We start from the raw sequence: 71437 nt of genomic DNA, 5'->3' as shown, positions 1-71437 counted from the left end.
AATCTAATGTTCGAGAGTAAGTCAGACTTTTTAATACAAATCATCAGTAAAATAAATAATCTAGATTTGCACCAATATCATGGATTAAAAAAATACACAATGTGAAAAATATTTATAATATTAGTGTATACTAATTAAATTCTTGAAATAATTATTATATAAGTTAACAATTTTTAATTATATGACATTTCATTACACTCTGTGTGGAACAATTAATTTCTTATTATAACTAAATTACCCTACTCCATCTTCTTTGATCCTTGTGCAATAATACGAAAATTAAAATAAAATAAATATAGTGGAGTGAATATTATAATGTGCTCTTTCAGGATGGAAAATCTGAATCTGAAACTGCGTAGCAGCCATGCAAAAATTATTGGCACAGTGATCTCGATTGCAGGGGCATTGATAATCACTTTATACAAAGGAATGCCATTGACTGGCAGTTCTATGAGAAACTTAGTATTGGGTGGAAGTGAAGCTTACCTCTCAGTGCAATTAGATTGGATAATTGGTGGTTTTCTTCTTGCAACATCTAGCTTGTGCCTTTCAGTTTTGTTTATTGTTCAGGTAAAACTAACCATTCTAAATTCAACATGCACCCAGCAAGCAGTCTTTGCAGTTTAATGTTTAGTTTTTATCTTACTTTGAAAAATGATAATTTTTTAATCAATGGAAGAGTTTTTTTTTTTTTAAATGATTATTTTCCCCAAAATTAACATTTCCCAAACATGTAAAAATCTTTTATGTGCTTTTCCAGACTTGGATTATCAAGGACTATCCTGAAGAGTTAGTGGTAACAACCATTTGTTGCAGCCCGGTGGTAATCCTATCTACCATAGTAGCTCTCTTTGCAGAGGCCAATCCAAGAGCTTGGATACTCAAATCTAATAAAGAGTTGATAGCTGTATTTTATTCAGTTAAGCATAAACTTTAGTATGACTTGGGAGAACCTGGTTTTACACTCGTACATATCAATTATTTCATCAATCCATATTATTTTTTTGTGTCTCTCTTTTACATCAAATTACATTATTACATATCTCACTTTCTCTTTCTCCCTTTTTCTCTCCAGGTGTCATCGAAATATTAAGTATCCATGAATTATTTTACTTATTTTTGTGGTAATATATTTGTAGGCAATATTTGTTGTATCAATGCGGAGTGTTGTATACACATGGGCAATGCGAAAGAAGGGACCCGTTTATGTAGCTATGTTTAGCCCTTTGGGAATGGTCATTGCAATTGGAATGGGGGTAATATTTCTGGGAGAGAGTCTGTATCTTGGAAGGTAAATACATCTACTTAAGAACAGAACATTTGTGGAAAAAACATTAATTGCTGTTAAACATTGTGTTTAATTTTGGGTGCAGTATGATTGGAGCTGCTACAATAGGTATTGGATTTTATGCTGTGATGTGGGCTCAGGCTCAAGATGAAAAACTGGTAAATGAGAAGAATGAAAACCATGATTTTGTCACATCTTCTTCAGCTCCTCTTTTGTCTACCTAAAACAAGGATTGCCAATGCCAGTTAACCAGTTGTAATTGTAAACCATTTTGTAACAAACTTAATTGTATGCAGCTCTCTTAGATAGGATTATATATAATCTCAAAATATGTACTTTGATTATTACAGTGAATACAGAATACTGAAGAGCCAATGCTCCTTTTTTTCTCTTTCTATTCTTTGAAACCCAACTGGGAACAACGGGATCATCTTGTTTCTTGAATTTTAGAGTCAGTGTCTGCGAAATCTCATCACTCGAATGATAGGCTGCGAAACCTCTTCTCAACTTTGGCTTAAACTCGAACTGTTCTTTGCTTCACGAACTCGAGCAAAAACAAAATCAGCAAAAAAGATACAATTCAAGAACAAAATGAAAACAGGTTCGATCAATGATTATACTGAGTATATGTCAAGTGTGAAGAAAATTGTTGATATGTTAGCTGCGGTTGGGCCACCTATTAAGCATGTTTGATTTGGAGTTGTAAAATTACATTTAAAATAAAAGTAATTTTTCTCAACGGATCAGAATTCTTATTTTTATGTTCATTTTGATTTTATTCGTTGGATTTACATTTGAGATAAAAGTAAGATATTATAATATTTGTTTCTTTATTTGTGTTTGGGAAAATTATTCAAACTCCCTTATACTTGTATAGATAGTAATTTTAATTCTTATTTCTGTGACACATGGCATGCTAGACTTGATCATGTTTTTTTCCGGAATATTAATATATCTCTTGTACTAAGCAAGTGTAATATCTTTGCAAAGATAAATAAAGAGCATGTTTATGAATACTGTGGTATTTGCAAATCACACAAGATAGCATTTGACAAGTCAGTCACACAAATTTAACCTTTTTTTTTAATATTTTATGAAGATTTAAATGTAAAAGAAACTATGTTATAAGACATTTATATTAGGCCTTTTTAAAAAATATGTAAAAAAATGAATTTTAAAAAAATTACATACTAAATTATTTTATGACTATTATGTTATTATTTATAATTTTAATTTTATATTAAATGTTTATAATATTATTAATAATTAAATATAAGAAATAAAGGAATATTGATATCAAAATAGCGACTGAATAATTTTCAGTCGCTAATATGGTACGAACTCCAAAGCCTTCTAGCGACGGCAACCCAGTTCGGTCACTACTTCAAATGTGTTGTTACCAAGCGACGGAAGCCAAATCCGTCGGTAATTCTAATCAATACCGAATATCAATTTAAATAACTCTTCGGTTGTAAAATCAGTCGCTACAGTTCCAAATATCAATTTTCGATGTTTATACCTCGTTGCAACTGAATTAGAGCCGAAATGTGTTGCCCCTGAAATCTTTTGTCGCAAAAGTGGTCTTTGTTTTGTTCAAATAACAAATATTGTCATCAGAAACATTTAACACTGTAAATATCAAATAATTGACCATTTTTATAAGGAATTCTTAATGATAGTAAAAACTTTTCACCTTGTCGATTGTAGAAAACACCTTATTGTAGGGTCATTGAATTTTCAATGTCCTTGTGTCATTACACTACTGAACAATCACAAAGAAAATAGAAGGAAAATGCAAAATCTTGAATGTGATTATATGAAGAGAAACAAAGAAAACACATAATGATTAAATAAAAATGGTTATAACTTTTCTTCTTATTGTTTCTCTAAGAGTCTATGTAGAGATGGTTGTTGATAAAATATGGTTGAGAATTCAGGAGATAATGAGAATGAATAGAGTATTTGAAGAAAAGCTTTATGATATCTTCAACAGTACATTACAGTTAATTTTTAATTAATTTTATTAGGTGAAAAACTTGTTTAATAGTTGGATAAACAAGTTTATTTTAATAATATTTTTTTAAAATGTTAACTTCTAACTTTTAGTTTTTTTTTATCTTTTTTATCCTTAACATATTTATCAAATTTCCTGATTATTATTTTTAAATAAATCATAATTTTATTATTTTTACGTCATTTTACTTTTTTTAGCTATTTCGGCCGTTAGTTTTACTAAATACTTATAATTTAATAAATTAATTATCTAACTTTCAGTTATCAACTATCATTTTAACTTCTAGCTTTCAATTAATTTTTCAACTAGTTTGTCAAATATAACCTTAAAAAATAACAGAGGAGAGGAAGGAAAAGATCAAGAATGGGAAAGGTGGGAAAGAAAAATTTATATATGAATAAGCAAGTTTTGTTTCATATATTGGATTTTTATTTATAAGCTAAAATATGTCTGTAATCTTATAAATACTCAAATTTTGTATTTTTTTTTTATAAAAAAACTATTTTTTCATGATAAAATAAGAAATTTATTTTTAATTTTGACATTTTTTTAGTCCCTAATAAATTAATAAAATTTATGTTTATTCCATGATAAAAAAAATTCATGTGTTATTACTTCATTTGAAAAAAAAACTAATAACAAATAAAAAAAATTTAACAAGAAACAAACACAAAATTCATTAATTTATTAAAAACTAAAAAATATCAAGAAAAAAATAAAATTATTAATTTATTAGAAACTCAATAAAAAAGTAAAATAAAAAATAAACATAAAATTTGAATATTTACAATCAAAAATATATTTTATTCTTATTAATTTTTTTAAAAAAAATAGTGAGTTATCTTTCTTTAAGTATCTGTGGGCAAATCTAACATACTTATACAAGATTTGCTCTGGATTTTCTTATTGACGGAAATAGCCCATTTGGACTCAATAATTAGTTGACAAGTTACGGCAAATGAGAGTTCGTTACTGGTTAGTTTAGTTTCTGTGTCACCCAAATATCAATACTTGACATATTTGTCTAACTTTAATGGCCGAAAACAAATAAAATCTGTTTTATTAGTTATCTGAAATATTTAGATAATTTTTTTAGGAATTAAAAAATTATGTAATTTTATTAATTATTTTAATTATTTATTACATTAATAAAAATAATATGATATTTTTATTACATAGTAAGAAAAATTTAACTTAAAAAAATAAGATTCACACGTCTCATAAAAAGAATTGTGAGAAATTTGTTAAAAGAATTCACAAAAATATTATTTCTCATGAATCTTATTTTTTTAGAATGAATATCAAACATAAGAATTAAGATTTCCAATTAAAATTTGCAATAAACTCAAAACTTCTGACGTGTCAAACAACTCCTGATGTTAGCCTCGCATAAAATATTTTATTTCCCGTATGTGTAATTTTTCCACGCATTTATTGCAGGGTTGCTTCTTGAATTAAAACATATGTTCTTTAACATTTAATAAGCTATTAATTAAAATAGTCAAATAAACTTTATCATAAAAATAATTTTATTTCCTCTCAAAAAATTATTTATTAATTTTAAATACCTATGGAGAATACTATATAAATTATTATGTCAAGAATATGGTTTGATTTCCATTTTTTTGAATATATTTTTAGAAGTAATATAAAAATCTTAATTTCTATTTCATTTCATTCTTTGTTTTTAATAATTTCTTATGCGCAAATGATGCTTAATGTATGAGTTGTGCGTTGAGTCATTGTATGATTATCATAATAGACTTTTATTTACCTACGAGAACAAACAAAACGGTTGAGTATAGTAGGGTCTAGCTCCTCCAATGGGTGCTTTTAATCATATCAAACCCCGCTAATCACATACATATGTGTTAACTCGAAGATAAAACATTAGAATTTCTGGATTCCATTTTTTTACTGTCGTCAATTAAATTACCTTCTTTCGAAAAAGAAATTTAAATTACCTTCGGCACCTGGTGTAACATTAGAAATGTGATTTGTGGATAGATTGGATGAATGGTAAATAAATACTCAATCGGTTTGCTACCCCTAATCCGAAGCAGCAACTAATGTAGCCAAGTAATTAGCACAGTAATTACCTTCACCAAAGTGTGCGTAATAATATTTCATCCGTTTCAAAATATATAACGTTTAAGGTTTTTCATAATAAGTATTAAAAAATATAAAGAAAAATATTAGATAATTTCATAATATATCATTTTTTGTTCGCATGTAATGTTTTATTGTTAATGATGTAAGTGGTCGATGTTGTTGTGTTAGCATTTCCAACAAGACGCTTATTTGTATTATAATTGGGTATAGTTCTCCCACTCTGACGTCAACCATGGAGGACCTTGTTTCATAATTGCCATTGTTTCCAGGTTAAAGCAATTTTAATTTTCTTCATGCCTTTGCATTAGCAAAACTAACTGGTTATCCAACTTGACATTTTGAGTTTCTATGATAAAAATAAAGGGTGAGCTTCCAATTCTTTTCTGTTAAAGCAATTTTAACTTTTTTGTATGCCTTTCATCGTTGCATTAATATCCAATTCTAGCAAAAATAGTGAGAAAAAAATTAAAAAATTACTACAATAAAAATACTATACCAAAAAAATACAAATGTAATATACTTTACGGTCTTAAAATCATTTTGGTCTTTATATATAGTTTTATGATTGTAGAATTTGTTCCTTTGAAAAATTATTAACGTGACATATTAGTGATAATATAGTACTCATATTCTAGCTAACATGGCGAGTGACAAGACAAATGATTTGTTGGAAAAAATATTTGTTTGAAAGATAGTAATCCCTTAATGACTTGTTTGGTATAGAACATGAAAATAATTTTGAGAAGATAAAAATAAGTTAATGTGTTTAGTAGGCAAGAGTTAGAGAAGAAATATTTTAAAATTGATGGGTTACATTATATTATTTTTCACATTTTTTACTCATCTTTTTAGCTCTTTTCTCGTGATCTTGTCTATTTCTCATCTAACACTTTCATTTTTTACTTTATTTTTCACCTATTTTTACTCTTTTTTTTATTTCCATTTACTCTATTTCTTTTTTCTCTATCAAAAAGGTTATAATGAATTTCAATACCTCAGTAAATATATTACTCTTTAACTCCGTTGAAGGATACCCTGAATTAAAAAGCTGGATTTAAGACTACGAAGTTACCAGACAAAATCCATTGGGACTGTGGTCTCAATTGCAGGAACATTAATTGTGTCCTTATACAAGGGGTTGCCTATGACAAGTGGTGTGATGCCAAATAATGCATTTTTCTCATCTCAACAATCAGAATGGCTACTAGGTGGATTTCTCCTTGCAGCTGGTTGCTTTTGTATTTCAGTCTCTCTTGTTATGCAGGTTAGATTGCACTAAACATTTAAGGGTACCTTTGCGCATTAATAAAAAATTGGTAAAAAAAACTTTCAAGAGTATGTATGCACGTTACTAAACATAGAATGCTGAGATTTTTTTTTATATACAAATAGTGAATTAAAAATTAAAAAGTATAAATAATCATTTGTTAAAAAATTCGATTTAATTATTCTATTTGATGAAAATCAATTTGTAACAATATCATATATTCACCGTGAAAAAGAAAATACAATATCATAGATTCTTCTCATTAGTTAGCATATGCTTATAATATTTATACTAATATATATATATATATATTTTTTTTATCAAAGTAAGATTATATATACCAATTCCTAATAACTATGTTTTATACATGATGACACTTTGTCCTCACATAACAAAATATACATTATGCAGACATGGACTATCAAAGACTACCCTGAAGAGCTAATGCTAACAACCATTAGTTGTAGTTTCTCTGTTATCCTATCTTTCATGGTAGCTTTAATTTGTTGCAGAGGAAGATCCTAAGGCATGGGTACTTAAACCTGATATGGAGTTGGTGTGCATAATCTATACTGTAAGTATGGACACTAGAATAAAGAAGAAAAAAAAATACTATTTCATGCAAACTAATAATTTTGTACATTTGGGACATATGAGTATATGCCCTTATTTTACAGTTGTAGTTAATTATATGATTTTTGCATTGTAGGCAATTTTTGCGATGTCTACGCGAAGTGTTGTGTATGCATGGGCGTGTCGAAAGAAGGGGCCTATATATGTTGCTATGTTCTATCCATTAGGAATTTCGTTGCACTAGCCATGGGAATTGTATTTTAATTTTGGGAGAAACTCTGTATCTTGGAAGGTACACACATATAGCTAGAAGGCAAATGTTAATAGAAGGAATTTTTTTTTATTGAAATACGTAATATTGTGTTGTTTATAATTTTTTTATATTTAATTATGATTTTCACATAAAAAAAATTTCCTTTTAATTTTTTAATTGGTATTCTTGGAAAGCCTAATATATAATTGTGAGGAAAATAATGTTAGTGCGCCAAAGTAGTAAATACTATTGTATTTTTTGTAATTAATAAGTTGTTGGATTTTGATTTGTTGTGCAGTTTGATTGGAGCTGCTATAATATCTATTGGGGTTTATGCTCTAAATATGAGGTCAGGCTCAAGAGGAAAAGATGGCTTGCGAAAAATATGGAACTTGTAGCATTATCTCACTAACACCTTCTAAAGCCACTTTGTTGCTGAACAGACGCAAAGACACTTGTTTTTTGGTATGATAGCATGAAAAGGTTGAGGATATACTTTTATCCCATATATGATGCATGGAGACGTGCATTAATTATGAGACAACTGTATGAGTTCCTGTATGTAAATGTTGTCCTTCTATTACAAGACAACTTAGTACCGACCAATCACAATTCAAGTGGCAAGTTGTTAACTACTCCCAATGAATTTTTTGTAATCATAAAATTGATATGAAATTGTTTTCGTTAAAAAAAATAATAAATATTGAGTGCTTGCAAAATAAATATTTTTTTCTTATGCAATGATAGAATAGTATTTCCGATAATATTACCTGTGTTATTGTCACTACAAGAGTTATTTATACTTGCAAATATCACTTGTATATACGTAGCGTGCTAATAAATTTACATAAATTAGATTGTTTGTAAATCTAATTAGATTGTATTTTTTTTTGTTTTTAATCATTTCTTATAAGCAGAATATCCTAATTGTATGGGCTATTGTTCAAGTTATTGTATAATTACTATGGTACACTTTTCTTTACCTATGATCAGGTAAAACAAAACGGTTATGTATAGTTGCTGTGGCTCCGATCCATCAATGGGTGCTTTTAATAATCTCAAATATCACTAATCACTAATCACATAGATCGGTTAACTCAAGATAAAGCATTAGATAGTATGGATACCATTTTTTACTTTCATCAAATTACCGCCTGCACCTGATCGATGTAACGGCTGAACTCTTCTTTCTGTCAAGGTTGAGTAAAATTATTAAATATGATTGAGATGTGTGTATTTTTAATTTGAATGACATAATTAAATTATTAAATATGATTGAGATGGCTAATGATGTGGATTACTGGATTAGATATTTTTATTATAATATGTGTTTTTTTTTAAAAAAAAAATATGAAAGTTTCTTTATAAAAAAGGGGAAAATAGAAGAGATACAATTAGGCAAAACCCAACCAACGCGCCTAAAATTGCGATGTTATTAAACTTGAACCATGATAGCTTACTTCCTTGAAATATTGGGTCATTGAATCACTATTCCCTAAAGTAATATACATTTATAAATAATTAGAGATTGTTTTTACTTATCATAGTACTCCTACTCTACTCCAATAGGATTATTTTCAGTAAAAGACATCTATGGTCTGCACCTAAAAAATATAAATAATTTTATATTATTGATTATTCAAAATTTATTTCAAATACAATTTTAAAAATAATTATTATAAAAAATTTCAAAAAAATTATTATATATAATGAAAAATATAAAAAAATATTATAATGTCAATATATTCTAATTAATGTTTTTATTATATATTTTCTAAAAGCTGGAATTTTTCACAAGCTAATAGATGAATCTTGTTTTTTACTTCCTTTCAAAGCATTTTAGTAAAAAAAAATATTAAAACAATTCTACTTTTGCAAGAAAAGTTTCAAATATATATATATATATATATATATATATATATATATATATATATATATATATATATATATATATATTATTTGACTAACTACTATAAGCTTATTTGGACAAATTAAAAGTGTATCTATCTCCATCCAAAAACCTCTCTACCTTAATTTCATCTTTAAAAAAGTTTATTTTATTTTCCATATTACACTATTTATTTTAGGTATTATACCTACTTTATTTTAATTTTTAATAAAATATTTTATTTTTAGAAAAAAGTTTGATAAAAATTCAAAATTTATGGAAAACCTAGAACTAAAATCACCTAAAAAGATTTTTTTCTTAAAATATAATTTATATATAAAATAACTGTTTGTAAGTCTTCTGTGTCATTTTACATTTTGAACTTATTTAACACCCAATTTCAATTACCAAACACTTGTAGTTAAATGAAGTAACTTATCCCTCTCAAAAAAAGAAGAAGTAGCTTATCAATCTCCAACTTTCAACTATTAAATTTTCAAGTTTCAGTTATCATGTCAATTAATTTTGTTCTTAAGAGTTTTTTTTTTCCATTTTCTTAATTAATTCACATTTTTTTTTATATTTTCTTTCCTCCTTTATAAGACAAAAATATGTACACAAAATATGTTGAATGATTAAAATAATGTGGAAATCTAACGTGTAAAGTAAAATAAGCCAGTGCCGTAAAGATTAAAACAAGTTCTCAAAGCAAATGGTTGGACAGGTGCATAATATTCACATTCACGTCATCACACCTCTAAGCAAATTATAGAAATGTTTCCCTATATGAATAGTTGATTAGTTTCTCAAATATATCTGAAAGCAACTCATCGACACTCACACTCACACGTTCATAATCTATTAACGTCACACCTGTACTCAAACATTGAATCAATTAGTAGTACCGCACGCAAACCCACACACATTGTATTCAGTTTATTCACCAAAAGAAACAAAACAACAACACACGTTGAAGAGAGGAATTAAGACAGAGACAGAGTAGTAGTGAACGAAATGCAAGGCGCAGGGATAACCTTTGTAATGGTTGTGGCACAGGTCTTGAGTGTGGGTTTGAACACTCTCATCAAAGCATCAATGTCCAAAGGGATGAGCATTTTTGTTTATGTTGCGTATTCAAACCTTCTCGGATTCTGTTTTCTGCTCCTAGCCACCACAATTCGTCACAGGTTTGTTTGTTTGTTGCTTCACATCCAAACCAAACCAAACCACTCTTAGGAACATGTTTGTTTGCAAACATAACATGTCTCTTCGATTCATTTCACAGAAACAGAGCTCCCACACCGATCAATAATTCCATACTCTTCAGAATTTTTGTTCTTGGCTTGCTCAGGTATGCTAATTAATAACGGCAAAATAATTTTTCTTTTTGCTTAATGTTAATTTAATCGTTAATGATGTAAGGGATTTTCTTGTGATAGCGTTACCATACAGACGCTTATTTATACTGGACTTGGGTATAGTTCTCCCACTCTGACGTCAACCATGGAGGATATTGTTCCAGCTTATACTTTCATAATTGCCATTATTTGCAGGTGTGCTTCCAATTCTTTTCTGTTAACGCAATTTTAACTTTCTAGATGCTCTTCATTGTTGCATTAGTATCATTTTTTTTAATAAAAAAAGGATTGATTTTATATTTAACTTGATCTTTTAAGTTTCATTAATAAAATAGAAAGCTCAATATAGTATAGTATTTTTTTAAGAGTGTTCTCTCAGTCTTTATTCACGCGTGGTCCGTCCTAACATCATAATTGACAGAAAATTTTGTCTAGTCAGAAGTTTGATATGGCTCAAGAAAAATAAAAATATGTTAAAAGATATCAATCTTTTAAATGAATTTTAATTTTTTGAAAAATTAATCCTTGGCTAGCGAAGAAATATTCCGAGTTCAACAAAAAATTCACGCGTGAATTGCAGTGTATTAACAACTTTAGAACTCTTAAAATTAACAGAGTTACTTGAAAAATGATGGCAAAGACTGAAACATAAAAAAATTGTTTGCATAAGGACTAAAATGTAGAGATTCTAGGAAGAGACTAAAATGCCAAGTTTGAGCAATGACCAAATGAATAATAAATCATTATAAACCCACCACCTTAGCATGCCAACAGTGCACATGAATTGACCTCATCACATGGCAATGATAGCAAAAAAAAATTACGGTGTTACATTGGAATTGACGGCATAGACTAAAACGTAGAGTTTTTATGTGAAGGAACTAAACTAAAAAGTGTGCACAAGTGTACCTAAGTAGGCACCAAATGATTAATTGAATTAATATAAAATAACAATATAAATTATTTGATATTTTTTTAATATTTTAACTTAAAAGATGACTTCAAACAAGATGGCAAGGATAGAGAAGAAAGAGGGGAGCTAACAAAGTGAAGAGAGAAATCAATTTACTTCCTTTTTTTAAGAAAAAAGTTTTTTTCTTCTCATTTTTTAAATAGAAGGGAGAGGATATAATTTTATTTCTTAAGGAAATTCGTAAACTGAATGATCAAAACATGGAGGAAACGATACATAATTAAAGTTAAAGATCTGTTTACCTTTAAAAGTGTTAGACCAATCACAAGTTTTGTACGCTTATATGAACTAATTAAAAATGTAGTGTGAACCCTTTGCATTGATATGTGCTTTCAGGATGGAAAGGTTGGATCTAAAACTACAAAGCTGCCAAGCAAAATCCATTGGAACTGTGGTCTCAATTGCTGGAGCATTAATTATGACCTTATACAAGGGGTTGCCTATGACAATTGATGTGATGCCAAACAATGTTTTTCTATCATCTCAACAGTCCAAATGGCTACTAGGAGGATTTCTCCTTGCAGTTGGTTGCTTCTGTGGTTCAGTCTCGCTAGTTATTCAGGTAAATACATTTTATTAAACATTTAAAGTATATGTGTATTCACATTGGAAAAAAAAAAAGAAATCATTAACCATACTTGTTAAATAGTAAATTTCTCTATTAACATAATTCTTTTATCTAATAGAATTGAAATTATATTATTAATATAAATATATATTATGAGTTTATACTAATTGCATAATGTACCATATTAATAAACTATTCTATATATTACTGTAGAAAATTAATATTTGTAATATTATGTCATATTATTAGTTTATCCCAACTATTTTCTACGAAGATATAAATCATCATTAAAAAATTGTGATTTATCTCATTTTGATGAAAATCAATTTGACATAAGTATCATTCTTAATAATATCAGTTAGCATAGACTTATAATATTTATATATTAATAATTTAATTTTTATTAGAAAAGGATTATATCAATTAATTGAATCATTTTCCTCTTAATAATTAAATGATATTTTCTTTCTGTAGTGTGGCACTTTGACCTAACATAACAAAAATTAGTCTTTTTATATGCATTATGCAGACATGGACTATCAAAGACTACCCTGAGGAGCTAATGCTGATAACCATTAGTTCCAGTTTTTCTGTTATCCTATCTTTCATTGTCGCTTTCATTGCAGAAGAAAATCCTAAGGCATGGATACTTAAACTTGATATGGAGTTGGTGTGCATATTTTATTCAGTAAGTATATAGTTTTGTACAATTGGAACTTGTAACCTTGTGAGTTGTGACCAATATTTCTGTACAATTGGAACTTGTGACCTTATTTTATGATTATAGTTTATTTTATGGCTTTTGTAGGGCATTGTTGTGATGTCTACACGAAATGTGGTGTATGTATGGGCGTGTCGAAAGAAGGGCCCTGTATATGTTGCCATGTTCAGTCCTTTAGGGATTGTCATTGCACTTGCCATGGGGATTGTATTTTTGGGAGATGCTCTATATCTTGGAAGGTACGTAAATGTGGTAATTAATTATGAGGAAAATAACATTAGTGAAAAGTACTTGTAATTTTTTTTTTCTAATTAATAATTTGTTTGGATTTTGATTGTTGTGTAGCATCATAGGAGCTGCTATAATAGCTATTGGGTTTTACGCTGTAATATGGGGTCAGGCTCAACAAGAAACAATGGCTTACGAAAAATATGGGACCAGTAGTAGCATTATCTCATCATCGCCTTCTTCTGAAGCCCCTCTATTGCCGAACAAAATCAAAGATACAAGTTCTTTTGTATGATAGCATGAAAAGTTTGAGGATACTTTATCCCATGATGGATGCATTACGGGACAACCGTGTGAATTTCTGTCGAAAACATTGTCTTTAGTATTGGAGAATTGAAACTGGCAGGTGGCAAGTTGTTAGCTAGGTTACTAATTAACAAATATGTTTCCTTACCCTTGTCCTTTCTATTTCCTGAAGAAAATATCTATGGCATATATCATTCTCCTTCTAATCTACCAATAAACTATTACTTGTCTTATTCTCACTATAAGAGTTATTTATACTTACAAATATAAGTTGTATATAGTTAAATGTTTTAAATTTGAGCTTTAAAAAATGTGTTAAATTTACATTCATTAGATTTTTTATAAACTTAAAATATTGTTTCTTCTATACATTCTCACAATTTTGGTGTCACAATTGGAGATATGCGGCGACGGCCGTGACGGTGTCAAGACGAGAGATCTATGGGATGGAAGGGGGTGCAACGGTGAGGGTGGAGGGGTGATGGATGTTGCTCAAGGGAAGGAGAGGCGGAGGGAAAGGGATTATGGTTGGTTATAGATTTTTAAAATTAAAAAAAAAGATTAAATTGCAATTTTGGTATCCTATAGTTTTAAATATGTGACTTTAGTTTTTTTATTTTTAAATTAAGATATTTAGTTCTTTTATTTTTAAAAAATTATATATTAAATATTTTTTAATTTAAAATTTTTTATCATTTGAAAAAAAATTAATAACTCTTAAATAATAATACATAAAAAATAATATTAATATAATTAACTAAATAAAATAAGTATTTTAGTGATTTATTATTTTACTTTTGAATAAATGATTATGAGTTCAATTCTTATTAAGACACTTTTTATTTTTTACTTCATTTAATCTTTTATCACATAAGCGTCAAGGATCAAAGTTGCTTATTTTTTAAAATAGGAGGACTATATGTCTTGATTTAAAAATAAGGGATCAAGATTACAGATTTAAAATTATAGAGGACTAAAATTACAATTTAATAAAAAAAAACCTTAATGACGTGACAAATGAGAGAACAACAACTCAGTTAAACCAAGATGATGTGACACTAATAACGTCACACTTCATCAATCATATCATCAATTAAAGAATAAACAGTAACGACATGTATAAAAATTAAACATAAAAATATTATAGGTACTAGGAGAAGAAAAAAAAGTAGTAATATAAAAAAAAAAATTTATAGGTATGAAAAATACATAAGCCTTGAGTTATTTGCTATACTTTTCTTATAACAGGGCTTTTATAAGTACAAACCATCTTTTCAGGTGTTTCTCATCTCAAATTTCAAATGTGATGGTGGCAGAGTTAACAATTGAGTATGGTTTACCTAATGGTGTGTTAAATGTTATTTATGGTACAAATTAATGTAAGAATATATTTTTTTATCACATATGCTAGTTTTATTAGAAATGATATTGGGGGATTCAAATCCGTGACCTCTATTTCTCCTCTTTTTCCTTCACCCTCAAGCTCCTCCTTTCCAACCAATGTAAGAATTTAGTTTGATATTTTCTATTCCTGTTGATCAATAATTGTAATCATTGATAAATTGACATTTACGTTACTCGTAACACTGATTGGCATGTTGATAAGTGCATTGTGGCTAGAGATGCTAAAGTTACATCCAAATTTAAGAGATATAGCCATGGAGTCGACAACCACGCTTTAGTGAAGATAAATTTGTGCAGGCAGAGATAACTGTCAACAAAGTTACATAGTTTGGTTCATATACTTAGTGATCGTGATTCATTGTGACGTGAATAGTTCCAATTTCCACGAGTTCCAATTGTTGTCCGCTACTGATTTGTAAACATGAAATACTTTACGGATTGGTATCCGTTTATGTTGAGATCATGGCCTAAACTAGTGTATAGCTGCTTTAGCATTTTCACATAAATGTAAAGTCATATATCAAAAGGACATGCAAACAAAGCATTATCAAGTCAAACAGTGACAGTGTGCTCAAGTGACAGGAGCATTGCACCAACATTCTTAAGCACAAACTAACATTTTGCTTCTCAAATAAAATTTTGCTTCCATGCTATTCATGGATGCTAACTAACACTACTAAAAAAATGGTTTTTACAACGTAAGCTCAACAACAATTCTCCTAAAATCGTTGTCGTTTTCAAAGCGGTAGCATTTTTGTAAATATAAGGAATATTTTAATGACAATTTTTGCGAAAATGCCGTTGAAACCGCAAAACGACAACAATTTTTCCTAAAAATCATTATCGTTTTGGAGTATTTAAAGACGGTTTTAAAAAATCATCTTTGAATAAGGAAAATTTTGATTTTTAATAGTTTCTCGCCTTAGCCCTTTCTCACTCCGCTCACTCCACTTCGATTGATCTCTTTGTGCCCCCTCTCACTCCATCTGTGTCACTATGCCTCTGTCAGTGTCTCCTGTAGTGTCGCTTTATCACTGTTGAAGTTGTCGTCGTTATTGTGAGGGTCATTGATAACTGCTAATTATGAGTATATTTTGGAGTCAAATTATATAAGAATTAGTAATTTTCTCTTCTAATTTTTCTTTTTTGAGCAAATAATTGTTAAATTAACATCATTTAAGTTTTTGTATAGAGAATATTAAAAGTGATGAATTTATGATGCTTAGTGAGTAAGATAAAGCCATAAAAAATAGGATAATTCAGGAAGGTATGAATAATTAAGGATAGCGAGCTAATTAAGGAAAACATGACTAATTAAGAAAAACAAACTAATTAAGAAAAACAGGTTAATTAAGGAAAGTAAGGACAGACTTAGTGTAAGAAGCCTGTTAATCTGCACTTTTAAAAGAAGAAGAGAGAAGAAGAAAAAACCACACAAAAATTCCAAGAGAATAATACAATTTTTTATAGAAGACAAAGGTTAGAAGAAGGAGAAATAAACATTTGGAATCATTCCTTTCCTCCGTTCCCTTTCTTATATTTTCTCCCTTTACTAAATATTCCTCTCTTGCAATTGTAAAGCCTCTATGACAATGAGAGGCTAAACCCCCTTTGTTGGAAACTTGACAGCCAACTACTCTTGATGTAATTTCTCTTCTTATCTATATATGAATACTACATTTGCATTATCTTTTCATGTGCTTAATATTATTTCTTGTGGCTTGATCACCCATTTGCATGGTAAGATTTAGGAGTAGCGTTGGAAAATATTATTTTTTAATAGAACTTAAACATGGTATCTAAATAAAGTCATCACTAGGGATAAGTTTATAATTGTTTAGTCTGTTATATATCTTTATTCTTAATGCAATTTACTATTTTAGCTCTGCAAAGGAATTTGAGAGAGAAAATAAATAAATTAGGCTCTTTCATGCGGGGGACCAAAGTTAGAGTATACTAGTACTTGCAAGTATAAATTGAAATAATTATAAATAGAGAAAAATTAACATTACATCAAAGAGTAGCCCTGATAGGCTAAGTTCTCAATATTCTCATCTTCTGAATTTTTTTTTACAATAATTTTGGATTTTCTCATCTTTTCAGTCTTTAATTTTTTAATTTAAATTCTTGTTTAATTTATCCTCTTTTTGATTTAATTTTCTGCCAATTTAAATTATTGTTTTTCTCATAATCTTTTCAAGTCAATTTTCTTTAACTTCTTTTATTAATAAAATATTCATTTACCTAAATACAAATAAAGTTCCTGTGAATTCAACAATCGAACTTTCGTTTTAACTTTACTACTTCAGACGAATTGGTGCACTTATCAATCATCAACAATCATAAGGGCCCAAGGAAGAAGTCTTTTGGTAAAGGAGAGGGATTGGTCTCTGAAGGGGTTTGTGATTCCCATCTTCAAAGCCTTTCCCTTCTTGTTTTTTTCCTCCTTGTAGTTCTCTTTCTTTCTAGTGTTCTTAGCTAAGATATGAACGTCTTGAGAGAAAGAAAACAATGTTTTTTTGGTTTTTGCATTTTTCACAGGAAAGTTGGAAGGTGTAGACATAGAAGCAAGTTCTATTTCCTGTTTCTTATGTCTTATGTTTGTAAGTTAAAAGGACAAAACAATTAAAGTACCACTTAACTATTTGGGTTTCTATTTCTTGTTTCTCATGAGCAGGGGAGCCACGAAGATACTTGCTTACTACCGGTTGGAGTGCGTTTGTGAACAAGAAGAAACTTGTATCTGGAGATGTTGTTCTATTTCTTAGATATGATTGTATGAAGACCTAAATTCTATGTGAAATATTTAGCTAGTAAACATAACACCGAGAGGACCAACATTTTGTACTTAATGGCAGGGCTGAGGATGGAGAATTGAGATTGGGAATTTGTAGGACTACTCAATTGAAAAGTTGTAGTACCTTTTCAGCTTTTTCTGGCCAACAATTGAATCCTACCAGTCTTATGGATGTAGTTAATGCTTTGTCTGCAAGATGTGCCTTTAGCACTCACTATAATCTGAGGTGTTTTCTATCTATTCTCTTCTACTTTCCTTATTAGTTAATGAAAGAGAAACTGCCAGTCTCTATCTATAATTCAAGGAGTGTTATTTGTGTAAGATAAGATGCAATACTCCTTATGCTATTCAAAAAGATGTTTATTTAGTTATACATGAAGTAAAAAAATCACTCTATCTGCATGTCCCCATTATTTTAGGCTAACCATTCTAGTTTGACATGTTGGACATGAGATTTAGTTTGAAGAAAGCAAAACTAAAACAATTTCTTAGCTACTTCCCACAAGTTATTGAATGCTTCCCGTTGCTCAAAATGCTTTATAGTATGTTTTACTAAGAATAGGCACACACAAGTCAAACTAATATCCTGTGACTATCTTTCATTTTTTTTTATTGTTTTACAAGAGGTTTACATGTGTTTAGGCCTAAATGCCAAATGCAATTATTAATCATCATCATATTTTCTTAGACAATAGCATAAAGATATTTGTCCCTAGGTGAATAATTTCCCCTTTCAACTTCTTAAATACATTATTATGTGAATATCCTAGCAACATATAATTACTTATTTTCTTAAATTTGAACTCATTATACCCAGACAGCTTTACACGCAACTCTGTAGAGCAATGACTATTGCTAATACTTGAGTGTACCAATAGTTGAGTTACTTTTTCAAACAAACAGATTCTTGATGACAATAAATGAAGAATTAGACTACATTGTTTTATTATGCTAGCATAACTTATGAATCCTGGAATGGTTTTCTTCAACTGATGGTTTTACATGTACGTACTATCCTGGTCTAAGTTTTCATGGTGTTTTTTGCAATACTTGTTTTTTTTTTTTGTTTTTTCTTCTTTCCTTCTTACAAAGTATGGTATCTGATCAATGTTCATCTGAGTTCATCATACTTATCCACAGATTCTTAAAGAGCCTTGATTATTCTTATGCAGCTGGAATGAGGTTTAGGATGTGCTTTGAAATTGAAGATACTGCACAACGAAGGCTTTTTTTTTTTTTTTTACACAAACAAATATAATGTTATTAATAATCAGTAATTGACACTAACTAGAAAGCAATATTCTACCATATGGGCTGAAATGAGAAGTCGAGTCTCAATGAAAGGATATAGGTGGGCCCAAAAGTCTCAATGAAAACAATATTTTATTTCTTTTGTCTTAAATGTAATTGATTAAATCATTTTGTTAGAAGATATGATAATATATCTGATTTTATATAGTTATTATATCTATTAGATTTATCTTTAATCATATCTTTAGCTATTAGGTTTATCTTCAGTTTTATAGTTGTTATATCTATTAAATTTATCTTTAGTCATATTTTTAGCTTATATATCTTTAGCTTGTAATATTGTATATAAGCGAATGGTGCTTAATGAATTATTCAAGGAAACAATTTCTTTCATGGTATCAGATTGCTTAGGAAAAGATTTTTGAACCTTCATCAGCCTTCCACACACAGATCCTAGCGTCGTTCAGCCCCTTTCTTCTTCTTCTTCTCCCCTTCTTCTCCACCACCTAACTCAAAATCTACCTTTCACCCTGCTCTCGCTATATCCAACATCAAGAATCATGTCCCAATCATTCTTGAGATGGAAAATGTCCAATACATGACATGGGCTGAACTTTTCAAAATTCACGCACGATCCCATAGGGTAATTGATCATATAATTCCTCCGCAGGATGGCAAGCAGAAGGCACCACCAACGGAGGAAGAGACAGAACTCTAGTTGACATTAGACGCCACCATTCTACAATGGATTTATGCCACCATTTCTCAGTTTTATCAAGCACGTTCAATGCTTGTTCTCGAAGAATCCGACCTCAAGAAGGCGGCTCAGACCTCGTCCTCCGCCATGGTGGCTCGTGACTCGAATGAATCTCAAGAGATGTCTGATCATTCATCAGTACGCCACACAAATAATGATGGAAAACGGTATTCAAACTATGGCAATTCTAGAAAGAATCGCAACAACACTGGTAGTCGTGATAACTCAAACGCTGGCAAGGGAGGCTCTAGTGGCGGGGGTAAAGGTGGCGGTGGCAGCAATCACGGGGGTGAACAGCAGTAGCCCCAGAATAACCCCTGGCCTACAAGATAGCAATGGCCTTGGCCATGGATGCAGTGGGTTGTTCCTCCTTATCTGTACCCAGCTGCTCCATGGGCCAAGCCCAATTATCTGCAACCTCCGCACCAACAGCCCGGTATTCTTGGGTACATACCTCAGCAAGCAGACACAGCCGCAGCTCCTACTCCAACAGACATCGAGGTTGTAATGCACACCCTCAGCAGGCATACACACCTTGCTCTACTCCATGTGTTTTTTGGGATATCCTTCGAATCATCGTGGTTATAAATGCTGACTTATCTTCTGGGAAAATAATTATAAGTCGTCATGTCATTTTCGATGAAACATAATTTCCATTTGCTAAATTACATACTCCTCATATTCAGACTTATGATTTCTTAGATGATGGCCCAAACCCATACGTGGTCCACCATTTAGTGTCTCAATCCACTACTCCTAATGCTCAAACTCCTGGTCTAGTTCCATTCGGACCCAACTCCTCTAATATTGCAATCGGCCCAAACATTGAGCCAAAGAAGAGTATTGTTAATTGTACGAATTATCTAGCGACTGCTTCCCCTCCTCCTAGTCCAGCCCCTTCTTCACGTCCCAGCCCACCTCCTCGACCTGTTACATGCAGCCAACATGGGATAGTTAAGCCAAAGAAGATCTTTAATCTTCACACCACTATTGCTAAATCCCCTCTGCCACGTAACCCCGTGTCGGCCCTTCGGGACCCGAATTGGAAAAAGGCTATGGATGATGAATTTGATGCTCTTATAAAAAATAAGACGTGGGAGTTGGTGCCCCGTCCACCTGATGTTAATGTAATTTGATCATTGTGGATTTTTTCTCATAAAGAAAAATCTAATGGTTCTTTTTTAGAGGCATAAAGCCCGTCTTGTAGGTGATGGCAAAACTCAACAGGTTGGCGTAGATTGTGGTGACACATTTAGTCCGGTGGTCAAACCAGCAACTATTCGCACAGTTCTGAGTCTGGCTTTGTCTAAGGCATCACTCATTCATCAACTTGACATAAAAAATGTCTTCTTACATGGTGAACTTAATGAGACTGTCTACATGCATCAGCCTATGGGTTTTAGGGACCCACAAAAACCTAATCATGTTTGTCTGTTAAAGAAATCTCTATACGGGCTTAAACAGGCACCACAGGCTTGGTATAAGAGATTTGCTAATTTTGTTCATACACTCGGGTTCTCTCATAGCACTTCGGATCATTCTCTTTTCATCTATCGACAAGGTACTTCTATGGCTTATATTTTGTTATATGTGGATGACATCATTTTGACTGCTTCCTCTTATGAGCTTCGTAAGTCCATTATTACCCTTCTTAGCTCAGAATTTGCTATGAAGGACTTGGGACAGTTGAGCTATTTTTTGGGCATTGCTGTAACTCATCATGCTGGTGGTTTGTTTTTATCTCAAAAGAAATATGCCATGGAGATTATTGATCGTGCTGGCATGTCTTCTTGTAAGTCATCATCTACCCCTATTGATACTAAACCAAAGCTTAGTGCTACATCAAGCACTTCATTTGAGGATCCGACTCTCTACAGGAGCCTTGCTGGGGCTCTGCAATACCTTACTTTTACTAGACCTGACATTACATATGCAGTGCAACATGTGTGCTTATTCATGCATGACCCAAAGGATGAGCACATGCACGCTCTCAAGCGCATATTGCGCTACATTTAGGGTATTATAGACCATGGTCTTCATCTTTATCCATCATCTACATCCACTCTTATTTCTTATACGGATGCTGATTGGGGTGGATGCCCAGATACGAGACGGTCTACTTCTGGGTATTGTGTATTTCTTGGTGATAATTTGATCTCTTGGTCAGCTAAACGACAGGCTACTTTGTCTAGGTCTAGTGCAGAGGCTGAATATCGAAGGGTTGCCAATGTAGTTTCAGAGTCATGTTGGTTGCGAAATCTGCTTTTGGAGCTTCATTGTCCGATCCAGAAGGCTACATTGGTTTATTATGATAATGTAAAAATAAAAATCAAACTAGCACGTATTTGAATTACGGAAAAAAAAAATCTTTAGCATTCTATATCTATGTATTCCAAATAAATTAAAATAATTTACAATTTATACAAACACAAAATTAAATATTTGGGTTAAATATAACTTCTATAATAAGTTTAATGGTTATGCACAGAAAACATCGAATCACAAATCTATATCATTTAACTCATTAGGCTTCTCCGTTAAAAAAAAACAAAAACCTCATTAGGCTTCAATATGTGTAAGCACATATATAAGCAAAATGCTATCTAAAAACTATCTAAAGGAAAAACTATTCTAAAAGATCAATTAAAAGATTAACTATTTTAAATGGTAAACTAAGGAAACGTTATTAGTACAACAATCGTCTTATTTTCTATTTTATTTTTTTTCTTTTCACTTTCTTTTCTTTCACTTTATTATTTTAATATATCTTTGTTTGGTAAACAAAACAAAGTGTTAGGGATAACATCAGAAACAAAGTTTAAAATAAAATTAGGAGGTATCCTTAAAAATAGTGAGAACAAAAAGAAAGGCCCAATATATTCAGGTTTAACGGATTTAAAACTTTTTTTGACTGTCCGGATTTAAAACTTAAAATACGATATTTTTTCTGTCTGAAAAAGATATACGTCAACTTTAATTTCTAAAATATACTTTTTTAACTGAATTAGCTCTCTGGGTTTTAATATTGGACCAAAAATAGCACATGGAGTAAGTGAGCTGTCACTTGGACCAATAATACGTAAGACCTTATGGAGCAACACCACGAGATTAGAACTGTCAAAATGGGTCAGTTCGACTCATGTGGGTTGACCCGTAACCGATTGAGCTAAAAATGGATTAGTCCAACTCGACCTACTTTTGTATGGGCTAATAAAATGTCAGTCCAGTCCACCACGGGTTGGTGGGTTATGTGGATTGACCCACTTTCTGTCTTTTTTTTGTAAAAAAAATATTATTTCAAATAACTTAAAATAAAATCCAATATAAAAATCAAACTAAATTAAATTCAAACATTCAATATTAAAGTGATTAAAGTCTTCAAAATAACCATTTGATAATTGAAATTTAAATGTCATCAAAAATAAACTTCTAAAATATTGAAATTAAACATTAGAGTTGTAGACTATGAAATCCAGAACAATTTTTTCTTCTTTCTCAACATCACCGTTAATTTCATCTACAAAGACAAAAAAAAAAACAATATCATTAATAAGTCAAATAAATAAAACAATACACCAATAATAAACTAAAAATTATGAAAAGAGAAATGTAAATTACCAATATCTTCAAAACCATTTATCCAATTTTGGATTAATATATCTTTAGCTTATATATATTTAACTTGTAATCTTGTATATAAGCAAATGGTGCTTAATGAATTATTCAAGGAAACAATTTCTTTCACATTTCTTGATAGTATTTTAAATAAATGTTAAATCTAGGATTCAATTGAATCAAAATAAAATATAGTTAAAATGGAGAATTTGATTAAAATTGTAAATTTTTTAAAATAAGATGAACATATATTTCTTTTTTAAAATAAGAGAACTAAAATAATAGAACAAAAAATTTCTATTTTAAAATGGAAACACTAAAATTACATATTGAACAAAATAGGAGGAAAAAAATTGTATTTAAGCCTAATAATTAAATATTTTATGCATAAAATAATTGTGTAAAAAAATTACATTATCATTAACTATAATTATCATGTATGGCAATTCAGAAAGAAAAAAAATCATGTATGGTAACTTTATGAATTTTTATAATATTTATCTTTAAAATTATACTATCTAATATTCTTTTGTTAGTTGAGGGTGTAAAAAAATTTATGACATGCGGTTGATACAAAATATGTATGTAATTCCTCTAAGTATTTAACTCAACTGCATATCAACATTTTATATCCAAAACATCTAATTAAACTTAAATAATCTTAGTTTGGCGCCCGTTGATATATACACTTGTTTGATGGTAAGATGAAGCTTCAGACATACGGTATCTAATATTTGAAAGGAAAACACTAATCTTTTTTAACTCAAGTAAGATTAACTACATAAAAGATATTTGTGATCTCTCTCTCTCTCTCTCTCTCTCTCTCTCTATATATATATATATATATATATATATATATATATATAGAGCGTCCTCCACTCACATTCTCTGCACTTTGCTGTTTCTTTTTGCTTGCAATCTTTGGGTTAGTATTACTTTTCTCACTATTATGATGCTTTCATCTGCATTTGTTAGTTAATTTTTATTAACAAATGTTAATGGTTAATTTTATTAAAATATGAATGGAAAGAATTCAAACTCATAATTTTTATTTAATGTCTTTTTTCTTTTAACCATTGAATCAATTTTATTAGTTTCACCTACTAGTTAATTAATTATAATATTTTGTGGTTTCCTCATTTTTTTAATAAATTAGGATGTTTTTCTTGTCAATTATAATAATGTACTTTTTTTTATCTGATCCTATTTCTAGCTTCTTTTTTTTAGTTTTTTTTGTTTGTTTGTTATATTCGTTCATGTGATGCTTTTCCTGATAAATGTGGTATATCTGATTTAGTATTTTATGTACCATGTGCAGGAGTTCAGGACAGATAATGGCTTACGTTGGCATAGATCTAAGCTCGGCTACTCTTGCATCAGCCATGCTTAATCTCATTCCAGCTTTCACTTTTATACTTGCTCTCATATTTAGGTATTTTTTTTTTCTGAACCAATTGTGACATTGTACAACTCAAATGGTAAACAATAGGACCTTCAGGATGCTTGTTTCTTGAAAATTTTGGAGTTTGGTGGTTAGTCTTTAACAAAACTAGTAGGGAATCTTTTTCTCGATAAAACCGACAGTTGATGTCATCATTAATTTCCTTTTATTTAGAAGGATTATGAGATATATTGTCTTATCTTCGATCACACATGGAAACCACCTCTAAAGAACATAGGTAGTTAAATTTATTTACTTTGTTTGTGTTTTAGATTTTAGTTATGGGTATCTTCTGGAAACCACTTCATCAAAGTTAATATTAGACAAAATATGTTTTTAATTTATGTATTTTCAGTATAAAAAATATTAGTTTTTGTATTTTAATTGATTCAGTCTATAAACTTTTAGAAAAAACAGTGGTTTTCATATCTTTTCACGGATAATTTCATCATAAGGAAGGATGGAAATTACAATCCTTTTGTAAAGTTCAGAGATCACATTAAATAAAGTTAAAGTTCAAGAACTAAAATCAAATTTTATAAAAAATATTTTATCCAAATAATATTCTTAAAACTTTAATTTGTAATTATTTAAATAGCATCATGTGATCCACATGACTTATCTCAATGTGAGATAAGACTTTCTTATTGTTATTTTAGATTGCTATTTGCTATTGTGATTTCATTACATAACTAGAGAAATTGTGGACAGTTGTTGGACTTGTGGCTGATATGACTATAATTATGATTAAAGAGATCGACCTCCAGAACAAAGAAATTGAATCCCAGTTAAACAATTTGAACAACCCTTTCTTCTTAATATCTGCCAAACTTCTCAATTCTAATCGTACTTAATTTATGATAAAGTTCTAATTGCAGTGTACGTTCTTAACTAATATTATCTCAATATATTTAATGGTTTAGGATGGAAGAAGTACATTGGAGACATTCTAGCAGCCAAGCTAAGGTCTTAGGAACATTAATATCAATTGGTGGAGCATTTGTTGTGATACTGTACAAAGGCCCACCGATCTTTAAGACACATTGGTCAAACTCTTCGAACCAACTTCAATTTTCGCAGCAAATAAACTGGATCTTGGGAGGGATATTTTGTGTTGGAGATTCTATCGTTTGTTCCCTGTGGTACATATATCAGGTTTTGTTTATTACTTCCTAGTCTATTTTTTTTTTAATCAAAGAGTCTTTACTCTTTACCAAGAAAATGAATAAGTTAATTGAATTTTTTATCCCCACACTTTACGTCTTGTGCAATTTTAGGCCCTTTAATTTTAATAGTTGATATTTATTGCTTATAGTTTTATAACAAAAGAAAAATATATAAAATTGATAAAAATAATAATGATGTCTATGCAGTAAAATAATTATTTTATATTACCAATACATCAGAGATCACATGTATTTCTCAATTTATTGGATGAGAAATTAATCTAGCTCGTGGTTTGTGATTGTCACTATTTTAAATAAATTTTATACACAATCTTATGTGAATATAAGGAAATTTTATACCACTACACTAGCCTTTTGGTTACAAATCTATGCATGTTAAAGATATATCATAAGTCTTTTATATTATTGTTAATTATTGAATGAAAATTCAGGATAAGTAACTTAATCTGAGTAACTATTGATATAAAGACTATAAGTGTAATTGATCTAATTTCAGTTATTTCTTCCTTTTGCTGCTACACGTTTCAGGCTTCGGTTGCACACAAATTCCCTGCTGTAACAGTCATAGTCTTCTCCAGCTCTTATTTTCAACCATTCAGTGTGCAGTATTCGCCTTAATTGCTGTTCCAGATCCAACGGAATGGGAGCTCAAGTTCGATATCGGCTTGATTGGCATTCTATATCAGGTAACAGGTCATTTTCTCATCTGCCAATTTGAAAATGAGAGGGTTGAAAGATGAAACGGAACCATTTGATAAATGTTTCACTAAGATATGCATGGTTGAAAAATGCAATATTTAAATACATTTATATTTTCATTTACTATAATTATTTTGCACTTATCTTAAAAAATTTACACCGATTGAAAGACAAGATTTAATTAAAGATGGTCCAATCAAGATTTCTAATAAATATTAGTCATTAATAAAATATCAACAGCTTAAGTGATATGATGACTCAAAATGAGAACTTCAAATTCAACGTCTTTCGATTCGAACCTGACATAACCGTCAAAAATAAAGTTGATAAATATTTCCCTTAAATGTCACCATAAAAAAAATACAAAACACAATAGATATGTTTTTTTAATGTAATTACTATAAAAAAAAATAAAAAGTTTATCGTATATCATCATTTACAATTGAATAACAGACAACAGTGTAAAAATCTTTTATTTTCTCTTTTGTTTTTAACCCTGTTAAGTATTTACATAGCATCTCATTAAAGGGTAAATACTGTGGCAATTGACATGGTTTAGTTCGCTGTCTACACAATTTGGTGCTTGTGGTCCATCCTTAATACAGTAATCTCTTTAATGCCGATTGTGATTTGTGAATAGGCAATTGCTGCAACATTGATACGTTACATCCTTTGCACGTGGTGCGTCCTTAAAGCCGGACCTCTGTTTTGTTCTATGTTCAAGCCTGTGTCAATCATCTTCACCGTTTTCATGGCTGCAATTTTTCTCGGGGATGATTTAAGCCTTGGAAGGTAAAAAATTTTAACTAGAAAAACCACTTTACAACTTGTTGCTTCATGGAACAGAAAATGAAACATACACTTGTATGTCAAAATTATGCCAAGTCCCATCGATTTGTTTTTGCCAAAATAGTGAATTTTGTTTTCTATTATATTGACCAAAAACTTAATTTTCTAATGACTTTTTGCAGTTTGATTGGTGCGGTTATAATCGTGATAGGATTTTATGCTGTGTTGTGGGGAAAATCCATAGAAGAGAACAAGATTGTGAAAGGGGTTGAGAACTTGGAGTCATCGTGCCACAATGTTCCATTATTACAAAATAGAACGTAATAAGCAGGTAGGTTGAATGTTTGACATGGAGAAGAATGTGATATTGCAAGACACTTAAAAAGTTAGTTAAAAGTTATATATTATTTTTCATGTTTGATATTTATTTTTTTTTAAAAATAACATTATTCAGAAAGAATATTTCTTAAAAATATTTTTTAGTTAGGTTTCACACGAAAACTTCTTTAAATAGAGTTGAGAATCTAATTTTCCCAACTTATTATTTTTCTTACTACAATAAAAGATCACATTTCTCTTATTAGATTATTTAATGTGATAAATAATTAAAATAATCAATAAAAAAATAAAATTACCAGTAAAAAATATCACGTAACTTATTTATTCACAAAAAAATTATAAAATATTTCCTAAAATATTTATAACTAATCAAATAAATTTTATTTATACCTAAAAATAATGATGAATTCCTTCTCCTTATCAAACGTTCCCCAAGGAGTTAAGGTTTTGTAAAACCATGCCCAAGGAAATTCAAAACATATAAGGCTAATTGAATATTTATAATTGGATAAAATTATTTAATGTTTAAACTTGTATACTAATCTTCTATGTGAACATTTGTTGGTAGCCCCAACATACTACTAGCGTCCTGCCAAGTAGTTTGGGGAACCTCCCCACTTTACCACTTTTCTTAGAGAAAAAAAAATTCCTTAAGAAAAAGTATTCAAACAAATTAGCAACTCTAATAAATAAAGTTAGAAACCAAATTAAATTAATACTCAAAATAGGAATTCCAAATGAAATTAAACAAGACCTAAGTCTAACGACTTTCTAGTTTATTTGAATTATCCCACACTCTGTGTTTTTGAATTCTTCTTTCTTAAATGAAAATCCAAAAATAATTTTTTAGTGTTATTTTTTAATTGTAATAATTGTTTTCTCTCAAAAAATTTCAATCTTGTGGCATTGTTAACATTTCTATTTTTCAATTGTAAAAAATACTCTTCGATAAAATATTAAAAATTAGTCTTTTAATAAACTATTTTTACTAAATGTCAAAATATAGTATTTTTATTAATTGTATGGTGATAGAAGAAATAAAAATTTGAAAAGCATCAAGACAATAAAAGATATCAATGACGAAGATTGAAGATATAAGTCATTGTGAAGATCGAATATAAAAATCATCGATGGTGAAGATCACAATTAAAAGTTATCAGAAGTTGTTTGAAAAATTATGGGTAGTTTGAAATTATTGTCTATAAGCACTAATTTGTATCATTGTAATAAAGGTTGGAACATGTAACACTCTTATATCCTCTTAAGTTCATATGACGTTTGCGGATTGACAGGTTAGGACACCCTTATATCCTCTCAAATTCAGGCAACACTCACAAGTCCATGCGACATTTACAAATTGGCAGATCAGGATAATATTTTCAACTACCATTTCAATTCGAGCATTTTACCATTTTCATCAAGTAACTTTATTTGCTTTCATTTACCTTTATTGCACATCTTCTTCTCATCCATTTCTCATTTTTATATTACTTTTTCCTTTCAACAATATCTTCTCTTAATATGTATCCATAATTTGTTTGATTGTACTTGGGGTCGTATATTTTAAATCGAACTAAACATAAAAATTTAACACATGCACCCATGATGAAGGACCTATTGTTAGAGGATTGACAACTGCACCAAATTGTCACAAGTAGTAAAGTTAAAATGGAAGACCGAGTATTGAATTCATAGGAATTTTATTTGTACTTAGGTAGATAAATATTTAATTAAGAAAAATATTTAGAAAAAGTTGTAGAAAAACAGTAAATTAAATTGGCAAAGAATTGAAATAAACAAGGAAAGAAATTAAACATGAATTTAAATTAATTAATTAAAAACAAAAAAGATAAGAAAAACCAATATTATAGAAGTTGAATTCAAAAGATGAAAATGTTTGGAACTTAGCCTACCAGGGATGCTCTTGATGTAATATTAATGATTTTTCTCTATTTATAATTATTTCAATCTATACCTGCATCGATTAATATACTCTAACCAAGTTTCCTCAAGTAAAAGAGTCTAATTTATCTATCTTTTCTCCCAAATCCCTTTGTAGAAAGCAAATAGTTAAATTGTATTAAGAGTAAAAATGTATAACTGGGCTTAACAAAATCAACCTATTTCTAATGACGACTTTATTTAGATATCATTTTTCCAATTTTGTTAGGAAATAGCATTTTCCAATGCTACCCCTAAAACTTACCATGCAAATGGATGATTAAGCCACAAGTAATCATATTAAGCACAAGAAAGGATAATATAAAAGTAATATTTTTAAATAGATAGGAAGAGAAATTATATCAAAAGTAGTTGATTGTTCTCAACAGAAGGGAGTTTAGCTTTTCATTTTCATAGGAGACTTTACAATTGCAAAAAAAGAATATTTAGTAAAAATGGGAAATTGAGAAAGGGAATGAATGACTCCTAATATTTGTTTCTCCATCTTCTAACCTTTGTTTTCTATAAGGAATCATATTTTCTTAAATTTTCTGTGTGTTTTCCTTCTTCTTTTATAGGTGCAGATCGTTTAATTTTTATGTAACCTTTGTGCTTAGCGAGTATGACAGTAATCCTCGCACATAGCTCGTGACTTCGCTAAGTACGACTCTTTCCTGAATTAGTCATGTTTTCTTGAATTATCTTGCTGGCGTTAAACATGTTATTTCCGTTAAGTCTTTGCCTCACACTGAACGTCTGTGACACGCTAAGCGCGTCTCTTCATATTTTCAATTTACTCTTTTAGACTTTACTTACTAAGCATTATAAATTCACCAACTTTTAATATTTTTTGTACAAAAATTAAATAATATTAAACTAACAATTATTTGCAAAAAAAAAAGAAATAGAAAAGAAAAATTACCAATTCCTATATTATGTAATCCCAAAATATACTTATAAATCACAATTATCATATTGAATAAAATAAAAGGTCTCGAAAGGAAAAATTATTCTTCTCCTTAAATATATTTATGAAATTATGTTTATTAATGAAAATAAACACAAATTTCACCAAGTATTTATTAGAATTTCCTTTGTGAGTTGTGAATCATCATTGGATCCTTAAAAATGATATTCAATTCTTACTAACGATGTTTAATTCTTACTGTTTCAAAATTATTACCTGATACACCAGCGAAAGTCCCATTAAAATGCTACTAACAATATACTCCATTTATCTACCAGAATTGAGATGGAGACAATACGATATACTCCTATCTAAATGCTATCATATATTTATCAGCTATCTTATTCATTAAGCATTTTTAATTAATCATAGCTAGTTTATAAGCTTCAACTTCTACCTTTTAACTTAAAAGTTTTTAGCTATCTTATCGGTATGGTGAAACAACACACCTTGAATATTTAATGCTTAAAAGAATGTGACAATATTTTTTATTATTAATGTTTCTATTATTTTTAAGGGATTCAAGTAATTTATTTTGAATTTTAACTTATTTTATCCTTGAATTAAATTTAGTCATTTTGAATTAATCAAATAATGATTTATAGATTAATATGACTTGAAATCTACGTAAAAATATTAGAATTATCATGTTCAATCTATCTAAAATTTATTAACTAGAAAGTTGAATATAATCAGTAAATAACAAGTAGATTAAAATTTATTAAATAAAAAATTAAAACTCTTTTCATTTGATATAATTTTACATGAATGTTATCTAATTATAAAGAATATGTAAGAAAAGGTAGAGTTTAATTTTGATGCATTTTTAATGTAAATATTTTTACATTATCAACTATTTAATTACAATATTATATATTTTAAAGTAATTAATATAAAAGAAAATAATTTTGAATTATATCAAAATTTATATTTAGATGATAATGCAAAAAAATAAAAATCAAACTAGCACGTATTTGAATTACGTAAAAAAAAATATCTCTAGCATTCTATATCTATGTATTCCAAATAAATTAAAATAATTTACAATTTATACAAACACAAAATTAAATATTTGGGTTAAATATAACTTCTATAATAAGTTTAATGGTTATGCACGGAAAATATCGAATCACAAATCTATATCATTTAACTCATTAGGCTTCTCCGTAAAAAAAAAACAAAAACCTCATTAGGCTTTAATATGTGTAACCACATATATAAGCAAAATGCTATCTAAAAACTATCTAAAGGAAAAACTATTCTAAAAGATCAATTAAAAGATTAACTATTTTAAATGGTAAACTAAGGAACGTTATTAGTACAACAATCGACTTATTTTCTATTTTTTTTTCTTTTCACTTTATTATTTTAATATATCTTTGTTTCATAAACAAAACAAAGTGTTAGGGATAACATCACAAATAAAGTTTAAAATAAAAATTAGGAGGTATCCTTAAAAATAGTGAGAATAAAAAGAAAGGCCCAATATATTCAGGTTTAACGGATTTAAAACTTTTTTTGACTGCCCGGATTTAAAACTTAAAATACGATTTTTTTTTTTCTGTCTGAAAAAGATATACGTCAACTTTAATTTCTAAAATATACTTTTTTAACTGAATTAGCTCTCTGGGTTTTAATATTGGGCCAAAAATAGCACATGGAGTAAGTGAGCTCTGTCACTTGGACCAAAAATACTTAAGACCTTATGGAGCAACACCACGAGGCAATTGTTTGCTACAACTCCATAATTACTTCCTGCACCTTTCCAAGGTTGGAATGCATAATCTAATTTTACATTTTGAATTAGGTGAAAAAACAAATCTTATGATGATTAGTCTATGTATCATCATATTATCCTTGAATAATTATTAGGATTTGCTTAATAGTGATGGTTTAGATAGTTTATACTAGGAGTGTTTAGAATCGGGCCAAACTGCTATAAACCACGAAATCAATAAAAAAAACTTTACACAACATTTGATGTTCAAAATTTATTACCGGCCTACCAAAAAAATTGTATTATGCTTGACATATACTAACACCAATAAAATATACTCCGCATTATAATATTGACGTCTTAGGTTGTTTTATACCGTCTAAGAAAAGTCAATAAATAGATAAAAGATAATAATTTTATAAAATTAATCTTATCATCATTAATTCATTTTTATTTTTGTAACACATAATTAATATTATAAGGGATATAAGTAAAAAAAAGTAATTAATACAGCATTAAAAAGCTAAAATAATATTTATTTTGAAACAATTTTTTTCCTTATACAATAATTATTTTGATAATGTTCCACAGAAATAACCCCAGAAATTAGGCAAATTAAGGTGAAAATAAAGAACTATTGACGGACGGTTAACATTTTAACTGCTGTTACATAATTAATGAGAGTCATGGTGGTTAATCTTGTCTTCGTAAATTTACAATTATTGCATAAATTCCATTGCCAGTCGTACATGTACGATTGTTACATAATTAATTACCACTTGTTTTCATATTTTTTAAATGAGATACCAATTAAAACATGAAGATATTATTAAAAAAAATATATTAATGTCTTGTTGATTTTTTTTAGAGGAACCTATTATATCCCCCATATGGGTAAACCTGTGAGTGATCAGATCGACGTGGTTTAGATAGCTTGAGGTACGCATACATTAATATGTATATAGAAAGAGAACCACACACTTCAATTCACATACTAATGCTCAAACTAAATAAATGGGTTCTCGATCAGAACTACCACATATATAGAACAACATGACTCTTTAATTAGTCCAACAACAAGCAAGGACGAAAGACACATGATACTGCAACATTATATTAGATAAGGTATGGTACAAGTACAACCATATTATTTAATAATAGTCCATAATACATGCACAGATTAAAACATTAGCCATTATTAATTAAGAGGCATGCATAGAATAGAACCTCTCTATGCGTTGGCTTGAACATAGGCATCGACCTCTAGGAAATTCTTGACTGCAAAATCTTTGACAAGGGTTGGATCAGAAATATCATGGCTAACCTTTTCGTACGCAGCACTCCACTTCACCTCGCATCCATCGCCAATTGGAGTCACTGAAATGTCTCCCTTGAATGTTTTGTAGTGCTGGAGGAGTTCCCCATCAATGATAGTGTACGACACTACCTTCTTTTCCTCATCAACAGCCTCAATCTTCTCAAAGGATGATTTCACAAGTGGTGAACCTGGATCAATACATACATGAGGTTATATCATGGTTTTAAGAAGCTAAAGGGGGTTCATAATTCTAGGCATAGCTTAGTTCATCAGTGAAAGTTGGACTGTATGTAAAAAGTATTATAATTAGTGTGAACGTAAAATTGACTGCATTGAATCCAATCTCGTTATAAAACTAGAGAAAAGTAGGCATGTTAAATTACTAGTACATGCATTAGAGAAGAAGAAAGTAATCCAATGAGATCGGCCTAGTGGTGAGAGTTAGGATAGATGCATGTGACATGCTAGGGTTTGATCCATATTAGTACTATCTTTGGGAAGCATGCATGTTTCTACCTTCACCATAACTTATGTGGCGGATAGAACCAGGAGACTTGCCATCACCCTCAAGAACCTCAATGCTTTTGTAATCATGTGGGAAGGCCTTAGGGAATATTTCAGTAGAATTCCTAAGGGTTTGCCAGTACTTGTCTGCGTTGGACTTGAGATCAATGTCAACCTCAAGCTTTCCACGGGTAGCCATGGCTATCAACTACAAAGAAAATTATCAAAATGTAGGTATAGTATAAAATAGATTATTGATATATATGCTGTGAGAACATGAGATATCGATCAGGTATATATATATATAATTTTATCTACAAAGTTGCAAACAATACTTGTGATTCAGGACAAAGGCTATAAATTCATTAGTTACTAGTTCAACTACCAATTTATTAAGATGCATCTAACTCTTTTCGTGTCAAGTCATATCCACTCAATGCTCTGATGTCGAAAACACGATAGTTTCTGAATCTTTATCATAATTACCTTTCAATTTAGGAATATTGCAGATTTGGAAGTCATTTTCTTTAAAAATATGTTTTTTTTATGGATGATTGTCATTTTGTTACTCTTGAAAATATTAGTTATACTTTTAATATGATAAATAATTTGAAATATCATTTATATTAAAACACGATAAAAAAAAAAGAAAGAAATATATCACTTCTGGATTTAAGAGTGCTGATTTATCATTTATTGCTATTTTGACGTACGTCAATATCAGGTAACATGCCCTAAGCCCACCATCACTAATGAGTAATGAGGGAATCAGTTCAAGATTTGTAACTAATTAATTGCCAGCACTTGCTCTTAACTGATCTTTAGAAGTTAAGAACCGCTCTTATTTAATTTTACTATCGGAGGAAGATAAGGAGGATGTTGCATGTAAAAATTATTCTTATACAAAAATCGGTTCCTAAACATTTAAAAATATTGAGATGTAACTTATTATGAGACTCATTTTACAGAAATTAATATAGGATACTTTATCAGACTCGTTTTAGGTTAACTTTAAATAAATTAATGATGGTAAGAAAATTTCTCTAAATAGTTACATGTTCAACACTTAACACAATACACTAATTTAGCTCGAATAATTACACACAGTTAATTCACGAATTTAATAATTACTCATAAATGTGTTTGACAATACACAAAAATTTAGTATCTAATTCATAATACCTTAAATAAGATTGTGTTCTAAAAAAATACATGTGATGACCAAAAATTAAAAAGGATCTAACACAAGAAAGATCTGGTAATTAATTATGCATTCAGAATTTAACCCATTGACCTCACCACGTATTTAATACAAGGACAAACTGAACCATCTTATCCATTCATCATTTTTCAAAGCAGAGAAGTGAAATATAATTAGTATTAGGGATACCTCTCTCATATACCCATTCAAAATTTCAAACATTGGTTTATATTATTTCTTATAAAACAAATTAAATTAATGGCTGTGATCTATGCAATGAAAATGTCCTGTAGGAAATCTGAATATATACATATAGAGAGAAGAGACCACACTATACTGTTTCCGGACAAAACTACAACTTTAGGATAACTACAACTTTATGATGCCGCTTCTAACTTTGCTTGATGTTTCAACCATTCACGTGCCTCAAAGGAAATTTGGGACCCAATCATTAATGTTAAAGTAGTGAAATTGGATGAAATTATTATTAGACCAGTAGAGTAATTCACTTTTGAGATATTGTTGGACTCTAAATGTAATTATATTCACCTATTTTGGTGGGATGCAAATTTTAGTTTAGCATGTTGATATTTAATAAAAGAAATGTTTAAAATATTATAATATAATTAAACTTAATACTTCTTTCATTCTAAATTAATTTTTATTTTTAATAAAATTATTTTTTTCTACATTAATTAGTAGTGTTAGCTAATATATTGAATTATCTCACTCATAACCTCCCATTAATTAGTATTGTATTTGCAAATTACTGATCAAAACAAGTTACTAACATTTAGTTAAGGTGCCCTCTAAAAAAACATTTAGTTTAGGGGAAGTTCTTAATACTAATACATAAGAGAAGAAAATAAAATGAATCAAGAAAGTAAAATAAATAATATTTTCACATATGTTAAAATTAACTTAATTATGTATCACAACATTTAGGAAATTAATAAATTTTGACATTCTTGCTTTAAGGAAGTTTTGTAATTCAAAAACTCCCATGACAATCCAAATTAGACTAATCTATTTAAGCTTAATCCATCCTATAGTTTGGCAAGCTTGACTGATGTTTCCAAATTGATGATGTTTGTGAAATTGCATGTAGTATTTCAATTGAGAGAGATTTCAAAAACCAGTCAAACTAAGTTGAGCACTCTTTATTGATAAATGTTTAAATTACATTGTTTTCTCTCTTATTTTAAAATTATGCTATCGTCTCTCAAGAAATTAATATACCTGACAGTTTAATCAGTTTTAACACAAACAAACCTTTTTAAGTCAATTATTTTTTTATAACTCTAGGCATTATTGTGTCAAAAAAACACTTAACATTATTAATTACTGGATTCAAGCTTTTTTTTTAAGGGGTTACTAGAATCAAGCTAGGAGCTTTAAAACTTAGAATACTAAATGTTTCATTTACTAAATATATCACTTGATGTAGTTCAACCTGTTCATAATCGCTATGACAAGAAAAATACTGTGAATGAAACTTTGTTTAATCATGTACAAGCGTAAACAGTATAAGTTTGTTTAATCATATATCAATTGATTAGATTTTATATTGTTAATGTATAAAAATTAAACTCGATGTGTAAACGGACGTTGTCTTAATAATATTATTTTCTAATATATAATGCAACCTCTACTCCTCCTATGTAAAACAAACAAAAGATAATATTTGGTTGTACTAATTACAAGAAGAGTCTTGTTAATTAATGTTTTTAGGATATTATTTAAGGATTTTTTTTAGGATATTATGTAAGGAATTAAATGAAAAAACATTTAGTAAGTATTTTTTTTCTTTAATTATAAGATTTTTTTCAACTAATTCACGTCCCTTAAATTTGTTAATTATTTGTATTATTATTTAAATTTTTTTTATCTACTTTCTTGTTTCTCATTAATATTTGAAAAATAATAATTAAGTAAGGATATATGAAGAGAAAAATAATTAATACAACTAGAAATTAAAAAAAAAACTTTATAAAAAGGGATAAATAAATTTTTGAAAAATATCTTGCCGGACAAAGTAAATCACAAGAGAGAATGCAAAAATGATCATCAGTAGCATAATTTTTTATCTTCCAATAAAAATATTTTATCTTATAAGAAACATATTATTACTTTATTGTTAAATTTTTCTTTTACCCTAATTAATTATGAGGTCTATTAATTATATACATTTATTTTTCCATGAAAGTAAATACATTTATTGAGTTATCAATAAAATAAAAAACACTTTTTGGTAGAAAAAATATCTTTTAAAAAATGACAACCTCTTAAACCATTTAATATTATACATAATCTTAAAATAACATTAAAATTTATGACAAATTAACTAATCTAATCATTTTTATTAATCTTGATAAATTATGTAATTGTTTGTTTTATATATAGGATAAAAGGTAATAATTTAATTTCTGAATTATTATATCAGTCTCTTTTCTAAATTCATGCCAATTAGTTTTATCTTTGACTTGGTTTTTAACTTTAAATAGAATTTAAAAAAGACTAAAATCCATTAATCTAAATTACTCTTATTGTAACTTACATTATTATATACTCCGAGGTATCCTTCATTTAAGAAATGGAGACTAATTATCTGAAGGCATATTGGGATTCATTTAATTAAGATTAAGATGTTAGTCTCTTCATGTAAACGTTTTATACATAAATCTGAAAATTAAATCCTTGGTTACATATTTATAGGAAATGGCTATCTTTTTCTTGGTGATATAGGAAAAAATGACTATTTTTTTTTTGTATGGTAGGAAATGACTATCTGCATATAAAATTTAGGCATATGAACTACATGTCAACGTATTCAATATGCGTTAATTAAAATGAAGGAGACCCGTAAGATTGTACGAATCAATTAATTAAATCCCTATAACAACGTTTTCGGTGATGTCAATCCGGCCGCATAACAAGGTGATTGTCAACGTTATGATAAAAAAAGATTTTTTCTTTTGTGAAATGATGATAATGAAAATGCAACAAAAGCTGTGCTGCTCAACTGTCCGCATAAATCAAAAGAGAAACAGGACATATATTTGATCTTGGGAATTTAAAATTACTTGTCTCTTTAAGTATATGTGCCCCTTTCTGTTTTTCTAATTTAAAAGTAATATTTTAACAAAAAAATAACAAATTAAAAAGAAATATCGCTTTTTGATAATTTTAGTGAATTATTTTTGTAATGTTTGACGGTTGATATAAAGATTTTTACCCTTTTAACTAATTCAAAATTATCACCCATGTGTGTGTATATATTTGATAAACTTAATTATTGAAATAATTAAAAAGTATAAAATAATAAAAAAATAATAAAATTATGATTTATTTAAAAAAAGATAATAAAAAAATCTAATAAATATATTAAGGATAAAAACTATAAAAAAATTAAAAGATATAAGACAGCATTTTAAAAAAATCTACTTTAACTAACATTTAAAAAACATTAAAAATTATTAAAGAAAAGCTCATTTAATAAACAGTTAAACAAGTTTTTTAACTAGTAAAAAAATTTAAAAATTAACTAAAATTTATTACTAAACATAACATATATATAATTTCTAAACCAATTATTATTAACTTAATAATTTCTCTATATATAAAAAATTAATAATTTGATGATGATTGAAAAAAATCTTTACACTATAAATTTAGGTTTAAATATGTTTTGGATATTTGATAAACCAAAAAAAAATTGGATCCTTAATAAATTTTTTTTTACTTTGTGTCTCTAATAAATTTTTTTTTATTCTTCTTATATTGCTTTAGTCATTCTAATATATCTACTTTTTCATTTTAGTCCTTAAAAAATTTTAATCATTTTATATTAGTCCTTTTGAAAAATATTTGAAAGTACTAATAATAAATGATATGCATATTTTAGGGATAAAAATAGAAAAATAAATATTTTTGAAGGATTAAAACAAAATAAGACTAAAAACAAAATTTTTATTTTATTAAGAATTCAACACAAGAAAAAAAAATTATGAATCCAAAATAAAATTTTCTAATTTATCATATAGAGTGAAAACATAATAAAGCCATAAATTTATGTTAATTAAATTCATTTTTCTATTGGAGAAATGAAAGGTAGAAAAAGAAAGGATTTAATTCTACTTTTTCTACTCATCTTTCACATTATCACAAATTGTGACACTAAATTATAAAGTTTGCACATATTCATCAAAATTTTTAAATTTTACACATTTTACCACTCAAATTTTATTTGGACATTTTGTTATCCAACTTTTAAAATTTCATGCATTTTGGCCCTCAGCTGTTAGAATTGTGCACTGTTTGCCTCATATTATAATTAAGCATTTTTGTTTTGAAAATTAGATGAAAAAATGCACGAATTTTTTTAAGTTTAGTAGCAAAATGTGCAAAAATAAAAGTTAGATAACAAAATGAGTGGAATTTCAAAAGTTGAGTGGTAAACTATATAAATTTCATAGTTCGACAACTAAATTCACAAAAATGTGGAAAATAAATGACAAAAACAACAATTAAGCCAAAAGAAAATGATAAAAATTAAATTCAATCCTTAACACTAATACACTTTTGGTTCCACATAATACTGATAACAATACACTTTTTCCACACATTCGAGATGAAGAGAAGCCAAGGCGCAAGGCACCATTAAACCCAAGGCCGATGACCCATTTCTTTTAAATATTATTATTTAAAAGAACTATATTTTAATTGACCAAAAAAACATTTTTAATGATTATTTTTCTCAGATAAATATATAAAATAAAAAACACAGTAAAAAAATAATAAATAATTTCAATCCTTAATAGTTAATAATGCATGATATCTCCCAATGTAATGGTCGTGGTTCTTTTTTTGCCTATCTCCGAAATGACAAGGCCCAAAATACAGATAAACCCAAGGCCTAGGATTCAGGTTACAGTTCACTTCAAACCTAACAAGCACAAAAAACGATATGAAGATGGTTAACAAGTAATAGTATAATCTCTAACACATTCTTTTTAACAAATATTTTTTTATTAATTAAAATTTATTGAAAATTATAAAATTAGGAAAGAGGCTAATTAAATGAGAAGTAGGATTTATTTTCTAAAACAATTCAACTAACAATAGAGTGTTTTAAAAAAACTATTTTTGGAAGTGTAGGTTCCACTAATAATGTTCTCCGTAAAGGGTGAGGTGTGGGACAACAAAAATTAAGACAAACACGTGCTATGCAACGAAAATAGAGACAATCACAAGGGACAACAGAAAAAAGAAATAGTGTATCCAATAAAAGGGTCACACATAGCTCAAAACAGACAAGAACCACAACATTATTTGTCCAAACTATGATTTTCGAGATTTTTCAAACTCAGAACCAAACATGCTAGAATTCGAGTGTGATTCTCTAATGAAATCTTTCATCTTCATATTATTATAATTTTGATAAAAAAAAAATATAAGAGATTAACTTTTACCCAAACGATGTTTAGCCATTTTCCAAAGAAAAACCAGATATGCACCTCATTTATTCGGTGAATGACGTTACCCGAGGGATTCACTAATCATTATTTTCATTCTCGTTGCCATCTGAGTGACCTTGACCCGTTCACTTTGTTGCAATTTGTAACATTTATTTAGTTATTTATTTGCTTACATTTGGGATCTTTATTATGCCTTTTACATTCTTTGATTTCAAATGCAGGTCTGTCAATTCCATTTTTCCTTGGGTCCAAAATCAAAATTCCACTTCTCATCTGAACTCCGAATGAAATATAGGGGAGAAGCAAGTGCTAAAACTTGTGGTGAGAACCTAGAATCTTCCACCCAACACAACAAAGCAAATAATTTCAATTAATAAAAAAAAAACTAACGGTTAATATAACGCATACGTGACCAATTATATATGCATTAAAATATTAGCCAATGATTTTCACGTAAACAAAGAAAATTACTTAATTCTTGATGAAATCCTCTATATTAATTTTTCCTAACCTTGCTGGTGTTATGCAATCATTGCTAAAATTGTGATGGAAAGAGTAGAATCTTAAATCGGACAATAAAAGCTTTAATATGTTTTTAGTTTCTCAAATTTGAGAATTTATTATTTTTAGTCCCAAATTAAAACATGCATTTTTTTAGTCCGTGGAATTTGTAAAATATTTTAATCTCTTCTTCAATAAAAGAAACTGTCATAAATTTTACATCAAAACTGTCAAAAATCAGCCCAAAAGAATTAAAAAAAAATACAAATTTGAGAAACTAGAAAATGCTAATTTGTAAGATTAAAAAAGACAAATTTCTAACTTGATAACCAAAAACATATTTAAGGGGAAAGTAAATTAAGAAATTTCAGTAGTTGATACAAAAGTTAGCTGTAAATATTACAGGGTGTGCATAACATTATATATGTATGCATTAAAATATCAGCAGTTGATTTTCATATAAACAAATAAAATTACTTTATTATCAAATCCTCTCTATATAAATTATTCCTAACCTTACCCCAGATTTTCTGGCCATGTTAACTGACAAAACGTATACACTGGCTCTTGGGACCCGCATGAACGGTCATGGATTATTATTGGTGCTAAAGAAAACGTATTCAAATGCTGATGATCATATATGCTTTAATAGCAACAGCGACGGTTGCACCATACCAGAGAAAGATTTGGAAACAAGGTAACAACAGATTTAGCAATGAAGAGAACAAATGAAAGGGCCATTGCAACCGCCACTGATTTTCAAATTGCAAACGGTAAAACGTAAACAAAATGATCAACATGGTGAATGGGGTGGCTGTTTCCATCTCACTATCAAACTAAGCATGCCCCCACCCCTACTACCACATCTCAACCATAGGTGAGCAATACCTACTTTTATGAGCTTTCTCTTTGCCTTAAAGCACATATCTTTGTCTCTCTCTCAGTGTTGTTGGAAGGTGTTATGTCAAGTATTCTAATCTCGCTAGCTTCACTTGCTCCACACGTACCCCAATAGAGGATTCCCATGTTATCAATATGCTTTTTATATGGGAATAATAACTTTCTCAAGCACATGCCAACTATTCCAAAGTCATTACTTCACCCTCTCATCGTATCAAAAGAGTGTTTTACTTCAAGGTTCTTGGCAAAATCACCTGTATCTCTAAGTGTGTAATACAATTAGTCATCTCTGTCCAATTGTTTTCTGTTTTTAGAACCTAGCACTTCAATTCTTAAGCTGAGAACATATAAGATAGAGTAATCAATCATGCCATTTGGTTTGGTCTCACTCTCGGCCTGGAACAAGCGCCGTAGAAGCAAATCTCAAGATCATACAGATCCCTGTATTGTCTTTATTTATTTTTTTCCTTCATGGTTTAAGCATATGTACTTCAGTGCTGTTTCATTGCACAACCAACTTGTAACATTTACAAACTTTATATTCAGGGGTTTACAAACCTGCACAGCTTTGGCAACTTGAAGATCAAACACCACGACCTACAAAAAGGCTACATGGATCATCTGTTTACACACTCAAGGAGATGGAGGAGGCAACATGTTCATTCAGTGATGAGAATCTGCTTGGAAAAGGAGGATTTGGCAAAGTCTATCGGGGCACTTTGCGGTCAGGAGAGGTAATAAGCTCTGGACAAAAGTTTATAGCCCACAGGAATTCATTATAATTCATAAGATTTTGTAACATCAATCATAGCTTCCATGCAGAAAGCATGCTTCTTATAAAAAGGTTTAAATAAGTGAACTTGATATAGATACATACTAATACAACAAGTCTCCTTCTGAAGGTTGTAGCAATCAAGAAAATGGAGTTGCCAGCAATTAAAGCAGCTGAGGGGGAACGCGAGTTTCGAGTCGAAGTTGACATCTTGAGCAGACTTGACCACCCAAATCTTGTTTCTTTGATAGGCTACTGTGCTGATGGAAAGCATAGATTCCTAGTATATGAATATATGCGTAAAGGGAACCTGCAGGATCATTTGAATGGTTTGTCAATTACCCAAAATCTACACTACAGTCAAAATTTCTAACATCAAGCTTCTATTAATCAACACCTAATTTTAGGAATTGGGGAAAGAAACATGGATTGGCCTCGAAGACTCCAAGTGGCACTGGGAGCTGCAAAAGGACTTGCTTATCTCCATTCAAGTTCTGATGTTGGAATTCCTATTGTTCATAGGGATTTCAAATCGACCAATATTCTCTTAGACGATAACTTTGAAGCAAAGGTATAAAAAAAAAAGTTTTCGTATAATGACTTGTAACATTTCCTTCTGACAATCATGTGCACATGACTAAAATTAACAACCTTTCTGTAGATATCTGATTTTGGACTCGCGAAGTTAATGCCAGAAGGGCAAGAGACACATGTGACTGCCAGAGTGCTTGGTACCTTTGGCTATTTTGATCCCGAGTATACATCGGTATGCATCTATGCCATGAAGAGTTTTTTCTCTAAAAAAAATTTCACATTTTCAATTTTCAACACCTTTAAATAAGGTTATATTCATTCTTGAAGATAAAAAAAGAGATTTGCAATGCAGTATACAGTAAATCTAATAAGTTCTTTTGCAATTATTCCCGTGCACATGATGTAAGCAGCTTCACATGCTAAAAATCAAGAATCCATTGTTGCTACCAAAGTAGGTTACATGCACAATATACCCAACTTTTCAACTTCCTTTCATCTCATGCATACTTATTTAACTTGTGAATATGGACATCTTAATCTAGAGCAAGATTTATCAATGGTTGAACAACACCAATGAAGTACATACTAGTACCTGTTTTGTTAGTTTAGTCTACCATAAAATAAATCACCCAAGCAAATTAAGCCAGCAAATTCAACACCAACTCAAGCACCAATAATAGCCTAAAGCTTGAAATTTTGGTTTGCATTAGAAGCCTATGGCTGAAATTCCGTCCAATTACTAATAAGTCCTTCAGTTTCCTTATATGGTTTATTAGGTTATCAGTAAATGATTCAAGAATTTTTTGTTATAACTAGGAGCCCACCATGAGACTTAGTGAGAAGTTATTTGATTTAAACATTTTTGGCCATGAAAACAATTTTAGGCCTTTATTTAATAGCTTGTGCTTTTAGATCAAGTGGTTTCATGGTATCAGGAACTGACTGATAGATACTGTGGCCAAGAGCTCAACCCATACCATCCATGGACATGGTCTAGTAACTAACATTCCAAGTACACCAAAGAAATTTATACAGTGATCAACAATTCCAGCCCGAGGGCTTTCATCGATGGCATTACAAGTTATTAAAATCATTTCGTTGTCCTTGCCTAAATGCCTAAATTTTTATATGACAACCAAGCAGTTTTATAACTCAAATCAAATCTGTATATCACAAAATGCTATCATAAAATCTTTCACTTTCAATCTTCTTGTATCTAGTATCAGTGGATTGCTACACGTTTTTTACACTAACATTATTAATTCATTTGACAACAGACTGGGAAACTCACTCTACAGAGTGATGTTTATGCTTTTGGTGTTGTTCTTTTGGAGCTTTTGACTGGACGTCGAGCTGTAGATCTAAACCAAGGTCCCAACGATCAAAACCTTGTACTACAGGTAGGAAATGTACCCACACACATGTGCACACCCTTAGAGCATCAATCCTTAGGAATGTAAAAGCAACAAATCAAACCCCCAAAATTCACCAGTGTACTTTTTTAATTCATTAAGAAAATAACTAGGCAACATTATTATTTATATAATAATATTATTCAAAAATAATAATAATGTATGAGAAAAAATAAAAGGGTAGTACCAATTGTAGAAAAGACGGTAGAAATTTGCCTTAAGTGGCTTGGGCAAGTATGGAAACAGACTGTAGAGTCCTAGTTAGGAGAGTAGATCAGATGAAGGATAGTTCAATCATTGGAGGAAGAGGAGGACAAAGAAAAATTATAAGCAAAACCATTAAAAAAAATTAATGGTCAATAGTTTCTCTATAGACATGATTTACATGTAACATTATGGCACCGTTTAATCCATATAACTAACCTCACCTAATAAGAAAAGACTTGGTGGTTGTTTGCATAAAAAAATATTTGAGCGAAAACTCTTGTTTAATGGGAGTTAGAAAAATCTTAGTGCCCATTAGATTAAGATACTAAATTCATAAAAAACTTTTAATCTTGATCTTCTATGTATCATATACGGTTGTATGGCCTAGGTTTGCACTTCTCACTCTCCTATATACCTTTGTCACTAGAGAAGTGGTTTCTTGAGAAGAAGAAATCCTAAAAATTGGACCACGAAAGTAGGATCAAGATAAAAACATAGTCATGGGACTTGGAGTTCAGAAAATTTCTAATGTTCACAATTCATTTGTCATTGAATGCTCAAAATTAGCTCCCCTCACATCAAGATAGTACTCTCATTTGAAACACACACTCACGCATGTTGTAGAAGATTTTGGTTCAGAGAGTTAGGTGTTCCCTTGGCATTTGGTACCCTTGCATTACCTGTTTCTGCATTTCTTTCCTTGCTGTTCTACTGTAATAAAGAGAGTTACCTCTGAATTTTCAATATCCATGTTTTCTTGTTCTGTTATTGAGCCCCATCATTGAGAATCACTGGATTCGTACAACAGAAAGATTGTTATTCATTTGATATTCATATGCAGGTGAGGCACATACTGCATGACCGCAAGAAGCTTCGTAAGGTGATAGATCCAGAGATGGCTCGAAATTCTTACACCATTCAGTCTATAGTCATGTTTGCCAATCTGGCATCAAGATGCGTTCGTACTGAGAGTAATGAAAGACCTTCAATCGTAGAATGTATAAAAGAACTCCTAATGATTATCTATACAAATTCAAAAGGCTTGGGAATGGTTATGCATAGTTTGAGAATGATCTAGTGAAATCACAAGTTTAGACATTGGAATTATGATGATTTCTTGATGAGAATAAAAAGTGAACTCCAAAAGTGATCAGTACAAAGCATAACAAATTTGGCTGATTTTATGAGATGAGGAACTCAATCCATCATGGACAAAGCAGAAAGAGCATTTCCATTTCTCTTCTCCACCCTCATTCATGGCCCCGTGCTACTCAAACCCCTTTCTGGTCACATGACAGGAGTACCTAAGAGACCATGACCAAAAATAAACCACCTCCCCGGAAAGGCAGAAAATGTTCCTTAACCTCCTAACGTTAATATTTTATTTAGGCGTATGATTGGCATGGTTCAACAGAATCCAAGTCACATTCAAATTTTCAGAATGATAAATAAGCCATAGAAAATAGATGCATATATAAATCGTTGTTTTGATTATATTGAAGAAATACAGAGTTAATATAATTTGTATTTTCCATGCATCTATAATGTTTCTCCTAGGTTCTTCAATAAAGAACCATGTATGATTTGGTATTTTATCACGTGTTACCATCTTTACAATCTTATTCGTCACTTGGGTGTCTAAGCCAGACAAGAAAATAAAAAATTTAGAGAACAGTGTGTCGTAATTTACCTGTAACACATTCAGTCTCTGTCCTACAGATAAGAGAAAAAATAAGGATGCCTGGTACCACTCTCTATTCTCCCGTCAAACTTAAAACCACCATACCATGACCATCTTGCTATCATTGCTGAAACAGATATTCCACAACTACAGATAAGAAAATTTATCATAGGACATATTTGAGTATAAGATTGTGTGGAAGCTAGACATAACATACACTGGTACATGCCTTCAAGCAATATGATACAATCACAACATTACCTTGTAAAAATATTTTGCAACCCTTGCACACATTCACATAGTCTTTTGCTCATCAGAAACTGACAGATCCGTTTCTGGAGGCGTACTTAAAAGAGGAAGTTTCTTGCACATCAGGTGCTTGCGTCTCTGCAATGTCAGCAGGACCAAAATGCTATCTGTCTTTACAATTTTGTAATCCGCTTTTGTATACATGTTAAATGGAGCTTCATCAATTATTCTGCAATGCAAGTAAACCTCTCTTGCGGAACTCATCTGAGAAATTAATTCCTCACTTGCCCTTAGAAGATGCCAGCCAATGCCCCTCCTGAAGGGAATTACCAGAAACATACACTTAGAAAGTTATTTACCTTCAGGTAGTTTCACAGTCAAAAACACTTCCTCAGTTTTTTATTTAATCAAAAGCCGACGTGTTTTAATATGTGAGCAAACATAGGAATTTAGGATTACCAATGTATATTGGATTGACTTGATGATAAACTTTGGATGCTCAAAACAACTATTATAGGGTTTTCAATGCCATACATTCATTCACAGAAAGTGGAACATAAAAAAAATGGTAAAAATGAACATGACATTATATACTTGCAGAATTATACTTGGAAACAAGAATACAGTAGCTATCATAAGGATGATATCAATCTCTGGCAGTAGTTGACGGATATAATTAAATAGTTCATTATACAATTTGAACATCATAGATGGTAAAATAGGTAGCTTAAATGCTTAATCATTTAAATTAAATTTCAGATTTCCCCAAATCAAAATTTGTGTTTATCTTGCAACAAGAACGAAGCAAGGTAAAATTGCAGAAAACATATAAAAAAATACACAATAATCTCCTGCCTCACTCGAATGAATGGAGAGACAACACATATTTAACTTTCTGAACAAAAACCAACTTGTCTCATAGTTTCAGAATTGCAGTAAGTTATTTATAATCAAGACATCTTCGGATTGGAAACATTCACAATTGCACATAAAGTAAGAATATATCCCATATTAAGAATTCTTCATTCTTGACAAGAACTTGGGTTCCAGCTCATAACATTTGTCAAAAACAACTGAATGTCTAACTCACTAGTCCAAACATCGATAATTTCAATAAGAAATTAACAGGAACTTAAAAAAAACTATTTAATAATTTTTTAATCAAAATGAACCAAAGTGCTACTGAAAATAAAATCTTAAAAATTTCTCACAAGTAATAACCTACCTTAACCTAATGTAGAAGTTATAGACTTATAGTTATTTTGGGGGGTAAAGAAAAGAAATAAATACCCAAACTAATCTATAAAATATATTTGAAAGAATATAATTTCATGTTCATTCCATTAGCAAAATTGTGGTTATATAACACAGTTACAAGAGAGATCCTAGGCTATAATAAGGAAACTAGATATATAAATATATTGGCATATATTCTAACATTTCCGGCAGTCAAAGCGAGAGGTTGTCGTACACTTAAACTGTTCCGAAAATCCTCAAATAGAACCAAGGGAAGGCCTTTGGTAAAAAATACCTGCAATCTGATAATGTGACATGACATGTAAGACTCGAACTTCCCCATGAGCAATCTTTTCGCGAACAAAGTGAATATCCCTCTCAATATGTTTAGTGCGCTAATGTTGAACAGGATTTTCATAGAGATATATCACACTAACATTATCACAATATACCAAGGTAGCTTTTCGAATAGGACAATGAAGCTCTAGAAGAAGGTTTCGTAACCAACAAAACTCAGAAACCACATTGACAACACCTCGTTATTCCGCCTCCGCACTAGATCGTGACAACGTAGCTTGCCATTTGGTGGACCAAGAAACACACAATAACCCAATGTAGAGCGTCTGGTATCCAGACACCCACCCCAATCAGCATCTGTATAAGAGAGAAGAGTAGATGTGAAAGATGGATAGGGATGCAAGCCATGATCAAAAGTACCCTGAATGTAGCACACAATGCGCTTGAGAGCGTGCATGTGTTCTTCCCTCGGGTCATGCATGAATAAACACACTTGTTGCACATCACAAGCAATATCAGGTCTCGTGAAGGTGAAATATTGAAGAGTCCCTGCAAGGCTTCGATAATGAGATGGATCGGGCATATGGTGTGCTGGAATTAGCATTGAGCTTTGGTTTTGAGTCAACCGGAGTAAGAGATGGCTTACAAGATGACATGCCGACCTGTTCAATGATCTTTGCTGCATACTTCCGCTAAGATAAGAATAGACCACCTGTATGATGAGTTACAACTATACCCAAGAAACAACTCAACGGCCCTAGGTCCTTCATACCAAATTTTGAGCTAAGAAGGGATATGATAGACTTGCGAATAGCATCAAAGGAAGTTGTCAAGATAATATCATCCGCATACAAAAGAATGTAAGCCAAAGTTGTACCTTGTCGTTAAATGAAGAGAGAATGATCAAAAGTACTACGAGAAAACCCAAGAGTAGAAACATAATAAGCAAATCTCTTGTACCAAGCCTGAGGGGCCTGTTTGAGGCCATATAGAGATTTCTTCAACAAGCATACATGATTAGGATGACTCGGGTCCCTAAAACCCATGGGCTGATGCATGTACACAGTCTCTTTGAGTTCTTCATGCAAGATAGCATTCTTCACGTCAAGTTGGTGAATGGGCCTGCTTTAGAGATGGCTAAACTGAGAACAGTGCGAATAGTTGTCGGTTTGACTATCAGGCTAAAAGTTTCACCGCAATCCACGCCAACCTGTTGTATTTTGTCATCCCCTACAAGACGGGTCTTATGCCTCTCAAAAATACCAGATTTTTTTTATGAGTAAAAATTCACATAGACTGGATCACATTAACATCAGGTGGATGGGGCACCAACTCCCACATCTTATTTTTAATAAGAGCATTAAATTCATCATCCATAGTCATTTTCCAATTCGGGTCACGACGGGCAGACACATGATTATGCGGTAAGGGGGATTTAGTGACATTATTGTTGAGATTTAAATGTCGTTTGGGTTTAAAAATCCTATGCTAACTACGTGTCACGGGTATGAAAGCCGAAAAATGAGTGGGCTGATATGGAGGTGAAGGTGCAAGTGCTGGGTTGAGTGAGGGTTGCTTTTGTTGTGATTGTGGGCTAAGTGTGGGTGGGCCGGATAGAGGTGTAGGCTGGGCAGCAAGTTGCGGGTTAGGCAAGGCATGCTAGGTCGGTTGGTTTGGGCCTGCAGAGAGGTCAAATGGTGGACCACATAAGGGGAGGGTCTGTCATTCATAAAATCATAAGTGTGAGGTTGTGGAATGTGCAACTTAGCAAAAGGGAATTGAGTTTCATAAAAAATGACATGATGACTTAGTATGATTTTACGATAAGACTAATCATAGCACTTGTACCCATGATGATTAGATGGGTACCCCAAAAAGACACAAGGAGTGGAACGGGCTTGAAGTTTGTTTATGGTAGTAGAGGGAAAAAGTGGATAGCATAAACACTCAAACAGTCGAAGATGAGAGTAGGAAGGGTCCTTTTGATAAAGAACCTTGAAAGGTGATTGATAGGCTAATTGTTTATTTGTAATAATTTTGAGAAGATATGTTGTCATTTGCAAAGCATGATGCCAAAAGGAAGGTGGTAAAGATGCATGGACTAGTAGAGTACGGATAATGTTGTTAATGGTACAGATTTTTCTTTTGGTTTTCCCATTTTGTGATGATGTATGTGGACAAGAGAGACAAAAAGCTAACCCATTTACTTTACAAAATTCCTAAAAGGGTCCATTATCAAACTCCCTACCATTATTACATAGAATGTTTTTTACTTCCAGTTCAAACTGAGTGTGAATGAAAGCTCTAAAAGATAGAAATGTGAAAAAAAACTTGAGACTTCTTAGACAATGGAAATGTCAACAAAAAATTAGAGTAATCATCCAACAACAAAACATAATATCGATGGCCCGAAGAACTCAAAAAGGGAGATGTTCAAATATCACTATGAATAATATCAAAAGGCATAATAGTACAAGAATGAGAAGAAACAAATGGTAACTTAACATTTTTCCCAAGAGAACAAGAGTGACAAACATGAGAACTACGAGTTTGATTACACTCAATAAATTTATTTAGCCTAAGGGAGTCAAAAACAGGTGCTCCAAGATGACCCAAACGTGCATGCCATAACAATGGTGCTAAAGCAGAAAAAGTAGTTGATGAAGTGGCTAGATTTGTGGTGATGTGATAAAGGCCGCCTCAACTCTCACATCTCATGAGATGTACCCCCATCAGGAAATCCTTCACAGAAAAATCAAAAAGGTCAAATTCAACAACAATTGAATTATCAGTTGTAAACTTTCGTACCGACACTAAGTTTTTAATAAGTTGAGGGGCATGAAGGATATTTTTCAAGGCGAAGGGTGGATTCGGGGGAGACAAATTGGTGTGACCATAACCACGAATTGGAATTGAATGGCCATTACCGATAATTATACCACGATTATTGCACAAATTAAAATAATATGAGAGATTACCTTGCTCGAATGTCATGTGGGGGGTGGGTCGTTGGATGAGGGGTATAGGTAAGGTGAAAGAGCCCAAGGCATCCATGGCCACTGTCATTGTCCTATAGGCCACTGCTGGTGCCTCGATTGCTGCTGGTCGGACTACTACTGCCAATCACTATTACGGCCACCACCATTGCTGCTCTTGACACCACCACGATTGCCTCCATTGTTTTTGCCACTGTTGTTGCGGTTTTGACCCTTTTTACCACCATGAATATTCCGATTTTGATAGGAATTTTTGGAGAGGGAGTGAGAGTCATCAATGTCATGAGCCACCATGGCGGCACCCCTGTCGATTGCAACCTTCTTCGCAAGACCAACTTCTTCTAAGGTGAGCATAGAGCGAGCTTGATAGAACGGTGAAAGAGGATCACTTTGACGAATGAGTGTGGCATCCCCATTGTAAGCCTCGGTGAGGCCGACCACCATTTGAAAAACAAGACAGTTATTTGACACTAGTGCGCCTACGTTCTTGAGTTGATCAAACAATTCCTTAAGTCGTTGACAGTACGCAGAGGCATTTGAGAAATCCTCCATGTTGGTACAGGAGAATTTACAGCCCGAGAATCTTTATTGTCTTGGAATATATCACGCAACCTATTCCACGCCTCCATTGTCGTTGCGTCGGGTTCAAGAGTAGTATGCAACATGTCATGTGAGATTGTTGCCTAGATCCATTGATGGACCACAACATCAAGGGTCGACCACAACTCCTTTTCTTCATCGATTTTAGGCACCTTCTCCTTGTCTTTCTCTGGTGGGACGATGTGATGGAAGACCTTGTGAAAACATACATGAATCTTGAACAGTTCCGCCACGTTGCATATTGGACATTTTTCATCTCCAGGGTGATGGAGATATGATTCTTGATGTTGGTGACAACAAGAGCTGGGTGGAATTCATTAGAGTTAGTCATGGTGGCTGACATAAGAAAAGAAATGGCGGCTAGAAAGAGAAGTTAGGGCGCGGCGAAAGCAAAAGAGGATTGTACCCTAAACTGCTGATACCATGAAAGAATATAATTTTGTGTTCATTCCATTAGCAAAATTATGGTTATATACCATAGTTACAAGAGAGATCCTAGGCTATAATAAGAAAACTAATAATAAGGAAACTAATTATACACAAGAGAGATCCTAGGCTATAATAAAAAAACTAAATACAAAAATATATTGACATATATTCTAACAATATCAAGTCCATCACACTATAACAACTCAATGTAGTTCCTTAGATGTTATTGGCGTTGTCCTCCAATTAGAATTGAAGTATCACCCCTGATAACTTATGCTGACATTTATTACAAACTTCTATTCAAGAGATTATGGAGGTAAAACTCCAATTCTGACTAGAAAACAACAACAAAAGTATCTATCGAACTTGATCTAATATTTGTTCTATCACATTAATAAAAACTAAGACTAAAGTTTTGTCAATCAAACTAATCTTTGAATATTTAACAACACAAATAATAGAGCTTAATTTCTTCGCACTAACAATGTAAAAAGGGTTTATAGTGTTAACTATTTATTATAAAAGTTAATAAATTTAACATATATGGTAGTTTGTGATCGGATGGAAGTTTTGTCTTGTCAACTGGTTGGTTTGACTCATTTTTAAACTCAACAAACTAACATACATGTCATTTTGTGATTAAAGAGTAATGTACATACATTATTATTTACTAAAAATTTGTTTGACAAACAAAACTATATATAGAAAATTACTTCCCCTGTCCCTAATTATACTTATAAGATCTTTTTAGAAATTTGTTTATTTTTTTATAAGACTTTTTTCTAATTTTTAAATGTATTAATTATTTTTTCTTATATACTTTTACTTAATTATTGTCACTTCTAAAAATAATGAAAAACAATTAAATAGATAGAAATAAAAGAAAATAGTAATTTTGAAATAATAAGAAAAAGAAAGTTAAATTAACTACTGGTATGTAAATTAATTGAAAGGATGTTATAATCAAGGAGAAAGGAATAAATAGATGGAGCATACTGTTTTAACTAATTTAACGGTAAGGTAAGGAAGAATGCACAGAGATAGATACCTCCTCAGAGACTTTCTGACGGCCATGTTACAAATGTAAGGCTTATCTCTGGGAGGGGTGGGCGAGGGGACGGTAGCATTGGCACCTCTAATGTCAAAACTCAGCTCCACCGTCCCCGCTAAGCGCGCTTCTTGTTCTTGTTCTTGGTCTTGATCAGCAGCGGCGGCGGCTGTTTGGGTGTAGAATGCGACGAGGGTGGCGGTGTGGGGCATGAGGGACCTGCGATCGAGGAGGTACTGCTTAACGAGGAAGGCGAGGAATTTGACGTAGGGTTGGGGGAGGAGCATGGACTCGGCGAAGGACGCGGCCAGGAGGAGGACGGTGGGGTCGGTCTCGTGGGGGCGCATGACGCGGACGGAGAGGGAGCCGCCGGAAGGGAGGTCGCAGCGGTAGAGGAAGGTCTCCAGGAGGCGGAGGCGGCGAAGCTCGTCGTTGGAGAGGAAGCGGCCGGTGTTGAAGGGATCGTCGGAGACAGTGAGGGAGGAAGAGGAGGAGGAATGGGTAGAGGTGAGTTTAAAAGTGGAGAAGGGTTTCGGGGAGAAGCGAGGTTTTGCGGAGGAGAGAGGGAAAGAGAGGGTTTGGATTTGAGGGTCGAAGGGAAAGGAGAAGGAAAATAGAGTTGATGATGCTGCAGCCATGGTGGAATAATTAGAAAGGTTGGGGTTGTGGTTTGAGTCTGTGTGTGTCAGAGAGAAAGAGATGAGAAGAAGAAATGTTATGAATTATGAATTGTGATGGATGGCATCACTGGACTAAGTGTGTGGAAGCTATGGAGTATGGACCCCACCACTGCCAAATCTGGATTCTTGCACCAATGGTCTCTTCCCCCCAAAGGGGTACTTTTCTTTCCACCTATCTTTCTTGGGATGTAATCTTGTTCTTAAACAAGAGTGTCTCTTCTAATGGAGATTTGGATCTTGGTTCTTCAAGTGGAAGCTTAATAATCCCTTCCACTAGACTCTCACTCATCTATTTTTCTTTTCTTACCCAAAAGAGAAAATATGCATCGCACTTAAAGGACTTCAAGGAATTGCATATGATAAGTTTATTAAAATATTCTTAAGGTTTACTCAACTTATTTAATTTGTATAGTTACCAAAACTTTTCTTTTTAATTCTATACTTAAAGATATCAATTTTGGATCTTTACGCATAATGTTTTTAATTTTTTTTAGTCCTATCCATAAGGACTAAAATAAGGCTAAGATGAAAGAATGTTTTTTTTTTTTTAAAGTAACGGTTATTTTTAATTGATTCAGTACTCGCTCAAAAATATAAAAGTTTCCACATACACATCGTAAACTGTTACTGCAGCACCAGGTTTGGCTGCACGTTGTTACGAACCACATATTGCTGAGGCCATTTGTTATAGATATATGACTGCTTGAGTCTTGAGTTGGCAGGGATTTATACACCGATGATGCGGGTTTGAGATTGATTGTGAGCAGCACCATGTTCAATGAAAAAAACTACTTCCAGGTTATTTTATAGTTTTATTCACTTGTTTGTTTTGCCACTATTTTGAAAAAAAAAATGATCAAAATGCGTAATTTAACAATCTAACCAGCTGACTATTCTCAACTAACATAATTACAATAAGTAACAATAGTCGTGTAAAAATATATTTTCTATGCATTCGTACAAATATATGACAAGACATTTTTTATCAATATTATTAGTTTAAATTAAATGATCAGTTTTGATAGAATATATTATCAAAATATATGAAAATATTCTATCGATATTTTTAACCTAGTTAATATTTGATAAAACATATTATTAGAATATAAGATAATATATTTTATTATTATTCTTAGTTTATCTTTAAACTTGTAATCCTTTATATAAACTAATGATGCTTAAGTAAAAGGTTGAGAAAATTAATGATAGAATATCATTATGACATCAAATACAAACTAAAAAAGAAATATGAAGTCGAATGAGACTCAATTCAATTATTAAAATCCACCTAGATTATAACTAATAATAACAACATATACTACAAGAAATGATGTCCTAAAAGGTGTATTAACGTCGTTCCTTTTCTTTCATTATATTTCCCAACGGTAATGAGCGTCAATTAAATGTAGTTAGATGGATAAACGTCTCTGCAATCATGCATTGACAGAACCATCATATCTAAAAACAGACCAAACGCAACGAGAAAGAGAACCAAATTGACTTTTTGAGTCTTTCTTTGTAGAGACGGTGCGTTTGATTACAGCCATAAGCAAGGATCATGTGAATATGTTAAAATAGGCTTTTGATTTGATCAATTCAATCAACTCACATCACAATTGCCCTTAGATTATGTACGTAATCGCCAGAATTTTCAACGCGTTTAAACTGTTTACAGTTCCAAATGGACTTGCTGAACATTTTTTAAGGAACTATGAAAACGACAAAATGGATCAAATAAAATTAACATGAGAGAAATTAAATCAAAAGGAAGTTTCCCAATTGAAATACCCTACTAGACAAAATTGATGGCCACCAAAATGAGTAAGACAGACAAGACTAGCCCATGTGTTACGAATTCCTCCACAAATACGCATATAAACCCTTTTGTACCCAACATGAGCATGTCTAATAAATGGCTTAAACCATTACGTACATTTCTAACTCATTCCAGAAACACCATTACTCAAAGTACCAATAATTTGTCACTCTATTCTCCCTCATCAATAGAAGATGTAGTATATTATATATTTCCTTTTCCATTACCCCAAGCAAGAAAAACAATAACCCACCAATTAAATTGCTCTTCCCACCCCCGCAAAAAAATTGTTCTCCATTCTACCAAAACAAAATTGGATCCATTTCAATGCAATACCAATCACCCAAGAGGTGGAAAACATGTAAGTATAACAAATAAGAATCATCTAACAAGACATGAGAAATACCTCACTCTTCAGTCCTAGGATGTTCCTCCCACTTTCTCATCTTCTCGAGTAAAATCTCATTCCATGTGTCTATGGGCCCAGGCAAGCACCAATGAACACAATCATTCTGCACACGCTCTTGATGCCCATTAGCAAATGGAAAAGGATACATATAAGGACCAGGGTGGCCATCTGGTCTCAATAATGCTAATTTGGTCACATCCAATGCCTCCAACCTAATAATCCCACCAAAATTATTAGCTTTTGTCTTAGCATCTTCCACTTCTTCAATCTCAATCCTTCTCATATCAGCATCCATCCCTTCAAGTTTCTTCTCCCCATTCCTATAAGGCTTGGTCTTTGAACAAGCACCAGCCTTATCCCACTCACCTTCAAAATGTGCAGGTGAAAATGTTGTTACAATTACATCAATTCCATAGCCTTTACCCCCTCTCCTATCAATTATGCTATTAAGGGTAGTCCTTAGAGCCTTTCTTAAAACATCATAAAACCCAATTTCAGTGTGATTAAGGCCAGGACAGTAATGACACCCTAAAACTGAACCACCCTCATAGTACACTGCAGGATGCAAAAACCAGTGCCCAATTGATAGCACAATCACGTCCATTTGATCCATATCCCTTGCCCACCTCTCATCAACATGATCCAAATACAACTCATTATGGTTTGGCCCTGAGTTTGACTTCTCAACACCTTGCACAAGAAATGGGGACCAGTACAATGAGACACTCACATTGTGAGAAGGAAAGTGCCACTTCCGGAATTTGTTGTCATCGCCATTCCGGTAGACAAGATTCGGGGTTGAACCAGTGGATAACATGCAAAGAAGGGACTCTAATTGGTTCCTAGCCATTGAGTCCCCAACAAAAGCTGCATGCTTGTTGCTAATGAGTTGGAGAAAAGTTTGAGGCTCAAACCTTGGAAGACTGCATTGACTTGGTTTCCATCTCCAGTATAGATAGCCAGAGTCAGGCCTTCCATGTGTTATGCAATTCTGGCCTTCTTTGATTGTACCACAGGTTGTACCATTGTACAAAGGGCCTCTCCTATCTCGGATCCATTTGCCGTCAAAGTAGTCACATGGGGTCTCATAAGTTTTTTCCTTTTCTGCCAATAAGGAACATGTAAGTCTAGTGAACCAACAAATCCTACATCCCAAGTTGCTAATTAGTAATTACAATTCGACAAAACCTAGATATATATAGTTCCTTTGATGCTTTTATGTTGTTGTCAAACAAACCAGAATTGGAATTTTATCTATGTTGCCAACAAAGAAACATGTAAGTCTAGTGAAGCAACAAATCCTACATCCCCAAGTTGCTAATTAATTACAATTTGACAAAACTTAGATACAGTTCCATTGATGCTTTTGTGTTGTTGTTGTCTAATCAAAATTGAAATTTTACCTCAAATAGTCTATGTTGACATTTAATGCAACCCTTTATTATTATTACAGATTAATAAAACTCCAGTTCTGAATTTAAAAACAATACTAAAACTGCATGTAAGTTTTGTCAACTATAACTCAAGACAAAAAACTAGCAACAGTATAGTTTTGACTAAATGAAATTATCAATTTAAGCATACATGTACCTGGAGAAGAAGGTGGTGTGGAAGCAGAAAGAGAAGACTGTGAGATGATGGTGGTGGGAGTGGAATGAGGAAGCTCAGTTTCTGGAGATGGAGGGAAAGGTAGAGGGTAAAAGTATAAGCGAAGTAAAACTATGGGAAGAAGAGCATAGAGGGTCCAAGGAAGAAGTCTCTTTGTGAGGGAGAGGGATTGGTCTTTGAAGGGGTTTGTGATTCCCATCTTCAAAGCCTTTCCCTTCTTGTTTTTCTTCTCCTTGCAGTTTCTCTTTCTTTCTGGTGTTCTTAGCTGAGAAGAAGTCTTTAGAGAAAAAAACAGTATTTTTTTGGTTTTTGCATTTGTGAGATGAAAGTTAGAAGGTGTAGACAGAGAAGCAGGTTCCTTGGCTTGTTCATTTGGTTAAATAAAAAACACACATTGTTGGATCTCCATGATCTCTCTAATTTAGTACTAATTTTCATTTCTGTCTTGGATTCTAATAGCCATAGAATATTGCTATTCCAACCTTGTCCTCGTTCCTTCTCTTAGTAATGTAAATAGTAAGAAAAACACAGTGATTCTTGACTCTACATGCACTGTAGTTAAATCAGATAAAAATAACACCTTTATATAAACACATAATTATTAGTGTGATAAATTCAAATCATTTACGTGATTGAATATTGTTCATACATTGCTACATTTCTTTTAATTAACTCCCTAAACTCAATTCCTTCGTGTCTGTCTCTCTCATTTTTTTTTTCTTTTTCACATTTTCTCCTTAGGACAACTTTTTTCTTCTCCTCCATGGCATCTGCTTCTGCCTTTTGTGTTTTGGCCATTCATAACAGAATATTAAATGTAGATGTTGCATATATGTGCAAGGACAGAATCGTCTAGAATGGAGGAATGGTCAAGGGGTCCAACTAAAAAAGGACACATACTTTTTTTTTCCTGTGAAAAGTAAAAATGAAGTAATGAATGAACACTTGGTCTTATTTATAAAAAAAATCTAATGGAAAGAGCCTCATTAATATATATTTTTAATCCGAGTGTATAATTTGGTGCATTAGGAGTATTGAAGCTAGATGTGCTTAGTCAAAAGTATAATAATACATTTTTGTTGGTATGTGAATATGCCCATGTGAACCAATTTGTTTATTAGATTAGATGCATTGAACCCTCCAAATCCCATATTTATTACAGACGGAGACTTGTATTTGTTTTTGCATACAGTTGGGTTTTTTTTTTTTAATATTAAACGCAAGATTACTTAGTACTTCTGCGCTGAATCAGAATAGTCCAGAGTAAAAAAAATAGATATTAATTAGTAAAATCTTACATAGTTTCTATTGCAAACGTTACAATCTTGCAGCTCATGATGGTGGGAAATAGGAAAGTAATGGTACCCACTTGATAGTTGATAGTGATGCATCGTGTAATCCACTCAAGTTTATTGTACCCACTTTAGATTTGCTGGGACGACAGGGGGAAGAAAATACGGTAGTATATTACAATTAAAAATTATTTATACTTAGGGGAAAAAAAGTACTTCGTGCTTCTCTAAAAAATTTTAAAAATAAAATAATATTGGACAGTTTTCAAGATGTGAGAGGGGTGTGAAACTGTGGATTGATTGAAAAAAATACTTATACGAATAAAAAATAAATTTGAAAAGATAATTTTAGGGGGAAAATATGTACACTAAAATATCGTATTTCTTTTATTAATAATGTTAATGTAATTTAGCCATGTATTGCATACGTTGTTAGCTATTTGCTTTAAATAAATCTCATGCAATAAGATTTTTTTTACAAAAATAGAAAACAGACACACACAAAACGTTTTTTTCGCAGCAAAAAGATTGAATGCATGCTATGTAAACTTAGAAACCTTTTGATATAAGCCAGAAACCCTGCCACCCCCCATCGCCAAACTTCTGAGAGAGCCATGTTTTCATCGTTGCTGATCCTCTTGGGCCTAGTAGGGCCCTTGCTGAGTTTGGGCCAGGAGGTCCACTATCACTATCTCTGTCCCACATAATAATATAAAATTGTACTATCTCAATTATATAAATAAAAATGAACAAAATAACAAGAAACGCATTATCGTATCAGCCACGCTATGTTAATCATTTTAATAATTTAATAAACCCAGCTAACCCATCATCCAGATCTGCTTTGGTGCCAAAAAAGACTAACATAAATGTACGACTTAATATGAACCCCAATGCTGCTTCTATAAGTTTTTTCTTCTTCCTCACTTTGCTACATTTCCCCCAATAGAAAAAAATAGCTTATTTTTTACTCATACAATGAATAAATTATGCTATAGAACTTCCCAATTAACATAAAAATAATTTGTTCTTTACAATCCCAGTCTCTTTAATTTCTCAATTTATGCCCAATAACTTTTTCTCACAATTTCGTAATGTGACTCATAAATTTTATCGTTATGTAATTTTGAATATGTCATTCGATCTTATATATAGTGCTCCTTCTCTATTCTCATATCCGACATTTTTATATATCTCAAAATCTCATTAATTAACTTAGTGAGCCAAATGATATTATGTTTTCCAACACATTTCCAAAATTTATTAGAAATATCATCATTTCCAACAACTTTACTAATATTCATCCTCATCTAAATTTTGCCATAGTAAAGTGACATTTCGTTCATGCTCTTGAACTTCTAATTATTCCATGTTAAAAGGTTAAAGCTTATCATCATTAGAAAGCTTATCAAAATAATTATCTTATTTCTTTTTAGTATCTTAATGATTTGTAACAAAAATTTTCCCTTCTTCATCATAAATACATTTAACTTGTATGTGGTCTAAATCGAGTGAGGTCCGGTCTGATATATATTTAAATAAACATCTGTATCAAATCAAAATGTATAGAATGATAAACAAAAAAATTAGATGAAATTGGGACAACGATAAACTTGTTAGTAACAGTGGGGGACCTCTGTGTCTCCCTCTCTCTTGAGTGACAAGTTCGTTGACTATACGTCAAAACACTAATTTTTTCTTCTGTATTTGTCAGTCACCTACACCTTTGTCTACCGCCTTTAAATTTTGAGAAAATTTATTTATGATATGCAGTACAAAAATGATTACTAAACACTTCATTTGATGCTTAACGACAGAAATTGATGTACGTAGTTGAAAAAAAATTATGTGTGTTGGATAGAAATGAGATGAGTAATATTAGAGAGAATTTTTATATATTTTTTTATTTACACGTTTTATCTTTAGAGTGTATTTGATTTAAAGAATAAAAATAATTTTTTTTTAAATTAAACTAAAATATAAAAGACGTGTGTCTAAAAAAAGTATAAAAATTTTCTTCAATATTATTTTTCTCATTTCTATGTGCATATCAATCGGTTTATTAGATTTATTTATGATAAAAATAATTAATTATTTTTTCATATTGAAGATAAAATAAAAAATAGTTATGCTTACTTTTTTTTTATAAGATGTCATGATTTTCTAAGATAAAATTGATTCTTGAGTAACAAATTAGGTATTTTTTTTGGTACAGATATTTTTTTGGGCACAAAAACACATTAGACATAACACGATAGAGATAAACAGATAAAGTTAAATAATATAATAATATTAATAAAATGTTTCTTATTGATGAATGATGAGTAATATTTATAATAAGTGACGTCGTAATGAAAAAATAAGATAAAAACAAACCAGAAAAATAAGATGAAAATGAAAGTGAGTATAAGCTTACAATTTTTCTTCTGTATTAAGACTCCAATTTATCGTTATCCTCGTTCTTTTCAATAAAAGAATTTTAAAACAAAATAGAACTGTGTGTCTTCTATGGTCCACACTTCAATCTGAGGGTGCATAAAATAATTCATGTGCATTCATTTACAAAGCTCAATTTTAGACCCTGGTAGTGGTTGATGAATATCTTCTTGGTCCACAACATAGTGCAGTAGGAGCATAAAGTTAAAGCATGAAAGACTAAGCTAGCTAGCACTAAGGGATGCTATCACAATGAGAGGTACAAACTCAACCAAAGATCAATCCCTCACCCAGAAACTTCTTCCATGTACACTCCATGTTTTACTTCCTATACCTCTGCTACCTTTAGTTCTGCTTTCCTTTTACTTTCACCCTCTTTCTCTTACTCCATCTCCACCAACTAAGCTCTCTCTTTCCACCCCTTCTCCTTCTCCTTCTCCTTCTCCTTCTCCTTCCACTCCTTTTCCTCATCCTCCTTCTCCTTCTGCAGGTATATATAACTAATATAAGCATATCTTCATATGTATATGATTTTTTTTTATCGATCCGTTGGAGTCAAAGTCAAGTACTAAAGAATTTACAACGATTCACGCACACTCTTAATTAACTTAGTTATACTGTCTTAGTATATATGATTTTGTTTTGTTAAAACTGTACTATTGCAAGTGGATTTTGTCATATGAGTTCAAATTAGCAAGTAGTGTGGTAGAATAGTTTGGTTTATAAGTCTTTTAAGAGACTTTTTTGAGTTCATTCCCGTTTTCTAATTATTGGCAGAAAAGGAAAAAACTTATGAGACCCCATGTGACTATTTTAATGGCAAATGGGTCCGTGACAAGAGAGGCCCTTTGTACAATGGCTCTACCTGTGCTACAATCAAAGAGAGCCAGAATTGCATCATCAATGGGAGGCATGACTCCACCTACCTTCGCTGGAGATGGAAACCAAGTGAATGCCATCTTCCAAGGTTTGAACCAAACACTTTTCTCCAACTCATAAGAAACAAGCATGTAGCTTTTGTTGGGGACTCTATGGCTAGGAACCAAATAGAGTCCCTTCTTTGCTTGCTAGCCACTGCATCAACTCCAAAACGTGTCCACCACAAGGGTTCTCGTAGGTGGCACTTTGATTCTCACAATGCAAGCTTGTCCCTCTATTGGTCCCCTTTTCTTGTGCAAGGGGTTCAAAGAACAAGCACAGGGCCACAGCATAATGTAATGCATTTGGATCTTGTTAATGAGAAGTGGGCTAGGGATGTGGATCAAATGGACTTGATTGTGCTGTCTGTTGGGAATTGGTTTTTGGTTCCTTCAGTTTACTATGAGGGTGGTAAGGTCTTAGGTTGCCTAAAGTGTCATGGTCTTAAGTACAGTGATGTTAGTTTTTATGGTTCACTAAGAAAGGCTTTGAGGATTGCTCTTAATAGCATTATTGAGAGGAAGGTGGGTAAAGGAAATGGAGTTGATGTAATTTTGAGAACATTCTCACCTTCCCATTTTGAAGGTGATTGGGATAAGGGTGGTAGTTGTTCAAAGACTAAGCCTTATAGAAAGGGTGAGATGCAACTTGGAGAAGTGGATGCTGAGATCAGAAGGATTGAGATGGAAGAAGTGGAAAATGCTAAGGCAAAAGTTAAACAATTTGGAGGGTTTAGGTTGGAGGCACTTGATGTAACAAAATTAGCATTGTTGAGACCAGATGGTCATCCTGGTGCTTATATGAATCCTTTTCCATTTGCTAATGGGGTTCCAAAGCGTGTGCAGAGTGATTGTGTTCATTGGTGCTTGCCAGGGCCTATAGACTCATGGAATGAGATCTTTCTAGAGATGATGAAAAAGTGGGAGAAACAGCCAAGAAGCCAACAGTGAAGAATTCCTCTTGTTAATTTATTACACTAATATTTTTCCACCACACAATAAGTCCTATTTTTGTTGGTGGAATACTAATGACATTCTTTTTTATTAGTTAAAATTGATGTAAATCTTACCGATTTGTAAATAATATCTACTAAATCGAGATTGGGACTCATGTTTAGTAGAACTCTCATCATTTTAATTAATAAAAAAGAAAGCGTCCAAAAAAGAGTATATCGATAATATTTTTAGTTTAACTCGTGTTTTCTTCTTTTTTGAAATGGTAACCAGAATATCTGGGATAGGAACAAGTTGTGTGAGTCATGCCAAAATGATCAAATATTTGATTATTTAACACGCTATATATTTTCAGATAAAGATTAAATTTCGATAATAGTATATTACGGATTACTCTTTAGGAACAACAAGAACAAACCAAAAAAAGTACAGGCATATGAACTCTCTAGCATCTGCTTACTGATATGGTACTCAGAATATTGCAACTTGCAAGGCGGAGTAGGTGTAAGTTGCAAATTTAGACTCTCACAAGCATTATGATAACAATAATACAAAAACTGAACTCGAGTGGAATTGCCTACACCACTGGAAATAAACCTTGCATCATTCTCATAAATAATTTTCTAAATGTTCAACTGAAATTATGATGCAATGATTTAAAATATGAATTGTAAGCATATCCAATTCCGTGGCCAAACACAAACAACCAAATATAGCCACATATCTAATTATGTGAACATAAGGAATGATGGGTTATACTGTGGCGGAGCTATTTGGGAGTTGGTCCATATATATACTTCAATAATTGTGAGTATATTATTAACTATTTTTGCTTTATTAAAACATTTAGTCATGACCTGCCACTGATTATACACTAATTTCATAATCTATTGATATTTTCCTTATTAACATAATACACGTTACGTTGTTCATTATTTATTTACCCGTCATTATTCGAGGTAAAATAATAGAAAAAAAGTGTACATAGCATAACTAATCTACGACTTCCCATAATTTAAATAAGACTTAAATTTTTTTATTTGATCTTCCATTTTTTAAATGCTTACTCTTTATGGACATTTTTTTCGTATCACCAATCTATTACATTTCATTTGTTTTATTGGATAAGTTTTTTTTTTGTTTTTTGTTTTTACTTTTTAGCCCCTCTTAATATTACAAATTTTTCATTTGATCTCTTTCTGCATCACAATTTTTAGAAAGTAAGAAGCTAAATGAAAAATGTATGCTAATTAAAATGATAAACAAATGAGTAAAACTATAAATAAAAAAAAAAGGATTGTACGAGCATAGAAACACATACTACGAAAATTAAATTATATTTTTACAAGAAAATATTTGAATGAAAATTATAATATTTAATAACTAAAATATTTTTAAATTAGATGTTTATCGTAAGAAAGAATTAAGGAAATATTGCCCCACATGAGGGTGAGACTCTTAATTTAGACAGTTATTGATTACTGAGTCTGCGTGTTTCTTCGGTGAGATGAAACATCCAAATCGTTATTCCAAAAACAAAAAAAGCAAAAAAATAAAAATAATTTAATGAAAAATTGATACAAAAATTTTATAATATAAAATTCATCTTTCAAAATTATAACTTAATGAAGAAGGAGTTATAAGAATGATTGGATGATAAAAAAAGAAAAGAGAGAAGAAAAGATCATAGATTCAATTTTGTTTGCTAAAAAAAACTAATAATTAATAATTAATATTTGCTTATAAAAAATAACTTACAAGTCAGAACAAAAAACATAAAATTGGCAATTTTATTGGGACAAAAAAAATTACTAATCCTAATATTAAGAAGAAGGACTTGAACATGCTTATACCTGCAGAAGAAGGGGGAGAAGCTGAAAGAGAAGAACAGTACGTGATGTTGTTGGTGGTGGAATGTGGAAGATCAGTTTTAGGAAATGGAGAAAAGGGTAAAGGGTAAAAGAATGAATGAATCAGAGCTATACGAAGCAGAACACAAATAGTCCATGGAATAAGTCTCTTGGTGAGGGTGAATGATATGTCTTTGAATTGGTCAAAGACTTCCTTCTTTCTTATGCTTCCCTTTTTCTGTTCTTTTCCACTCCTTCTGGTGTTATCAGATGAGAAGAATGAAGAGAAACACTGTTTTTTCGTTTTCTGCATTGATCATGTGAAGTGGAAGTAAAAAAAAGAGGAGAGACATAGAAACAGGTTTCTTTGGTTATTCAGTTAAGGAAACACTTAGAAGGATGGATCCTCCATGATCTCTCCAACCTACTAACTAATTTTTTTAGAAACAATTATCTTTAATTTTCATAGGATGTTGCTTTTCCAATTTTTTCCTGATTCCTTCTTATTGTGATATTAACATATGTAAAGTAATTAAATTTTATATCACTGGTTGTGTAATTGATTTAGCTTAATTAATGGAATAGAATTTTACTTTAAACAAAAAGATTTATTAAATTTTATTGAAGCGTTTATTTCACAGAATCTTATAGAATATAAAAATAAAAATATACTTTTTAATGTTTATTAGAAGGTAATTAAGTAATATTGGTAAGCCTAATTCATTAGGAGGAATTCATATTACATATCTTTCTCAATCTTCTTATTCTTATGAAAATGTGTAAAATAATTTCTCACTTTTTTCTTATTCTACCTCATTTATTTATTTAATATTTTGTTTTAAAATTTGTTTAAATTTAAAAACATTCTCAGAAATTAAAAATATTTATCAAACATCTTTAATGGAATAATATATTCTCAGTAATAACAATATTTTTATATATATTTTTAACAATTAAAAAATTAATAAGGAGAAAATTTGAAGTAAAAAATAAAATAAAAAAATATAATGAATGAAAGATAAAAATGTATTTATAAATAATATTACAAAAGTGTCTGTAAATTATGTAACTCTTTACTAGTTACAATCAAACATTGCTAAAGAGAGCAACTTTTGTACATGATCACAACGGCAAATAGTCACTTAAAAATAATTATATACATATTAAAAGAACTTCAATAAAAGCGTGTTATTTTATTATTATTTTAATATGTGTGAATTTATTATTAATTTGTGTGATGCTCACGTAAGAATTACTCTAACCGAATATTAAGAGGCTACATCACCTTGTTTGACTAAATTTGTGGTTTTGTCTTTGAAGCTATTTCAAATGAAAACGTCGGAATAAATACTCATTGAAATTGCACAAAATATATTAAGATTTAAGACTGAAATATTTGGCCGACATATTTGATCAGCTTTGTAGCTATCGTAATACATAAACAGAAATAATAAACTTGTATGATTTATTAATTTTCACAAAATATTACTTGAGTTGATTGTATAATTTTTTGAGAGAAGTGAAAAGAATTCCATGACAAATCAACATTTAGCTTAATTTAACTCTTTATAAAATTATGAGCTAATTTTAATTTTGATTCAATTCATCAAATCCACTTAAAGTTTAGCTTAGTTGTGGCATAAGAAACTGGAAATAGAAAATTAAAGCAAACCGGCTAACATTAAATATTATATAAAAATAAAATTAATAATATACAAGCAAAAATGAATTATTTATATATGTATATAAATATTAAACTAATACCATTAAATAAATTTTATTCATGTGGTATGCTCAACATTCCAGCATATATAAATAAGATGGTGTCATCACATAGTTAAATGATAATTTTGTGGTATTTATATATGTGGTCAAGAGTTTAATTACATGTTTGTGCTTGGATACAAAACGAATCCAGGAGAAGATATTTGTCCTTAAAATAAATCTTAATACCTCTAAAAATTAGTTTTTAGATTTTAATCTCGGAGTTTTCACCCAAAAAACATTCCTTGGCAGATGAATTTTTTTCATCATTAAAGACAAAGAATTTACCATAATTCGTACATTGTACTAAATTAATTGAGCCAGAATTATTTTTTTTTACTAAAATTTTATTGGTTTTATCATCTAGAGAAATCCAAATCCTCGACAGTATGAGGTTACATAATTAAAATCAGCATTAATAACATTAAATAAATGCATATTATATTTAGTAATATTACTTTTTCTGTATACTTAATAATATTATTCAATTAAATTATATATATTACATTTAATAAAAATAATGAGGTTTACATAAATAAATAAATAATATATATAATCACAATGTAAGTTTTTTTTATACTATCATCCACTAATCACAAACTACTACAATGAATTAATTGATAATGTAAAAACATTTACAAGCACAATTTATATATTAAACTAAAAAAATGTTTATTTTTATATTTATATAAATACTAAATTGATAGGATAAGATAAAATTCTATTCACGCTTTACGTTGCTACCATTCGTGTTGCTGTGCATCCCAGATTATACTATTTTGAGTTTTCAGTTGATGAAACAAGAGAAATCCAAATCCTATAGGCACGTGTGTTCTTGGAGAGATGTTGAAGAAGGACTGAGAGAAGAAGTAAGAGATTAAGTTGTAAGATGAGACTGAGAAGTAATACACTTAGCAAGAAGCTTCTTCCTCCTTCTTCTTCTTCTTCTTCTGTTTCCTATTATGCTGTCTCACGCATTGCGCTTCTTTGCTTTTGCGTTTACCTTTTCTGTCTCTCCTTTACTTCACCTACGCCAAATCAGCTTCCACATTCCCTCTCCATCACCAACCACTCTTCTCTTGAGCTTCATTCCATCTCCTCCTCCAACCAATCTTCTCTTGCCACTTCTACGGAGCTTCCTCGTTCCATCTTCATCACTAACCATTCTTCTCTTTTCGCTTCTCCACCTCCACCACCAGGTATATTTATATGTGCCTCATAATTTCATCTTGTTAAAACTATATATTTATATCAGGCTAATGTTTTTTTTTTTATAAAAAAAACGGTTAGCAGCCACAACTTCAAGTTTTTGAAGTCTCTGCAATCACCTTATCACAACGTGATTGCAATTACGACTGCATCAGTACCATTTATCTGTAATTTACTATAATACCAAGAATTGTGCCCAAACTAACTAGAAATTTTTATTATTTATGAAAAGTTATAGACATAAGAAAAAAGATTGGAAAATTGATATAGATCTGATGAGTCATGTCATGGAAAATTGAAAAAGTAAGATAAAGAAGAAAAAGGAAGTAAGAAAAGTGAAATAGAAGAGAAAATTAATGTATGTTAAATATTTTCTCTTAGTTGTACACTTTCTTGTGGATTTTGCCTCAAACCCATCTTCTACTTCTGCAATTTAAGTACTTAAATTAATTTGTTCTTTCTTTATTTGCAGTTTATGTCTATGAGGAGCCATGCGACTACACCAATGGCAGATGGGTCCGTACCAAAGGAGGCCCTCAATATAATGCTACCAACTGTGTTAAGATGAAAAGAAATCAAAATTGTATAGCCAATGGAAGACCTGATTTGGGGTACCTTAATTGGAAATGGAAACCAAGAGAATGCAATCTTCCAAGGTTTGACCCTAATACTTTTCTCCAACTCATTAGCAACAAGCATGTAGCTTTTGTTGGGGACTCTGTGTCCAGAAACCACCTAGAGTCCCTTCTTTGCTTGTTAACCACCGTCACAAAACCGAACCGGGTTCGCCACCCAGGTTCTCGTCGGTGGCGCTTTCCTTCTCACAACGCTGTCTTGTCCTTCTATTGGTCCCCATTTCTTGTCCAAGGTGTTCAAAGAAAACTCCGAGGACCACCTCGTTATAACACAATTCATTTGGATCGTGTTAATATGAGGTGGGAGAAGGATTTAGATGAAATGGACATGATTGTGTTGTCCCTTGGGCATTGGTTTACTGTTCCTTCAGTTTTCTACGAGGGAGGTAAAGTTATAGGATGCGTGCACCGTCCTGTTTCTAGTTGCAAGAGAGACATTGGTTTTTATGGTCCATTAAGAAGGGCTTTGAGGACTGCTCTTAATAGCATAATTCAGAGGAAGATGAGAAACAGAAATGGAGTTGATGTAATTGTGAGAACATACTCGCCTTCTCATTTTGAAGGTGCTTGGGATAAAGGGGGAACTTGTTCAAAGACCATGCCTTATGGAGTGGGGCAGAGGAAAGTTGAAGGGATGAATGCTGAGATCAGAAGGATTCAGATGGAAGAATTGGAAAGGGCTAAGGCAAAAGCCAAGAAATTTAGAAGGTTTAAGTTTGAGGTACTTGATGTAACAAAATTAGCATTGTTAAGACCAGATGGCCATCCTGGTGCTTATATGAATCCTTTTCCATTTGCTAATGGGGTTAATCCAAAGACGCCTGTGCAGAATGATTGTGTTCATTGGTGCTTGCCAGGACCTATAGATACATGGAGTGAGATCTTTCTCCAGATGTTGAAAAACATGGCACGAGCAGCCAAGAAGTGAAGAGTGAAGCATTTTCCTCATATCTTGTCAATTCATTGCATTAATTTTTCTGCCATACAGGTGGTGTGTAGCATTAGAAAGTAGGAAGAGTATTTAATTTGATTTTCTCATTGGCAGGGTACTAACAATTCTAGAATGTATTTGGGTTTACAACTGGAATGATGAGAAATGAGAATTGATTTTAACTATAGCTGAGTTTTGTTTTTTATATATATAAAAAAAAAATATAGAACATAGATGTTAAGTAAAATTGATTTTGTCTCAAAAACTTCAGTTTGATCATAAGTCATACGCAGTTTGATTTTCGTTGAGTGGGAGAATTTACCTAGTTTTATAGCAAACTTGTATTGAAGACCAAGACATTCAAACAGAAATAACTTTACCTGAAATTTAATTGTTCTTTAATTATTTAGTATACCTCCTGTTTTTTCTATTTTTGTTATTAAATTTATTTAAATAACCCCACCACTTTCCTTCCTTGCATCTAAATATTGTAAAACATGTCTCACACATACAACATTGTCCACAGAAACATCAAACTAAGAACCACCATCGTCACGACAGGGTCAGCATGTGCCTAGGGGACTACTTCAAGTGCTTGGTGTACCCAACTTTAAGCAGCTATGCGGTAATACATCAATTATTGCATGCTTTGGATTCCAACTAGTACTATATATGCAAAGCATGATATCTCACTGTGGAACACGTGTAGTTAATTACCCCAACACTACCTGCCACGCAAAAACTGCACCAATACCCAATTAATCATCATTGCTCCCTCGTGTGTACAAAAATTCCCACAACACCCAATTACATGGTGTTGTTTGGTCAGTCCAGAGGAAAAAACACTGTATCCTATCACACGTGAATCCCGTGTCGAAGGAGGAACTGTTCAAAACATTTAATCAAATTAAGAGAGGTAGGGAAAGGAGTTATTTAAAAAAAATTGTGGATTCGTCATTGTTTTTGTTTTCATATATAAATTGTAGTCAATGGCTCCAAAGCGGATGGAAGCCTGTTGATGCAAGTTTAGTTTACTGCCTCATTTGTTCAATTTTTCTTAATTGATTTTAAGAATGTCTAAAACGAGATTTATTTTTTAAAAGATTTTATGCAAAGTAGAA

The 71437-nt window shown here is 31.1% G+C and overlaps 8 protein-coding genes and 1 pseudogene across 22 annotated transcripts in view; 6 read left to right on the top strand and 3 right to left on the bottom strand.

Moving 5' to 3' along the window:
- Window positions 1-1732, top strand: part of LOC114380028 (WAT1-related protein At3g28050-like) — a 3457-nt gene extending 1725 nt beyond the window's left edge. The window contains exons 4-7 of one of the 2 annotated variants that reach the window (XM_028338925.1): window positions 330-570; window positions 761-919; window positions 1140-1291; window positions 1374-1732. In XM_028338925.1, coding sequence (XP_028194726.1) covers window positions 330-570; window positions 761-919; window positions 1140-1291; window positions 1374-1512 — 691 coding nt within the window. In that variant the 3' untranslated portion in view covers window positions 1513-1732. The remainder of the gene's footprint in view (window positions 1-329; window positions 571-760; window positions 920-1139; window positions 1292-1373) is intronic. The other variant, XM_028338934.1, reaches the window with a different exon arrangement.
- An 8521-nt stretch (window positions 1733-10253) lies between these two features.
- On the top strand, window positions 10254-13788 carry LOC114380021 (WAT1-related protein At5g40210-like). The gene is made up of 7 exons (XM_028338913.1): window positions 10254-10582; window positions 10681-10746; window positions 10835-10948; window positions 12063-12288; window positions 12824-12982; window positions 13103-13254; window positions 13361-13788. Exons 1-7 carry the CDS (start codon window positions 10410-10412, stop codon window positions 13536-13538), a joined length of 1068 nt encoding a protein of 355 aa, XP_028194714.1. The 5' UTR covers window positions 10254-10409; the 3' UTR covers window positions 13539-13788.
- A 10456-nt stretch (window positions 13789-24244) lies between these two features.
- LOC114370390 lies at window positions 24245-27863 on the top strand (annotated as a pseudogene).
- A 5576-nt stretch (window positions 27864-33439) lies between these two features.
- On the bottom strand, window positions 33440-34561 carry LOC114380014 (MLP-like protein 423). The gene is made up of 2 exons (XM_028338899.1): window positions 34288-34561; window positions 33440-33959 (listed from the first exon to the last, which is right to left on the bottom strand). The coding sequence occupies exons 1-2, from the start codon at window positions 34472-34474 to the stop codon at window positions 33685-33687; spliced, it is 462 nt and encodes a 153-aa protein (XP_028194700.1). The 5' UTR covers window positions 34475-34561; the 3' UTR covers window positions 33440-33684.
- An 8112-nt stretch (window positions 34562-42673) lies between these two features.
- On the top strand, window positions 42674-46390 carry LOC114379969 (probable serine/threonine-protein kinase PBL28). Of its 4 annotated transcripts, none has more exons than XM_028338832.1 (7): window positions 42674-42797; window positions 42901-43088; window positions 43257-43455; window positions 43534-43697; window positions 43788-43892; window positions 44938-45060; window positions 46121-46390. In XM_028338832.1, exons 1-7 carry the CDS (start codon window positions 42722-42724, stop codon window positions 46355-46357), a joined length of 1092 nt encoding a protein of 363 aa, XP_028194633.1. In that variant the 5' UTR covers window positions 42674-42721; the 3' UTR covers window positions 46358-46390. The 4 variants fall into 4 exon arrangements, 3 of the variants coding, with proteins under 3 accessions (XP_028194633.1, XP_028194641.1, XP_028194648.1); XM_028338847.1 differs by having other exon boundaries at window positions 42701-42848; XR_003659632.1 differs by lacking the exon at window positions 46121-46390 and having other exon boundaries at window positions 43788-44672.
- LOC114379989 lies at window positions 42778-54786 on the bottom strand. 9 transcript variants are annotated; one of them, XR_003659637.1, is made up of 5 exons: window positions 53816-54776; window positions 47222-47525; window positions 46970-47087; window positions 43232-43436; window positions 42778-43098 (listed from the first exon to the last, which is right to left on the bottom strand). XR_003659637.1 is itself a non-coding variant. In XM_028338869.1 (3 exons), exons 1-2 carry the CDS (start codon window positions 54451-54453, stop codon window positions 47255-47257), a joined length of 909 nt encoding a protein of 302 aa, XP_028194670.1. In that variant the 5' UTR covers window positions 54454-54776; the 3' UTR covers window positions 46747-47087; window positions 47222-47254. The 9 variants fall into 9 exon arrangements, 1 of the variants encoding a protein (XP_028194670.1); XR_003659639.1 differs by adding an exon at window positions 43524-43923 and having other exon boundaries at window positions 43093-43436; XR_003659634.1 differs by having other exon boundaries at window positions 43093-43436; window positions 46970-47107; window positions 53816-54777.
- Window positions 47440-58732, bottom strand: LOC114379957 (protein ALTERED XYLOGLUCAN 4-like). Of its 2 annotated transcripts, XM_028338822.1 has the most exons (3): window positions 58311-58732; window positions 56718-57824; window positions 47440-47525 (listed from the first exon to the last, which is right to left on the bottom strand). In XM_028338822.1, exons 1-2 carry the CDS (start codon window positions 58525-58527, stop codon window positions 56719-56721), a joined length of 1323 nt encoding a protein of 440 aa, XP_028194623.1. In that variant the 5' UTR covers window positions 58528-58732; the 3' UTR covers window positions 47440-47525; window position 56718. The 2 variants fall into 2 exon arrangements, with proteins under 2 accessions (XP_028194623.1, XP_028194614.1); XM_028338813.1 differs by lacking the exon at window positions 47440-47525 and having other exon boundaries at window positions 56211-57824.
- A 3406-nt stretch (window positions 58733-62138) lies between these two features.
- LOC114379945 (protein ALTERED XYLOGLUCAN 4-like) lies at window positions 62139-64166 on the top strand. Of its 2 annotated transcripts, none has more exons than XM_028338792.1 (2): window positions 62139-62546; window positions 62834-64166. In XM_028338792.1, exons 1-2 carry the CDS (start codon window positions 62309-62311, stop codon window positions 63922-63924), a joined length of 1329 nt encoding a protein of 442 aa, XP_028194593.1. In that variant the 5' UTR covers window positions 62139-62308; the 3' UTR covers window positions 63925-64166. The 2 variants fall into 2 exon arrangements, with proteins under 2 accessions (XP_028194593.1, XP_028194601.1); XM_028338800.1 differs by having other exon boundaries at window positions 62140-62315.
- Window positions 64167-68269: 4103 nt separating this feature from the next.
- On the top strand, window positions 68270-70503 carry LOC114379936 (protein ALTERED XYLOGLUCAN 4-like). The gene is made up of 2 exons (XM_028338780.1): window positions 68270-68740; window positions 69223-70503. The coding sequence occupies exons 1-2, from the start codon at window positions 68431-68433 to the stop codon at window positions 70311-70313; spliced, it is 1401 nt and encodes a 466-aa protein (XP_028194581.1). The 5' UTR covers window positions 68270-68430; the 3' UTR covers window positions 70314-70503.
- The last annotated feature ends 934 nt before the right edge of the window (window positions 70504-71437 follow it).

Source organism: Glycine soja, chromosome 2 (assembly GCF_004193775.1).
Source record: "Glycine soja cultivar W05 chromosome 2, ASM419377v2, whole genome shotgun sequence".
Classification (NCBI taxonomy): domain Eukaryota; kingdom Viridiplantae; phylum Streptophyta; class Magnoliopsida; order Fabales; family Fabaceae; genus Glycine; species Glycine soja.
The sequence above is the reverse complement of the archived record's forward strand: the minus strand, read 5'-3'. Positions and strand labels throughout refer to the sequence as shown.

Bases quoted from the DNA above. Each gene is read 5' to 3' on its own strand.
- LOC114379989 (XM_028338869.1), bottom strand. From the start codon at position 54,453: ATGGCTGCAGCATCATCAACTCTATTTTCCTTCTCCTTTCCCTTCGAC. The intron at 47,526-53,815 runs GTATCTATCTCT...AATTCCCTTCAG, and splicing joins GTCAGAAAGTCTCTGAGGAG to GAGGGGCATTGGCTGGCATC.
- LOC114379957 (XM_028338822.1), bottom strand. From the start codon at position 58,527: ATGGGAATCACAAACCCCTTCAAAGACCAATCCCTCTCCCTCACAAAG. The intron at 57,825-58,310 runs GTACATGTATGC...CCTTATTGGCAG, and splicing joins CACACCACCTTCTTCTCCAG to AAAAGGAAAAAACTTATGAG.
- LOC114380021 (XM_028338913.1), top strand. From the start codon at position 10,410: ATGCAAGGCGCAGGGATAACCTTTGTAATGGTTGTGGCACAGGTCTTG. The intron at 10,747-10,834 runs GTATGCTAATTA...TTCTTGTGATAG, and splicing joins TTTGTTCTTGGCTTGCTCAG to CGTTACCATACAGACGCTTA. The intron at 13,255-13,360 runs GTACGTAAATGT...ATTGTTGTGTAG, and splicing joins GATGCTCTATATCTTGGAAG to CATCATAGGAGCTGCTATAA.
- LOC114379936 (XM_028338780.1), top strand. From the start codon at position 68,431: ATGAGACTGAGAAGTAATACACTTAGCAAGAAGCTTCTTCCTCCTTCT. The intron at 68,741-69,222 runs GTATATTTATAT...CTTTATTTGCAG, and splicing joins TTCTCCACCTCCACCACCAG to TTTATGTCTATGAGGAGCCA.
- LOC114380014 (XM_028338899.1), bottom strand. From the start codon at position 34,474: ATGGCTACCCGTGGAAAGCTTGAGGTTGACATTGATCTCAAGTCCAAC. The intron at 33,960-34,287 runs GTAGAAACATGC...GTATTGATCCAG, and splicing joins CCACATAAGTTATGGTGAAG to GTTCACCACTTGTGAAATCA.
- LOC114379945 (XM_028338792.1), top strand. From the start codon at position 62,309: ATGAGAGGTACAAACTCAACCAAAGATCAATCCCTCACCCAGAAACTT. The intron at 62,547-62,833 runs GTATATATAACT...AATTATTGGCAG, and splicing joins TCCTCCTTCTCCTTCTGCAG to AAAAGGAAAAAACTTATGAG.
- LOC114379969 (XM_028338847.1), top strand. From the start codon at position 42,722: ATGCCATTTGGTTTGGTCTCACTCTCGGCCTGGAACAAGCGCCGTAGA. The intron at 42,849-42,900 runs GTGCTGTTTCAT...CTTTATATTCAG, and splicing joins GTTTAAGCATATGTACTTCA to GGGTTTACAAACCTGCACAG. The intron at 45,061-46,120 runs GTAGGAAATGTA...ATTCATATGCAG, and splicing joins ATCAAAACCTTGTACTACAG to GTGAGGCACATACTGCATGA.